Here is a 72,089-nt window from a genome sequence, read left to right as displayed (position 1 = left end):
GGGGAAATGGAAGAATGTGTGTATAAGAATTGCCCTTGCTCAACTCTACACTAACCCATGTTTAGCATTACATGTGAACAAGGCCAATAAACATCTTGACTCATATTTATTTATGATTTCTTGCTTGATTTCTTGCCTTTTCTCCAAAGATTAGAGTCACATGGCATTTAATCTATAGCTAGCACATATGATTTTGAATCCTGGTGGCCAGACCTGTCCCTACTTTTGAAAAATCTCCCAGTACTTTGGCATATTAGCGAAGGATTCATTAGACCTTAAGCCATCAGGCAAACTAAAAAGGCTAAGTATTTATAACTAATTATATTCTATACTGGTGATTTTACAGTCAACTAAGTTTTCCAAGAACAAGATGTTGCTAAAAAAAAAACCCCACATACAATTATGTATTCTTTGTTGTTTCTTTTGCTGGGAGTGATCAACTTAATAATGTATATAGTTCAGATAACTAGTGGCCCTTGACAACAAAAAGGAGAGACACAAATAACAAAACACAGATCCACTATGCCTAACACAGTAGATCATTCCAGGTTAAATAACCAACGATTAGGCAGAGCATGTACTGCCACCATCTTGAATATACAACCCCCAGAATTGAAGGTTTTGATGTGGCATGCAAATCCAGCCTTCAGGGTTCATTAAAGGTTAATCACAGTTAAGCCTTGATTACATTTAACAGGCACAACAAGATAACCAACTGAGGGGAAAAGGAAACTTGAGTAAAATTTCCCAGACTTTGACCTGAAATGCCTTCCTTCTCTAATTCCAGTGTAATGAGTGTCTATTTTATTTTTCCCTGAACAGCAGTAAATCTGCCTTTTCTTGTACTGTTTTTGTGGTGGCATACATGCATCTCTTGCCTTGTCTGTGCAAGTTTGTGTTCTGTGGTCAATGCTTTAATTTGGGGAAAATGGGTAAAAAGAAAAATGGGTGTCTATTTCTGAAAACTGAACTGAGCTTTGAACCCTCTGAGCATTACTGGAACAGAACCACGACAATATCCATTTTAATGATGACAGCACAGTGCTTGTGTAAGTACAGAGAAATGTCAGCCTTCAGGAATCTTTCTTCATATTTCTTTAACAGAGAATTGTATCAGAATGTGAAGAGAGATTTATACTCCACTTTCATAAATATGTTTAACTACCAGCCCCTGTCTACAGGAAATGCATTTTAAATGATATGGCATTTTCCTAAAATATGCAGTTAATATGCCGATCTTTAAACTTTTCAGGGATTCATAGATGCAGTTGAGATCACTTTCATTTAAAGCATTGCTTCAACAGGGATAGAAAAATGCAGCTGTGCTGAGTGCCTTTTTTCTTTTGTAGAAAGGCATGCTATTAATCAAATAAGTAAATAAAAAGGAATACAAAAAGACACTTTTAGGGTGCATCAGACCTTCGGTCTATTGGAATCAGTGTTTGCCTTAGTTTACAATATACTGAAACAGCAAACAACATGTAATCAAGGTAAACAGTAACTTCCATAGTATGCATGAAATTGTTCTGCAAAAGGTTAGGCACACAGAACAATGAACACAGAAAGCTGCCACTAAGTGAACCATCGATCTATTTAGGTTAGTATTATTTAGAGTGTGGTGCCTGGCAACAGTTTTCACACACTGGTCTTTTCCAAAAGCTATCTGGAAATGACAAGAACTGAAGCTGAGACCTTAATGCAAAGCATGTGCATACAGTGAGACAGGACCCCTCTCAATACTGTAAGCCTTTCTTCAGATTTAGGAATCAATGTATTTCACACTTTGAGTGCTCTGTAGATTCCAATAATTTCTGATTGAACAGATGCTGACAAGAGACTTTGTAATCAAATGCTCAATAAATTGCTTGTTCTACTCTTTGCTTGGTAGAACCATAATCAACAAGCTATACAGTAAACCAATAAATGCTCTAATCCACATTTCACTTTAGTGAGTTGAAGTTACTGATCAGACTTCAATATTCCTCTATAATGGCACTTATTTTTTCTCAGATATAATGGTGGAAAATTATTAAGTCATTTGAAGCACCCTTTCCTGAATTACCTAGTGATAAAAAGCAAATAGAGAAAGAACCCTTCTCTTCAGTGAGGAAATCTTCCATCTTTGCATAATTCTGCTTTAGCAAGCAACATGCCTTCTTATTTCCAAAAGAAAAAAAGAAAGGTGGAGTCAATTGAGCAGAGTAAATTAAATTAAGTTCAGGACTTACAAGGGTTTACATAGTCCATTTTTATCCATCTCCCCTGTAGGGGCAGCAACTGAATGAGGAGATCTTGCTTTCAAATAACAGTAGACACAGCATTTCTTAGTTTGCCTATGTACCACTTTCCACCCACCCAGTTTGCACAGCATGCTGAGTCCGTTGTAGTTTAAACAAATCTTTGTATCACCTCTGATGTCTGGGTTTGCACAATATGCTGGAATTCCATCAGCAATTGCATATTCAAAATGTCACCCATTATGCACAGTGGCTCAACATGGGTTAAAAAACCCACAGGGAGCCAAGCATGCAGTGTGATCTGGTCCATTCTGTGAGGACTAAGGGAACAAGCTTGGGACCTTGAGGCTTCTTCTGGATTTCTCCTGGGAATAACCTAGATAAGGGAATGAAGGAAATCTGGACTGGCACAGAGAGTTTTGAAGATCTAGGAATGACTTTGGTATTGTCAAAATGAAGATAATGTTGAGCTTCTTAGATGGGTGGTAAACAACAGACTCATTGGTAGTAAACTAGAACTAAATGCTAATACTTACACAGAAAGATTAGCATTAGCCTTGTTGCTCAGTTTAATGAACCTTTAATTACCCATATGGTGTAATAGCTAACAATTCTCTGTAATGATGAGCTACTTGCAAGTGCAAAATTTATATTGAATCATCTCTTTTGTTTTTAGGAAATTGGATGGGTTGATGACCATAACAATGGCACTGGGATTCTGGTATCCAGATTTGCAATTGATGCTTGTCAAGTCAAAGGGGTGCGTCCTTCATTGTTCACTTTATTTTTAATGTGATTGCAGTGTTTGCAACAATAAGCTATTGCAGAACGCACTTTGCTTTTGAAATTACCAAACATTTCAGATAGCACACAGACAGTGTCTTATTTTGTGATTGCTGTCAGTGATCCAGCTAGTTGTAAACTGAATAGACTAAACCTCGCTTATTCACTACACAGCATGTCACAGGACATTTGGCTTGGTTGACAGAAGAATGAGTTGCACCATTTGAATGCTACTTGGCAGAAATGCCTATGGATGAGCTCTCTCTAATATTAAGACTAAGAACTGCAGCTCTAATTGTATAAGCAACCTTCCTGGGTTGTAGCATTAGCGGTTGGCATGGAAAAATACTCTTGCATTCATCCCATGGTGTTTTTGTGATTTAGTTCTAAATAGCAAAGATAAAACTCTGTAATATTACTCACATGGATGACAATTAACTGACTTTTCCAAAAGTTTAGTAGCATGATTTGACATGAGCAGGGCTACTGTATTGGTCAAGGCCAAAGGAGGAATGAATGATACCCAAGCCTTCTTGGTTGACCATACATATACAGTGAGGTTTCCTTCACTTGCTTGGGATAATGTTAAAACTGAACTGTGTTCTTATCCTTTAAAATATTGTAGCTTTAAAAGGAAAAGACTGTATTGATTGTTCTAAAGGAAGTCTGTATGTCAGAAAAATGAGGACTCTAATGTGCTTTTTGTCTTTGTTTAAGGCTACTGGAAGTCAGCTGGCCTTGTTAACCATGACTATCTTGACAGCTGTAACAGCTGTTGTTATTGCTTTCATACATAGCTGGCAATTAACATTGCTTATCCTGGCCTGTATTCCTTTAATTGCTGTTGCACAGGCTATTGAAGTTAAATCAACAGCTAGTCATGCGGGAAAAGGATCAAAAAGTCCTTGAAGAAGCTGAAAGAGTAAGGACATGCAAAGCTCATGCCTATGATTAGGTCAGGGACCTGTGGTCCTCCTGATGTTGTTGAGTTCCTGTTGTCCTAGCCATCATGGCAACTGGTCTTGAAAAATAAGAGTTGGGACCAGGGAACATCTGGAAGACCACTGTTCTCTACCATGAACCAGATTCAAGTTGGTGATAGTGGGCATTCAATCTAGCACTGTTCTACGTTTTTATTCATGACTAGGGTGCTTCTCTTAAAAGCCCTTGGTTTGTTTCTTATTTAAAGTGGTATATGCTGTACCTTTTCAAAATTTCTTGAAGTGCAATTTAGTATAAAATTGCATGCAAAAATTTAATACAGCACTCTAAAATACATCAACTAAAACAAAACAATAAGACTAAAACAAAACCACAGTTAAAAAGCCATAAGAATCCATATAGAGTTTTCACAGAACTGGCAAATACTGCCCCTGCCCCAGGCATAGTTAGATACATACTTAGCTTTAGTTGCCAATCAAATCAGAGAGCAAGATTGTGAGCATCAATATCCTACCTGGTCTGCCAAACAGACCAGATAGGATATTGATGCTTACAAGGAGAATGGTGACTTTCTCTGTTTGATGTACAGAGCTATCCATGCTGGGTTCTTTCCTCCCGTTTCTCAGGAGAAACAAGGAACAAACACTCAGGTTGTTTGCCTCAGCCTCCAAGTCCATGGCTCCCCCTTGCCATTTCACTCCTTTCCATCACTTAGGCCTGATCACATTTTTAAAATCTCTGCATTCCCATTGAGGCCACATGTTACAAATCTGATGTCTAACCTTTCAGAGTTTTTCTATTCCTCTTTTGTTCTCACGGAAGCCTTAACTTAAAAAAAAATCTTTCTGTTGGCTTCTTTTTCTTCCCTCTGACCTTCTACATGAGCTATAAGACAGAAAGTTGCCACATGCCAGGCCCAAACCGCAACGAAATAGGTTGGTCATTGGTTACCAACAAATGACACACCAAACAGACAGGTGAGCTTGGTGAAGGAAGACTTCGCCATTGCAATTGCTCTGCCATTACCTCTCTGGTAGAAGGAAACTAGGATATTGTCCAAGCAGGAAGATGTGGGCCTTTGCATCCTCTCTGTTGTCTGGGAGCTTTTTGAACTTTTCCTCTAAGGAGCTCAGGGCGGCTCATATGGTCTCATAAAGAGAGAGATTTTATCTTTGTCTCAGTGGAGTAGATTGAGAAAGTGATTGGCCAAAGGTTACCTAGTGAACTTCATGGCTGAACAGGTATTTGAACCCTCCCTAGTTAGAGCTTTAGGCATCTCTCCCACTTCCTAATTACTTCCTGAAGAAAATGCTGAGCAGGCAGATGCACCATGATCCGAGGCTCCCAGAAAGTTGAAAATCCCTTAAGATGTTGTTCTCCCAACTCCTTGCATGACTTTGGGGAGCAGCCCCACGGCTGACTGCTGTATCAAGTTGTGGTTGTGTATCAGTGCCCAGACAAAAAACTCAGCCTACCATCCCTTGCATTGTTGCTTTTAGCTGAAAATATCTGTAGCTCTGCAATGTTCCTTGCCTCGTGGAGAACATCTAGCCTATAATAAAGGATTTTTAAACCTCACACTTTTCCTGTTTCCAAAATGTAGATTACCACAGAAGCTATAGAAAATATAAGAACTGTAGATGCATTGACAAGTGAAGATACTGTTTTTTCAGAAATATAAGGCAAGCTTAGAAGTTCCATGCAGGTAGAGTTTACATACAAATTGTTTTATTTCCCAACTCCACCCACAATGCATTCTTTTACACACACAAACACACTTGTGTAATATCTATTTAAACTTCTGGACATTTACTTGAGTGATCCTGTCCAGCACTGGGACATACTTTGCTCTGCTCCCACATGCAGGTCATATATGCTTATCGGACACTAGATAAGCATGTATGACACCAAGTGGTGAACACATATGTAGAGTCCCACACTAACAGTGCCAGGTTAAGACTGTTCTCTGCTCTCGGTATGCAAATGCTATCAATGAAGTTACATGATGAGCATCCAATGCCCTTCACATCTTTTGTTTTAAGCTATGGAAGTGGAAGGGTTAAGAGGCTGAAACTCTGCCTGCTGTTCATCTTCATTTCACTACACACTGTGATTCTTCGTTATTGTTTTGATCTCATCAGGGACTCTTGGAAGAAAGCTTCCCTGAATAGAGTTTCATTTGGCATAACTTTTTCAGAAATACTGCTTTCCTCAGAGTTAGAGAATGGTTTGCTGCTCATTGTTTCATAAAGACTGAGCAGCTTTTTATGTGAGTGTATTTTCTGAGTTTCCAAATACTTATGCTAAAGTAATTAATTCAAAAGGAGAACTGATTTTTAAAAGTGTATATGCAGTGTATGCATATTATCAAGTGTTGAGTTTAGTTCTTTGTCTTTAATAGAACTGCAGACACAAAAGGGACGATAAATGTGTAAATCGCTAATAATTAATATAATTATATGGAATCTCCAAGTTAAGAAGCAATAGGATGCTGAATACCAGTGGCTGAGAAGCAAAAATATGGCCTTTCCAAATGTATCTGTCTGTTCACTGAGGGAAACAGAATGTTGGACTAGGTAGGATTGTGATCTGAGCATGTGTGTTTTAAGTTTAGCATCCACTGCCAGCTCCACAATACACATCTGAGGAGCACATGAACATCTGAAGTTTGGTAAAAGAGTGACTTTCAATGTCACTGTGATTCCTGAAGAGTAGGTGTATACTCAAGTGTCCCTGAGCAGGAAAGGAAAGATAGATATTTATTTCCTGGATTTATTTCTGCCAATACCTTCATAAAAGAAGTCATACTGTTTGGTTGCTGCTGCTACTTCTAGCCACAGTATGTTAACATTCTTATTGTTCATACACTGTCAACTATCCAGAAATTGGGCATCATAGCAGTAATCTGTAACAGCAAAGTAATGGAATAGGGAACTCACAACCAACTGCTGTACAGAAGGGGCTCTATTATGCACTTATGAATGAATAAGTATCCCATTAAGCTAGCCTATAAGATCTGTTGTGTCCATAGACACAAATACATAAAGATCTGACATGAATGCATCTTCCTGAAGAAGAAAAGAGATTTATTTAAAATCTCCTTTGCTAGGCATTTGTTTTTGTATCATGGTGTTGTTGAAGAGAGTTTAAATTGCCTGGGTCTTGATTATTTCTCTTATTGTGGGTTTTTTGTGTGTATTTGTGTGTGTTTATGTTATTTATGATGTTATGGTGTAATTAAGGTTTTGTTTTTAATCTAGACTTTATTGTTAGCAACTTATGCACCATTGTTTACTGAAAAGGCAGGACAAAATGAAAGAAATGTTGATTTTAATTTTTGTAGTAGTAATAAAATATTTTGACTGTAACTAAAGGTATCAGTAAGCTTGGAACATAGCTGAAGGCTATCAATCTCAATATCCTACCCCACTATGGGACCTTCTATAAAAAAACTGACAAGAGATTTAACTTGAAAGCAAGAGCTAGTGCTCAGCATCAAAAGTGCTTGCAAAATGTGAAGCAAGTGAGTCCAGTCATAAGTTAGAGGGTCTGCTATAAAAAGCAAAAAGCCTTAAAAGACCTTGGGGCATTTCCAAACATTATATCTAATGCATTTTTGAACTTTTTAAAATTAGATTTCCCTCTTCCAAGGAGCTGAAAGCATCATGCAGATTTCTACCCATCCTGCATTGCTCTCACAACAACCCTGTGAGGTGGGCTCATCTGATAAATGGTCCAGGGACGTCTGCTGAGATTCATGGCTAAATGGGGGGCCACTGAACTTACTCCTTATATCAACACTAACTCTCAAGTATATTAAGTTTAATACAAGTATCTCATAAAAGATGGAGACAGAAGATACTTTTCTACAGAAAGCTGTGGTAAGTTTTAATCTACCACATCTACTTTCAGTTTCATCACGGACTAGAGATCTGAGTACTATCTTACAATTGTTTCTTTTCTTGCTGTCCCACTACATAATCTCCAGGTAGTAGATTATGAGAATTATGCTTATTTTGGCTTTCATTATTAAATGCTGCATTTCCTTGGTCTTAAAGACAATCAGTCAAACAAACTCAGTCAAAAGGCCTGATTAGAAGCAAAGCTGGAGGGTCATGACATTGTCTGAAGAACCTATAAACAACTGTGAGGAAAGAATGATGTGTGCATAATAAATGCTTTACATAGAAAACCCAGACCCTACCCCTGCCTTCCTCTAATGTCACAAAACCAGAAAGCAGCCCTGCCTGCTGAGAACACCCTCACCTCGCTGCAGATTTGTTAACCATGAGGAAGAAATGCACTTCTGAATTACACCTGTGTCAGACAGCTCCCTTTCTGGTCCACTTTCAGACCACCAACTGAGTGTTCCATGAAGTATTAGCCATTGTTCATTGAGTATCCATTGCCAGCTTGTTCAAACACAAATGTCAAATGCAAATGAGCGTGTCACAAAGCCCTTCCTCATATGGAATTTGAACATGCCAGGAAGTACAAAAACGTTTCCTAATGAAAAAGCAGAAAAGCATTCATCACATATCTATTTATATGTGATTGAACACTAACACAGACTTCCATATGGGTTTCAAATGGTGGAAATGGTAGATAGGTGGATGAGAAAATGATATATCTGTTGGGTAATTTTCCATATTGCTTTTTATTTTTCCTGATGGAGGAATTCCATATAATTTAATCTTATGGTCTTATACACCTGGCAAAAATAGGTATAGATTGCCAATTAATAACTGTAGAAATTAGTCCAATTGTCATATTTTTATAATTTCCACTTCTTGTTAAAGTTCTATATCAAAACCCTATATCAGTGATGGTGAACCTATTAGAACTGAGAGCCCAAACTGCAATCCAAAACCCACTTATATATCGCAAAGTGCCAACACTGCAATAAAACCTGAAAATTGAGGTTTTAGTTTAGAAAAAACAACTGACAGCCAGTCCAATATATATATATCTCCTTGGCAGTGCACTGACCGGCCATGTGAAAGTTCCGATGAGTTGCACCTAATGAGTTGCGGTTTGTGACATCATCATCTGGCGCCGCTACTCCTTTCCTAGCACGCGCATGGCCCCTTTGTGCACTGTTATCCAGTGCTCAGCTGCTGGGGTGCCTTGGCTCGCATACTAACAGAAGGATCTGTGTGCCCACTGTGGCACTTGTGCTTTACATTTGCCGCCACTGCCCTATATCATTTTCATAGTGTCCTCATAAGTATTTGAGCTCAAGTTGAATATCTGTCCCCAAGTGTTGTGGGCAGATGGTAGAACTCCAGGTGTTTCTGAATTTCGCTTCTCAGAAGTCCCTGCCATCATGGACAATGGTCAGGAGTTGAAATCAAAGACATCTGGACATCTACTTTCTGCCCATCCTTAGTCTATATAACCCAACATTAACTTTGATTCTTTATATCCAATATTAACTTCATAGAAGTAAGGCCCATTTATTTAATCTGTGCTATGGGTGCACTGTAATTTGTTATTTGCAAAGCTGGTAAGGATCTGTGACAAGCCACCTAGAAGGCATAGGCTATTTTAAGGATGCAGTTGGCTTGCACCCTTGCTGGATTTCCACAGTAACCACAAGCTACAGTGGGGTTTGAACATTCAAAATGGCAGCCATCATCACAACAGAAAGTGATGTAAGGAAAATCCCCTAGAGTGGCTTCTTGTGACGTCCAAACCAAATCTTTATATTTCCAGTTTGGGTACTTTGAATTTACCTTATGAAAGCAAAAATTCTTATTTAAAATATGCATCACTGAACATGAAACTTTTTGTAACTGATTTTCTCAACCATTCAGATTGAGGCTGTGCTGAACCCAAAACCTGTGATTTCTTGTAGCTGTAGCTTGTTTCTTAGGAACTGTCCTTGTTCCTGTTTCACTACTATCTTTAGTAAATGTTGTGAATTTCTGTAACCCATGTTGATTTGTTGAATATGTAATTACAAATCTGAATAAAAATACCTTTTAAAAAGGAATGCAGTTATGCTCTGTTGCCCTAGATGAGCAACTGCAAGTGTTCTGTAAGGTGGCCTAGGTACAGTAATTTTGTTATTACTGTTGTTTAATTGCCAGTTTGACACCAAAAATTTGCAGCAATTGCCCAAGAGTACCAAAAGCATTACAATTATAACAGGTAAAATGGGGCAGGAGAAAGATATTATTAAAAAGTACATTAATGAATCGTTTTGGAGCATTAATGAAATTGGCATTTTGAAATCAAGGGTTTTTTCATGTGTATCCTTTGGACACATTAGATGTCATAATCACAGGCAAACTTGTTCAACTTGAGAATGTCTCTATACCACAAATGCTGCTTTTGAGCCCTGAGACCAAGGTTCTAGGAACTATTTTTGCAGACCTAATTCCTAAACAACCTTTTTACATTGTTGGACAATAAACAAACATAATAATAATCTTTTCCATGCATTTATTTATTTCTGTAAATGTTTCTAGGCCACTTTCTAGTGTTGCCTGAATCTAAGTGCCCTAGAATCTAACCCATATAATTATGGTGCCCTAGAATCTAACCCATATAATTAAACCAATACTTTAATAAAGCAGTAAAGATTCAGTACCCACTTTAGCAAAGATGGAAGCATTTTCTTCTTAGTTCTACATACCTTAAACAATATCAGGAATTACACAAACACACACATACCCCTCCAGTAACATTTGTATTCTTGGTGTAATGCATATATTTTAACATTTGCATGCTGGGGAAGCTGAGTTTTACTTCGTTGTCTGAAAGAGGGACCTTGTTTTCAAAGGCTCTTCCTTTATGGACTGGAGGGAGAAGAGCGTGCCTCTTGCCACCTTTGCAGGGAAAGACCACATTCTTGCCAGGCTGCCAAACAGCTGTTTGATCTATGCAGGGTGAAAGGTATAAAAGGAAAACATTTACCTTGCTCTTTCCTGCCCATTTGAACTGGTTGTACCAGTAGGCAGAGTGAGGCAATTACCTAAAGTGGCAGATGATAGGCGAAATATCAAGGTGTTGAAAACAATATCTGTGTACCATGTGGCCTGTTTATGCCCTGTAAATTGGTATTTGGCCTTCAGGTGCTGGCGAGAATGCTGTCCCATCAACATTGTGGAAAGCACTTTCAACATTTGTAACTGGAATGGGAGCAGCCACCATTTTATACTTCACTTCAGGCAACAAACAGAAATGGACTAGCCCTGTACAACCAATGTAACATTTAGTAGCAGATGGAATGGAATGACAGCAGTCATGGTGACTTGAGCATCCACATGGGCCACATGAAAAGCCTGTGAAGGTTGTGTGAAGGCCATTTGCTGATCATGGGTAGCCCACAAATGCCCTGTGTTTTTGGTGCTTCTTCTCCCCGTAAGGGCAGAAAAAAGGATGGCAGACAGAAGAGGGCAGATTGTACATTATTACCATCAACAGTGTTCCAGTGCCTGCTCCCATACAAAGAAAGGTCAATAAACAGGGCTCAGTCTCTCCCACAAGACTATTTAACATAATAGAAATCAAGTGCAAATGAATTGGTAGATCTCTTGTTTGAATGTTGCTACAGTCCATTATGATTTATTTAGTAAGCTACCTCAGGTAGCTCACTACTGATAGCAGGGGTCATGTTACCTTTTCAGGTGACCCTCATGTAAAGGTGCTGGCAAAAGATCATGATCCAAGGTGTGGTATACTCTTCAACTGCACTGCCTCCCCTTTGATACCCACTGAATGGAGTGGTCATGATGGCTTGGATCTTGCAGAGTTAATCCTTTACCTTATTTTATTTTAGAACCTTGCAAAACCTCTAAGGGTACAACCTGCAGAGGCTTATCTGGGAATAAATCCCACTGAACCCAGCAGGGCTTAACTACATGGGATTGGAATATATGAGACCAGTAGAACCTGTATGCCCATGTATTACCCAAGCAACTGACTAATTATCATTACGACATGCTCTTAAGTGCCCCAGTTTATTGCATCTGGACTAGAGAATGAAGATAATGTACAAATAGGTTCTGGAAGTAAATTTTCCAAGGAGGAAGAGCAGGAGCAGGAGAAAGAAAAAGGACAGCCACTATGCATGGTAGGGGAAATACACCTTGGAAACATTCATTTTTCAATCATTATAGCCTTAAAATTCACAAAAATGCTGGCCTCAGTGACAATGTGATGGTTGGAGAGTTGTAATGTAATGGTTTGTAGCAGGGAAGGACAGGGTACCTGGAGATCATAACTCTTGCATACTTTCCATAGCCATGTTTTCCATATAATTCCTTCAGTCATGCAATGAATTCCAGATTTCATTGCTTGAATCATACAATAACTAGTTTTAAGATACATTTCAAACTTCTCTCTTTCTTTCTCCCTGCCCCAGATCTACTATAACAATCCTCATTTGGTATTTTTTAAAAAAATCTAGGTTAGGTACAATGAAATTCTGAACATCAGTTAAAGCAAATTGCTAATAAAATAAAAGTAATTCGCTATAATCCTAAAAATTGTATTCTTGTAAAATTTACAGCTGTTGAATTAATAAGTTGAAACTTTTCATACATTTATGACCTGATGAAGTCTACAGCCATGCAAAATTTCAACTAACCTGATCAAGATTGCCACAGGTACATGAAGTTAAAGTGCTGCAAATTGATAGGTTTATTCTTTTTATTCAAATTTATAAAAATATGTATAAAATATCTTCTTCAAATTCATGTGAAAGCCACTGATGTGGTTTAGTTTTAGTTCACCTGATTTTGTTCAGGTTTGTTGAATGAAGCCTTTCTTTCATGAAGTTATGCGTAGTTGTTCAAAGTTATTAAAGTTTTCATGCCCTATTAAACTCTACAGCAGGAGCTGCTGGCACTGTTAAGTCATGCCCAGTCCATCCCATTCTAAAGCAAGAATGTTGCCAGTAATCCAATATTTTCAGAGGAATTATTTGTTAAAATTTATTGTGCCTGTGTGTAATTCTTATTCCTTTGGTTATGGAATGTGTCTGTACTTTACAGATTAGGATGCAAAGGGTGGTAGGGGAATTTCTTGCCTGTCCACCCAACTGTGGTCTCAGTCTGGATCAGGTCCCTATGCCTGCAATTTATACTGCCAGGATGCCAACCAAGGTGTAGCAAAGTAGCTCAGTCTAAGAAAACAGTACTGACTCCATTTCAAGGCAAGGCCAGTAAGTCAGTCATCTCTTCCTTCCAATTTCAGAAAGGCAGGAAGATCATATAGAAACATAGAAATAGAGCAAGTCAGAAGGAGCCTCCTGGGCCATCTAGTCTGACTCCCAGCTCCAGCCAGCTCTGCTCTTGACTTGCCTATCATGTGCATGTCAAATCCTATATGAAAAGGATTACGTTTAAACGGCATGACCAGATCAAGCAATTTAGTTTCTAACTGACTTCCTAAAATGTATGCTGTAAAGGGAAAGGTGGGGATAAACATTGAGCAAAACATGTTTAATGTTTTTCAGCTGTACATCTGTTAACTAGATATTTATATGACAGATAAAAAGTTGACTTTACAAAAATGTGGAAATTTTCTTGTTAACGAAGCTCACTGAACAACTTTGAAATTGTCTTTCTATTATACTAAACATTTGTAATTTTATAGGATATTAAATTGTGAAACATTTTGAATTCCTTATAATATGCAATATCAAGATAGTAATACAGATAGTACCTGACCTGTAGATTAATCAAAGTTTCAAGAGCCAACTGGACTTACTTCTTAAAAGTTAATATTGAATAAAAAGAATGAAAGCTACTGTTTGGGTAGAATACAAATGGGTACAAAGTAGATCTCCATGTATTTTACACTTCAGTTCTTTACCATTATTCATGCTAGCAGGGGTTTCTGGGAATTGAAAGTCCAAAACAACTGTCAATCTATCATCTGCCTACCCTGATGCAGAAATACCATTTGGAGAATGACATTCAGATTCATCTGAGGGAAACAATACGAAAACATTGAACTTTCCATTTAATGTATTTGTTCTTGCATTTACATATCACCCTTTTCCCTCTTTCAAGGAACCTAAAACAGCTTTCATGATCCTCTGCACTCCATTTTATCATCATCACAAAGCTGTGAGGTAGGTTTCACAGAGAGTCAGTGACTAATCCAAAGTCATTCAGCGAGCTTCTTAGCTGAATGGTGATTAGAACCTGGATTTCCTGGACAGTAGTGCAGCATTCTAACTGCACCAGTCTTTTGAGTCAGAAGACTACAAAATGAAGTCATGCTGAAACAGAAGACGTAACTAGCCAGGATGATCATGTGAACCCCATTAGTGTGTATGAAGAGGCATGTTTTCTCTGCACATTGTCTCTAGAAACACATCATGACCAGCCTTAATAATGACTAGAATCCAAAGTACTGTTTCAAGTGTACTTGATGTTTCACAATGCCTAATGATGGCTCTCCCATCCCTCATCCCTTTAAATGGAAATTCCCTTGCCTTTCATACTTTCAGTTTCAAAAACTGTTTGCCATGTTACAGGAAGTTGCAAGAGGTGTTATTCTTTGACAATCAGAGGTGGAGAGCTTCCTTGGGCATGTAGAAAGAACACTGTCAGCTCTTGAACCTTGACCATGACTTTTCCATACAATCTTTAGCTAGTTCTGTGAATAGGACAGATCTTACAGTCTCATTTAATGGGATACTTGTGCATTGACAAGAGCGTAATAGAACCCCTTCAATGTCAGCAGCTGGTTGTGAGTTCCGTGTTCCATTACTTTGCCATTGCAGATTACTGCTATGATGTCTGAAGTCTGGATAGTTGATAATCTGTGAGCAATAACAATGCAGGTTCGACCTTTTCTAGCTTCATCCAAGGCCTGCTGGACAATCTGCAACCAAAGGCAAAAGGCAAACATCTTTACATGGCTAGCACAGGGAAGGATTTTCCCTGCTGGGTTCTCTAAAAATCAGTTAACTATTTATTCCATGTTTTCTAGGTAGCATGGCAAGGATGTACTGACCTTTTCACTTTCCGTGTCAAGAGCTGATGTGGCTTCATCCAGAAGCAGAATTTCTGGTTTTCGGACGAGGGCACGAGCTATGGCTATTCTTTGTTTCTGTCCTCCTGAAAGCTGAACTCCATTATCACCTACACGAGTATTGTATTTCTGTATTTGAAAAGAAAAAATAAGAATACAAGTTGCGTGCATATTGTGAGAAACCTGTTACAAGGTAATATTTGTGGCTCCAATGTGCCAGGTTTTCATCAGGTTTTCATAATCACTGTGGATTGTGGCATGTGCTGCGTGGCTTCTGCATATTCAAGATACAAATGCAGCTTGATGTGATGTCTGAACCTAGCAGAGCTGGGTTGTTGGCCTGTTTAACAAACCACCAAAATTGATGGACTATTTTAGGGTTGCATATAGTTTGTTAAATAAGCCAGGATGTAATATTTCATCATAAAGCCAGGGTGTGCTGCATTTATCATGACACAACCCATATAACCCCTGTGACCTGGGTGAGTCAGTCCTTTAGAAGTAGAGGTCCCACACAGGAAGGAGCTAGGTAGAAGAGAGGCAGTTTGACCAGCTGCACAGATGAATGTTAAAGAACAGATGGATGCTGGTGGTTTCCTGTTACCTTGTGTAATGACTAAGGCCTTGAAACTATGATTTCTAAGCTGTCATTTGTAGCTTTGTTGTACGGAGGTAAAGTATTACTGTACAAGATTACTGTAATAATCTAAGTATTACACATAGATTACTGAAGAGTCCAATATCTTCTGGAACTGGAGAAACATTGTGACTGGGTAATGCCAAAACTGCAAGCAATATTTCTATATTTCTGTTTGGACTCAGAAAATTTGCTGCATTTATTTCTACTGGGCAGTGACTGTACATTTTTGTCAAAATATAGTTCCCATTAAATGCATGCTTATTCAATTCTCTTTGCAAATGTTGCTCTAATTAAGTACCATAGAACCAACATAAGCAGAAACTATATTGTCTCAAAGTTTTGCAAAACTATGATATTAAAAGAGGACAGGTCTGTCTGTCTACTCCATAGCATCCAGACCATGGAATCTGGATACCTGAAGTTTGACATGCATACAAAGGGGAGACAAGAAGTGTGAACAATGAAGTTATTTTGCTTTTCAACATACTTAAATAATGTTAAATTTGTCACTGCCTTGAATGCCTATGGATTTGTCTTCAGGCACGTGCTGGTAGACTTCCACAACGAGCATGCAGCTTTGCCATTGACACAGTTGGAGGGCAGTAAGGCGTATTCCAAGAAGCAGAATTAATGGCTGCCCACTCCATCCTGTTGAGACAGCCCTCCCCAGAACAGTTCTGCACCTTTGCATAAAGGTAAGGGTAAAGGTTTCCCCTTGACATTAAAGTCCAGTCATGCCTGACTCTAGGGGGTGGTGCTCATCTCTGTTTCCTAGCAGAGGGAGTCAGCGTTTGTCCGCAGACAGTCTCCATGGTCATGTGGCCGGCATGACTAAACACCTAAGTGCACAGAATGCTGTTACCTTCTTACCAAAGTGGTACCTTTTTATCTACTTGCACACTTTTGAACTGCAAGGTTGGCAGGAGCTGGGACGGAGCAACGGGAACTCACCCCGTTGTGCAGATTCGAACCGGAGACCTTTCAATCAACCAGCCCAACAGCACAGCAGTTTGAACCACTGCGCCACCTGCATCTTTGCATACACTGATGTATTTTGTATCTCCTGTTCATTAGAGATGCTCCAAAGAAAGTGGAGTACAATGTAAGGATGTCTTTACCTCTGGGAGACTGAATATAAATTGGTGAATATTTGCTGCTTTAGCGGCTGCTTCCACTTCTTCCTGGCTGACCACCCTGCTGTTGTCTCCATACTGGATATTCTCTGCAATGCTGCAGTCAAACAGAACAGGTTCCTGTTGCACAAGGCCCAGCCTGGATCTGAACCACTGGATGTGTAGACACTTGGTGTCAACTCCATCTGCTAACTGCAAGCAGAAAGGCAAGGAGGGAACTACAAAGATGCCTGAAGCAAAGATCCTACACATTACAGGGATGGCACTGGGAACAAAAGAGCCTTCCCATAAAACCCTCATCCTGGGCATTTGCTCATGTGGATCACTGCCCTGTTTCCTCTGCCTCCATTCCACTTGGAATAAATATGTGACTCACATTGAAAAGTACTCCTACTCACTAGAGCCAGCACTGGGAATCAATTGCAAAAGGAGCATTTCTGATGGAGTGCTTACTCCCAGCGTAGATGCAGAAGGAGTCACCACCGACTCACCACTTGTCCTGATCGCGGGTCATAGAACCGCTCCAGAAGCTGGATGGAGGTGCTTTTGCCACAGCCGCTGCTCCCCACCAGTGCCAGAGTCTGCCCTTTGGTAACCTGTATACTGAGCCCTTGCAAAACTTGAACTTCTGCTCTGGCTGGATATACAAAATGGACATCCCTGAATTCAATGTTCCCTTCAAATTTTTCCTGTAGAGAGTAAGTGGGGAGAGAATTAACTCAGGCATGTACTGCTAAGAATTTACACATTTGATTTTCTTAACAAAAAATAATTCTGAGCACAAGACACTAGTCCTTGCATCATTTAAAATATACAATGATTTTTCTGTAATGTAATTTGTCTGTAATGATTTCTGTATACATGGCACTTTGACCATGTATAGAGCAAAGAATTTGATTCCATTTGAAAAGATACCTCCCATATTCTTTTTCTGATGAGCAATATGAAATTTTTCTAAAAGAAAGATGATTTTTAAAGTTTATGTCCACCCCCTAAGGCAATATATATTGCATTTACTTTCCTGATTGCTCTGCTTTTAGAAATGGCTGGTTCCATCTATTCTTTTTACATTTTATGTATACCTGGACAGCAAACATTTTAAAATAGTAAAACACTGGAGACAATGCAGCTGAAAAGAAGCAATGTAGGACTCGGGGATGGACTCCATTTAAACATGTACTTAACTTTTCCATTAAAAGTAAGGAGACTGGCAGAGAAATCCTCTGCATTCTTATTCAGAAATAAGTTTCACAATGGTTAATAGGGAAGGGGATTCTTGATACAGGCATGGTGAATTGGTAGCCCTGCATATGCAGTTGAACTCCAACACCCATCATATCTAGCCAGTATAGTCCTTCATCAGGGATAATAGAAGTTGCCACCCCAAAATAACAACTAGATATGTGTTGGTTATCCCAGTAAGAATGTAAAAGTTTAGCTTTTTAAAAGTTTAACTTTGGCTGGAATCTGCTATTTGTCCATGTTGGTTTTGCTTTCACATATTAAAGTGAAACATCATTCCAAAATCACAACTTAAGGAATTTTTTCTTCTCATAAAATTCACAGCCTTGATAAGAAAGAGCTTAGAATATTTTAATTTCTAGCAAGGACAGTTGTGATTCTTTTCAACCTTTCTAAAGATGCATAACTCGTCAGGTTTTCTGTAAGATTTTTTTCCAGATTAGATTGACAGGGATCAAAACAAACATCACTATTGTTAATCATTTATACTGAACCTGTGAAAATAAAAGTCAATTTAATGCATTAAATCAGCTAACATGATAAGAACAATTGGCAAAATCTTACCAATTTTTCACCCCTTTCGCTATAGCTGTCAATAAGCGGCTTGTGATCCAAAAGCTGAAAAATTCTTTGGGCAGCTATTTTTGATTTGCCAAAATCAGGTGCAAGGGAGTTAGCACGAGAAAGCTCCAGACTAGCAAAAAGTATCAAAACAAAAACTCTGGAAGCACAAAACAGGGAGTAGTATTAGAACCCAAAGTATATACTCTAACTTAACATATTGTACTGGTGCCCTTAGGTGAAAGCAGTTGAAAAAGGAGAGGGCAGCAGATTAGGAGAGGCAAAGGTGGCCTATAAACATGGTTACGATCTTACTGGGTATGGCATGAAGAGGAGTTTTGGTGAAGGCATGAATCCCATCATGGGACTGTCACTGGATGTCTGTTCCAAGATTGCTGTTCATTATTTAGGGGCTGGGGAGAGCAGGGGAGAATAGTCACAGCTAGTGAAAAGTTTCCAGTTGTAGCAGGCACAGGACAGAAGACAAAGCTGCTGCAGGGTCCCCTTGGATATCACGGAAGGAAGGAGGTGGAAGAGGGGCGATTCCACAGTGAGCCCAAGCATCTGTCCAGGACACCACAGGTCATTTCATAAAAAGCATTTCACTATGTTTCATGAAGAGGGTGGATTGTTGTATTGTGCTAACCTGCCCATTATTTGTCATGCAACCTTTACTGAAGATGTATTTGTAAAAAGAGTTTCATGCTACCCAAGTACTTAAATCAATAAAAAAGTATATAAGACTCCAAATGATTACCTGGGATTAATCCCACTAATTGCAAAGAACTCCACAAGTGTTATGAAGTGAAATATTGTTCTTAGCCCTCAAGTTACAGCAATAGGCCAACATCCAGTAAACAAGAACTGAAAATGTATTCTCAGTGGAGGTTGGAGTCTCCAGTCACAGTGGGGCACTTCACCTAATCCAGACCACAGTTTCAACTTTCCAGGAACTATCCATGGTGCTGAACATGTTGTGGGACCGGGAGCAGCACCACGAACAGATTTAAAGTTCATCCTGAAACCCAGAGTGGAGAAACCATTCCATTGACATTGGACCTCCCAGTCTCTGCTATTCTGATATGTTGGCTAGGAGTGGGAATTGAACATGATGTGTTAGACAGGGGCAAGTCCCAGAAATATATGCCCTTTTTTGTCCCTTTCAGGATCACCTGAGCATGTGGCTACACTAGAAGAACCACAGGAACATTGCACAACACCTTTTGCCAAAGTACAGGTTTCCATGTGCTCCTCAGATGTTGGTTAAAGGGCTGCAGATCTGGCAGCAAATACTGAGTTCAAAAGACATACAATCAGAGCAAAGGTCTATCTAGGCCAGCATTCTGTTTCTTACTATGACTAGGCAGATACACTTGGAAGGACAAATTTTGCTCCTCAGCAGCTGCTATTCAACAGCCTTCTGCTTCTGAACTAGGGAGTTTGCATACAACTTCATGAACTCATAAAATATACTTACATAAAAAGTTGTTCAGAGGTAATGAAACAATGGGAAACGGCCCATGCTCCAAATCGGAAGATGATGGCATGTACAAAAAAGCTAGAACCTTGAGCTATGGCATAAGAAGTGCTGATAAGTAGAGCTTTCTTCAGAGAGTCTCTGTTAGGAAAAAAATAATCCCAGTGAAAAGGAATCACAATTTATAATTATATGCAAAGGAACAGCAGGCAGAGTATCTATCGCTCAAAACTTTGACTTCTATCATTAATTCTAAACAAATACACTAAGGATTTGAATTCTAGTTATTTAATTTTGTTGATTTCATTTGCATACCACCCAGTAGTCAATGTTTTTGCAGTGGAACACAAAAATTACTAAACAAAAATATAACATGCTTTAACATAAAAAAATAGAAAAACAACAGTTACATGAAAATATAGGGACTGGATAAAACAATTGAAATAAAAATCGCTACCATGTAGCATCAGAACCAAGGATTAGAGAACAGTCTTAAAAGAGCACTGAGAAGATAAAAATCCTGGCACCAAGCAGCTCTCACTAGGAAGAGCATTCACAACTGCGAGCTATAACTGAGAAGACCTTCTTCCTCAGTGTCATTCTCCAAACCTCCTTTGGGGAAGCACTCAGAGAAAGGCCTCAAATGATGAGTTCAGTATGCAGGCAGATTCATACTGGAACTGTGGTTCTGAGACATGTAAGGCATACATGTCAAGCCCAGCAGCATCATTGCCCTGTCCACATGAACACAAAACCTTTTTGGGGCAGTGGTATCCCTCCTGCCATCTCATCTCTCTATACCCTTCCATCTTGAAAGATGGTTCATCCATACACAATGGACATATCATGGAAGTAGCACAAACCTACATATATACAACATAACTGGTGGAGCCCAGTAAGTCCTACTTAACCCCAGGGCTGGGCAAGAAAGGACTGACCATATGAGCTGTGTCAATGAGCCCTAGTTTTAAGCAGATGTGCATAGGTTTTTTTCTATTGATTTATGCATGTGATATAAAGTAAGGCCTGTTGCTGTGGGACTCTACATATGTGTTCACCACTTATCTGGTGTCCAATAAGCATATATGACCTGTGTGGGGGAGCAGAACAAGATATATCCCAGTGTTGCACAGGATCATTCCAAATTTCCAGAATTGTAAATAGTTATTATGCAAATGCCTTCCCGTGTTTGTGTGTAAGAGTGTCATGTTCTAAAAATAAATCAATTTGTGTGTAAACTTTACCTGTATGGAACTTCTAAGCTTGCCTTATATTTCTCAAAAAAGGTATCTTCACTTGTCAATGCAGCTACAGTTCTTATATTTTCTATAGCTTCTGTTGAAATCTAAATTAGCAAAATATGGTGCATATGAGACTCAAAAAGACAAGAAAAAAGAAAGCTCATTTACTAAAGGCTACATGCCACCTGTGAGGTCCTTATCATAATATTATTACATCTCATTCATGCCCCAACTTAACAAGGTTCTCCTCCTCTCCATGTTCTGTGAAGGGTGGCTTCTGCTTGCCTCCTTCGAAGTGGGCTTCCACTAAGCTTCATCTCCACTTCAATAGCACTCCATCCAGTCCACCTCTCACAGCCTGTTCCTTAATCGCCTACAGGCATGGGCACATCTCCCCACCAACCTTTGATTTCATTGTAAGTGGGGGAGGAGAAACCATAACACAGAATAAGAGAAAGTAGGATATTACTGTGCTAGTTTCCTTGATTCTGCTTTGCATGGTCAAAAGAGATGTTGTTGAAGGGAGGGAAAGAGGAGAGTGGAGAGAGGAGAGAGAGCAGGTGCAAAGCAGGGTAAAGCAATGCTGTGCTCATTCTGCAATCCTCTTTCCTTTGCTCACTTGCATACATACACCTGTTGTCTCTGTGTTTTTTCTTTCATGGAAGCTGAGAGCAAGTGGAATAGTAAACACAGGGTTAATTACCTAGATAAACTTCTGCAATGTTTCATATCTGAAGTATTCTTGCAATACCAACCAAAATGTAACATCCAGAGTACCTTGGAGAAAGTCCTGCCTCCACTGTGGGCTCTAACGTTGGCACCCTTCTGCTATTTTGGTAGGTAGCCAAGCTCACTGCCTGATCTGATTTGGCAGCCTGAGACATGCAAAAATGGCTGGGTAAGTGCATCTTGTTTTCTGTGCAACTTGAAGCTTGTGTGGCCCCACTATGGCTTTTTATTAACCTGCTTTTTTATCCATTTACTTTAGTGTTCTGTATTTTAATTCAGCATATGCAGCTTTACAGAAAATTTTCCTGGGATCCACTGGGAAGGGCAGCACAAAGCACTCTAAATAGCCGATGCACAAGAGGCTCCTGGTGAAGTTTATCTATCTATCTATTTATTTATTTATTAAAAGACTTTCTATCCCATCCCCTACAGAACATCTCAGGACAGCTTACAATAATAAATACTGGTGCCTTATTCAGTTTTAAGAGCAGTGCTGGATATAGTGTCCCCATCCATGGATGGGGAACTGTGTGCCTCCAAACATTTCTGAACGACAACTCCCATCAACCTGGCCCTTCAGCCACAATGGGAACTGGAGATCAAGAACATCTGACCTAATCACAGCCATGCATCTTACGTAAGAAGCACTTACTCTTCCAGCTTCATGAAGGGCTTTTTGATCCTTTGCTACATAACCAGTCAGGAATTTGACACAAATGGCCTGCAACCCAGCGAAGACAGGCATACAGGCCATGATGAGCAACGTCACTTGCCAGCCATGTGCAAGGGCAACAACTACTGCCGACCCTACAGCGAAGGTAGTCAGGATCAATAAGGCCAGCCAACTTCCAGTAGCCTTAAAAAGCAAACACAAAACACACATCTGGGGTTTCCATTTTTCTGGCTTAAAGGATTCCTTTAAAACAAACAAGCAATGCGGTCTGTTCATTCCAAAGTTACAATATGAAATGGAATAACTAGTTCACCATTTCAGCAGCTTAGGAGGCAACCCTATAGCCTTCTGACATTGTCTACGGTGGGCCATCAGATTACTGGGTGTCTTGTGCAATTACTGCTACAGATCTTTGTGTTTGTATTAGAAATAGAGTGCAGGTAATGGTGCAAATCCATTTTTCCTTTTTCTCAATGTCTTGGAGAGAGAGCCTTGATGAAGACCACCCCTGCAGATGCTCTTCCTTCTCCAACTGTTACCAGCAGCAGCCATTTCAGCAGGCTCTGCAGAAGAAAATGAGAGTCCTGCTGAAATATGTGTTCCCTCTCTTCCCTTTCTCTGTCCTTTTGAGTTGTGCCTTCTTAGAGTGAAATCTGCTGAATGGAAGTCTCTTCTTTATTGATTATATGCAAGTCTCTCAGTGAGCTTTTTTGGTGGAGAAGCAGCATAAAAATACTTCTATAAATGACCTAGTCAAATAAATGACTAGGTTTAAAACTCAGCTTATGACAAGCCAAATCAGTGATGGCAGCTTCAAAGTAAGATACTGCCTGTGTGATTTGAAATCTTTGGTAGTTTCCAACTTTCCTATGTACTAGGCTGCATTGTACAACACCTTCTTGTTACAGATACTGCAAAGGTTATTGCAATGAAACAAGCAAACAATAAGTTGGAACATACTCCTTTTACTTGGGAAGCATCTGTTGCAAGTCTGGTTAACAGAATCCCAGTGCCATTCTTAGGGTCATCAAACCATCCAATATCCTAAAAACAAAAAAGATGGTTCATGTAAGTTTTGCACTTGCAAATGGCTCATCAAAACTCAGTTTGCTGGCTATTCATTAAACTAATCGCCAAAGCTTATGTCCATCTTTTGAGAGGTTTTACCATAGATAAAATATTAGACATTTGTTCTAGTTGGTTGTTCAGCAACGAGGGTGAACTTGCTGACCTGATGAAGTCAATATCAATTTAAAGTGCAGCCATGCTTAAATGACCCTCTAGATTAGGAGGACTTAGTTGTTCCCTCACCTGGATCACTGTTACCTGAAAGTGATTTCTCAGTTCAGTTACTTCCCCAGAGAGATGGAAGGACAGGAGAGGTATGATGTAGATCTAAGTGCTATTATTGGTTTAACCTGCCTTGCAGAGTGCATTCTACCTACTTTCCTTCGTTTGGAAATGTGAAGACACCCTGCTTGCTAAAGATGGAGGATCACCGCTTTAATTCTCATCAATGAAATCAAGCCTCCTTTTCCTATATGCTTTGCCCAACTGGTTATTAAGAAGATAGAATGCTTACTGCCTACCACAAACGACCATAATATTTGAGGAAGACATATTAAGTTTAGTTCTACCACAGAGGAACATCAAAGCTGGATTGCTGCTTGCTTTCACTATGCCAAATGAAACATAGATTATGATATCTCTTGTTCTGTAGCGCTATGATTAAGATATTTTCATGTGGGAAGCAGAACTAAGAAATGATTGGGAATTTGATTGCAAACTCTCTTGCCAACATCTTCCAACTAGAAACTATTGGAACCTAGGAGAAATCAAGCCATGACGTGCAGTGTTCTCCCTTGCAACATTAAGTCCTTCATGTTAAGAATCCCAGAAAAAGCTGAGAGAGTTAGGATGCACAGATTTTGCATACAGAAGATCACAGGTTCAAGTCTTGCCATCTTCAGGTAGGGCTGGGAAGAGACCTTTGTGAAACATCCTGGAGAGCTGTGGTCCATCTTTATATTCTACAGAACACTGATCCTGAAAGACTGATGGCCCAGCTTGGTATGTCTCAAATTAATTGTGCCTAATGTTTTACACATTATTACAGAAGTTACTGTTTACCATGTGTGCTGTTGCATAACCTCCCCTAGTTTGATCTGTTGTAGTATGGGGCAAATGCCGAAGCCAATGGACCAAAGTTCAGATCCATCATAAAAGTATACTTTTGTTCCCCCTTTTATATGTTCCACCCTTCCACCAAAAATACTGCTCAAACCAGCTGCATCTTGTTACCTGTTGAAGCAATGCTTTGAATGAAAGTGATCTCAATCGCATAGTCAGTGTATCCCCAGACTTTGCAAATGTGAAACCCTGAAATAAATAAAGATAGATACATTAATATTATCTTACAGGAAAATGTGATAACATTTTAAATAATAATATCTTGTAGGAAGTAGGTGATACAAAATCCTTATAAATAATGCGTCATGCTCTGGTACAATTCCGTATGTTTATTACATTTCTATGCCACCTTTTTTTCTATAGTGAGGAGCCCAAGGCAACTCACATAGCCCTCCATAGTTTAGACTGGAGAAGGATTCCATAAGGCTGACAATTAGTTAGGGTTAGGGTTAGTTACACAAGAATAGCACAGACCATTATGATCTATTTCGGGGGTGCTGAACCTTAGGCCAGAGGCACAAATCCAATCATCCTTAAGTTCCCCAGATGGGAGCCCCCTTCCTTAGCCCCACCTCCTTTCCCCAGGCACAGATCATTTGGTGACCCTCACCCTTGGAACGGCTTTTACCATTGCAAAGTTGAAATTCCTCTACGACGGCTTAGTTATTGGCACTGAGAGCCTTAAGTTAAAAGGGTATTTTGGTAAAGCTAAAGGGCTTATTCCTTTTGTCTTCTGCCCTGTCTGTCTCTGGAATGTGCCCCCTAAGGGCTATTCCAAAACTAAATTTGACCCTTGTGCTGAAAGGACCTCAAGGGCTGAAAGGACCCCTTGTGCTGAAAGGACACCATTACTGGTCCACATTCCAGTATTGCTTGTAGAGTTTGGAAAGAAGATCAGCTTTCAAGACAAGGTGATCATTGCCTTTTCACCCATACTCCCCAAATTATGGCACTATCCAAGTTTTAGGTACACTTGTAATTTCTGAAGGATACAGTTACTTCCCTACAGGCATTTGTATGCTACACTTTTTATTATTTTATTTATTTGGAATTTTTGTATGCCATCCCATTCGCATAAGCCTTGGGATGGCTTCCAACATCATAAATAAATACACATATAAATACATACATATAAAATCTGGATACTTAAATGAATACAGCTCTACTTCCTTAGTCTTATCTCTCAGTTATTATTTTGCTGGTTGCTGCCAGACATCACCTCTGTATTTAATGGTCGTGCTTCTGTTTCAATCTCAGGAAGTTTATAAGGTGCTGGCTTTATTCCTCATCTATCTGGTTTTGACTCTAATGTCTTAATTTCTCTGTGGTTCCTTGAGCCCAGTGAATTCTTTAAGTCAGGTTTGTTTCTGGTTCCTACATCAGACTTTGTTTTAAATTTTAGTCCCCTTTTTTGAAATGGATTACTAGCTTACTTAATTATTTGTTATTTTTAATCCATTCAATAATACATATTTTCAGAAGAACTAAGAAAGTACAATAAAGAAAGAAATATTTTTCACTGAAGGAGAAGTCCAATAGAAGGACTGAGTGAAAGAAGAAAGAAATCAATGTACAAACAAAACCAAATTCAATCCAGCACAGAATCTTTCACTTTCTACTTGCTTGCTGCAGTCAGGAAAAGTAACAGAGAGAAACAGAAGAGTAGACATTGCTTTTATTATAATTCACTTTTAAATACCTCTTCACAAAGTCAGTAATTAGAAAATCCCTGGTGAAACAGACATGAGGATTAGAAAGTGGATCCATCCATCCTTGACACCCTCCCTTGTTCTGTCAGCTCATAAGTGGTTTAGAGAAATGAACCCAAACAATGCTATTTGGACAGAAGACAGCATAGCTGCATTACCAAAGCCAAAATCTCTAACTGAGCCTTGAAAAGATCCAGCAATGGCTCTGATGGATTTGGAGGGAAGCTTTCTTCACCTTGGGGAAGACTTAACAAACCCAAATGATGGCAGTGCAAAGTAACAGCAGCAAAACATGGCTTGTTAGATTCTGTAAGCACACCAGTTACATTATTTACAAGTGCAGTTTCTTATGGGCTTGTCTCTTGCTCAGGCATCAAGGAGGCATCAATTGAAAACTATGAATTATGCAATGGCCAGAGAGAAACAGAAGAAAATCCTATGCTACACAACCTCCAGAAAGACATGTGTGTGTAGGGGAACACCAAAGATGTTGTATGCCACCAAATTGTCATAATTTGTGAGCAGGAGAGTTCGGGCAAGCTAAGTTCCAAATGTTCTTTAATCACTTTGTTGGGGAAGGAGATGACACACATCTCCTCCTCTCACATCACATATTTAAAGTATGGGGCATACAGTTGAAAGGCTCTAAATTATTTAGAATAGATATACCCACTGCAAAGTCCTATGGGAAAGTCAAGCTTGTCCTTTATATAAACATTTCAGATTATATAACATCTCTTTAGAGGCTGATGAGAGCACAGCTCACCTTGAACTACAATGACTGCCAGACCTGGCTGGTGGCTGCAGCAGCTGCGGGAAACCTCTGAAAGCCACACATGCTGCTCAGGTATGTTAGTGTGCCTGTCAGAAACACTCCCCCTAGAATGTGGCCATACCTGCCCGTCACTCTAGCCAAGTGGCTTTGGGGGGCTTGTTGTGTCACCTGAGTTGGCATAGCGGTGGCTACAAACCCTACAACCAACCACAAAGAAGCCACCCCATGGCAGGAGGCAGGGAGAGATGTTATTTGGACAACATGCAACTCCAGTTCAGTCTAGGAATTAAGAAGCTTAAGAAGGGTTGGAAGAAGAGGCAGGCAGAAAGCAAAGATGATAGGTGAGATTTTCCAGTCAATTCAGCGTCAGTATGGAAAGCAGAAAGGCAAGGGTAGAAGAAAAGATTAGCTTGGTTCCATAGTTACTCAGTACCAGAACATTCTAGTACAGCTACACTACAACTACTACATAGGCCTTCTCCCTGATCCTGCAGATATTTATCTTGTTGCTCCAGGGAAAATGTCCCGAATCCTGCAGCAACTTACCCTCATCCAGATTCTGCTGATACTTACTGTATCACCGTATCAGCCTCTTTCTTGTGGTTCCTTACCCTGCTAGCTATGCACCAGTCCTGATCCTGCAGCACTGTTCTGGGAGCTTTCCATCTCTGCCTGCAGAACATACTGTGGCCCATAAGTCTGATCCTGCAATCATTAACCTGACTAATCATGTGATGTTACAAGGATTAATAAAGCCTCGGTGTGCTCCATTAACATAGTTACATCATTTTGGGGGGATGAAATTTAGAAACTGACATATTACCCCTGAGGGAAGGTGTACTCCAATTTTATAATTCCACTTCTTTCAGATGCCCCTTCATGACAAACCCTATTAAGTAGCCAGCTTTTCCGAACCAGATACCCTCCAGATGTGTTGGATAACTCCCATTATCCACAGCCACTCACCTTACTGACTGGGGATGATAGAGTTATACTCTGAAACATCTGGAGAGTGCAAGGTAGGGGAAGGCTGAAGTAGGTGTGATCCTACTGCTTACCTGGACTATATATGTTATTAAGCTGATTGCTCCCAGCAGAAGAAAAAATAGAGAAAACATCGTTGCATTTTGGCTTTTCTTTACAACATCTTGTTCTTCAAAAACCTAGGTTGCAAAGCACAGATTCACAGGTACTTAAAATAATGTCTTGTTTACAGTCATTTTATTTATTTCAGCTGAGCCACACACTAACTTTCCACCTGTAAGTCACTTTTGATGCTACTGTTTTCTCACCTCCCTCACAGAGGTTGCCTGATTCTCCAGATGTCCCTGCACCACACTGAGAGCATGGTCTCTTCCACCCACATTGCTTCTACATTGCTGGTTACTACTTGGTATTCCTAGCACCACATCAAAAGCTATGTGAGAATGTCTACACAAATTCCCTATGCTTCATAAAACAGAAGCTTTATGTAGTCCAGTGGCTTTCTAGAAATTCAATGTGCAACTTATTACAGGGTTTGAAAAATAGTAAATTAGAGAAAAGCTACTTGGAAATCAATTTATATGTTTAAAATATTTGTATGTGTTAACATAAATGGTTTTCTATGCTGTTTTGACAGATAAAATATTACAAAATTGAAAGGACAAATAGCCACCTCTGATAATACAGTGACCTGAGGACTGAATGGATTTTAATGGCACTTGGATTTTTTCCTAGATGGGGCCATTATTTGCTACAGAAGCCTAGTATATTTTAACAATTCAACTCTATACCAAAGCCTTCCACTCTATACTACAGCCTACATAAACCTTGGGAAAGTGCCCGATTCACATAGAGAAGCCCTAATACACTAAGAAGGACAGAAAAAGGCTTGGCAGGATAGTGGAAAAGAAAGATTTTGCATGAACCTACCCCAATGATTTTACCAACAAGAAAGGCAAATGCAGAACTAACACAGCCTCCAATGGCAGCAGCAATGACTCCAACCACAATATAGCAGAATTCAGGCTTATTCAGAGCCAGAATTCTGGAATAAGGCACCTCAGGGAGTTTCTCTTCCTGTAAGAGGAAAAAATCCAGTTGTCATGGGAGTGGGAATACTGCAGAGGCAATGTAATTGCTGGGCAATAAACCAGGCATAATACTGCCAAGACATTTACATGAACTCCAAAGGTACTGACTAAGGAGAAACTTACGGAGTTACCATACATCAACTGATGTTTGTGACTCAAAAGCTTTAAAAGTTCAGTCAAAAATAAAGAAGAAATGGAACAAAAGGCTAACATGTCAAAATCTCTCTGCATAAAGCATTGCAAAAGCAAATTGGGTCAACCATCATAAAATGCACAAATGCTTTAACGAATTTTTAGATCATTCTGTTGAACTAAATGTTGTATGGAACTTTTTCAAACTAAGTTTGCCTGTAAAGTAGTTTATCAAAACCTGCCCAAAACTCATTGCCCTCATTTTGCACATCAAACAGTATTTTTATAGCTGTATCTTTTTCTAAAGAAATAGACATCTGTTTATCTTGATCTGTGAAATTATGTGAAGAAGAAATTGAGCATATGAGTAAAATATTAGATGAAGTAATGGCCACATTTTTGTGGGCCTATGTTAGTGACTGGCCCAAAGTCCCTCAGCCATGAAGTTCACTAGGTTCACTAAGGCCAGGCCCTGAGTCTCAGCCTAACCTACCTCACAATACTGTTTTTGTAGGGATAAAATGGGGTGGAGGAAGACTATGTAAACCACCTTGGGTTCCTCACAAGAATAAAAAAGACAGGATATTAATGTAATGTAATCATCATCTTATATTGGCTACATTGGCTGATACTGTTAGAAATATGACCCTATCTCAGCAAATTCAACTTCAGATGCCCAGGAATACCTATTACCTGTTTCCTTTTTCCAGTCTTAACTTTATGCTTTCTACCATTTTCCTATCTATAACTGGAAGAATTGCATGTTTACCTATCTGCTTACACTACTCAGCCTTAAAACACACACACACACACACACACACACACACACACACACACACAAAACTGAAGTCTCACCAATTGCTGCACTTTTCATTCATTACTTTGGCAGAGAAAGTGAGAGAGAGCAAGCATGTTCACAATGGATTGTATCCAGTGGTGTCTTTCCACTACTGCAAAATGCCTCCTGTTTCCAGAAGCCCTGTTTCCATTCATATATAAATGCCAAATGGCAGCTGTTTGGCTTTGCCCCTCTCTGGCACATCTGCTGATATTTTTAAATGTATGAACATTCATGGGTTCATCTATCCATTTCCTGCATTCCTAAGTTTCAAAAAGTTTCCATATTTTAAGTAGAGAAGTGCTCCAGGAATTGGGTACTATTATTCTTGATGGCCTTGTGGGAATGTTCAGAGCTTCATCATGGGGAGAAAAGGTACTCTAGGAAAGAATGGCACTTCCAGGTCAGCCTAACAGCATCTTCACTACATTCGTTCAAATATCATCTTTCCCCTCCAGGACTGAGCTCTCAGCAAAACAGTGCTTCTTACTGTTGCCGTTTCCTTTTTCTTTGCATTTTTCTTTCAGCAAGTTTTCCCCTTTCCTTGCAATAGCTACTACAGACCTTAACAATGAACTATGGAGAATCTGGCCTAGGGTAAGTGGAGCAGACTTTGTATTTCAGTGACAATCAAATGATCAATCTGCCAAGACAGAATATATTAACTTGGAAGTTCATCAAAACTGGCCCTGAACAATGATTGGATGTCACAAGTTGTATATGAAAGGTAACATATCTGGCAATTTTAACAAAAATCTTTGTTAAATATTTATTTTATTTCTAGACTGCCCACTAGCCGAAGCTCAATTACAAATGCAATATTGTAACCACAAGGTATGCATGGATTACGTTTAGAACCAACCACTTTATCCTTCTTCTCTTTCTTTGTCCAGTCCTTCCTCTTCTTCCTTTCAGAGCAATGTTTCATAGTAACATGACGGATGCTGTATGTGTTGGTCCTTCTCCTATTAACTAGTTCTGTGCCAGCAACAGGATTTTCCAAGTCATTTGTCTCCGGATTGTCTTGGTCGTCTTTCTCAGAGTTTTCAACCTCCTCCTCCTCAAAATCTGAATTTGAATTGTCATCTAGATCGTCTCCACTGTAACACTAATGATAAAATAGGATTTAGTAGAAGAAAATACATTACTAATAAAATCCGTCTCTTTCATTACCATGAATATTAAGTCCACATGTGGTACATTCTCAAATAGTACACTTCCCAGGTTCTGGACCTTCCTGCCAAGATGGGCTAGGCTAATGCAGTCTCTCAGGTACCAGCTATAGCCGAAACGCCATATTATACTGGGATTTGGAGAAAACGCAGTACATCAAGGATTAATAAATAAAGTTCTGATAGGATGTTTCATTGGCCTTTTTCAAATGCAACCCTAAACATGACTTATCACTGGGGACAAGCTGCAGCAATTTTGGGCTCTCCTGCGCACCATCTGGTATATTTGCAAGGAGGAGTTTGGAAATGTTGACATCCATTCTAAACTAAACTGTGACTTCTGAACCTAGACAAAGTGTGGTTAAGGGAAACCAGCCAACTGCAATCCATAATTTCTGGAGATGGCTTGTTTTCACTAGTTATAGTTTGGACAGAACCCTGAACTGCATCCATCTAAAAAAGAAGCAGAAGCTTCCAGTCTCCTCACAGCTGGGCTGGAGGAAGAGAGGGAAGTGGGGGTGTTGGGTGGAGGCTTGCTCTGACTTGTACTTGTACTGTTAAACCAGCTTTAGCCTTATGTGCAGAACGAGCCAGTGTCTCTGGTTACCTGTTGCATTACAAGGTCATGGTAAATGCCCTTCTGTGCCATGAGTTCTTCATGTGTCCCCTGCTCAGCAAGAACACCCTTCGCAAAGCCCACAATAACATCTGCTGTCCTGATTGTGGAGAGTCTGTGAGCAATCACAATGGTGGTACGACCGGTCCTGGCCTTAAAAGATAGGAATGGGAAGCTATGAACCATTTCAAACCAGTAAGAACAGATTATATTGAACCCCTTTCCCCAAAAATTCAATGTTGGAGGTGCTCTCAGGGGTACATTGCAGGGGTAAAGGGGGCTGAAGGCAAGATGGGGCAGGGCCAAAATACCAAAAATGCCAGAATAGTTTACCGTAATACTTTTACTGCTAGGAGCTATGCATAAAGTGGAAACTTCTCAACATTTTAGCATGCTAAAATAAAAGATCAAGGTTTGGGAAATATGCAAAGCCTGGGCAAACACCAGCTGACCAACTGTCAGAAGAAAGGGACATGGCCATTTGGAGAAAGCAGGATTGGGATCTGGAGGATTCAGAAATGATGCGCTGCAACCATACATTCAAACAACCTTGTAAGCTTTACAAACAACCTTCAAGGTTTTATTTGGACAAGGATTTCCAGATAGAGCCCTATCAAGCTGCAGTGATTCTGTCTTCTTATTCCACAGGATCTTCCACTGTTTGCATTCTGGTCCTTCATTTAAATTCTTTTGTCATTTGCCTTAATTGTCTCACATTATGGCTTGGTATTCATCCAATGTCTATCTGTGTCTTAGGGTTGAATTACTATTGCCTTGAGTAGGCTCTACCAGATTTGCTACAGGTTGCACTTTCACTGTGTCCCCTGGCTGGGACTGACATGGAAGATCTTGGTCAGATTAATTGTAATACAGGGCCAGTGTGAGTCAGTGTGGTGTAGTGGTTAAGAGTGTGGGAATGGGACTCAGGTGCTGAGTGCCTGCTCAGCTCTGAGCTCACTGTGTGACTTTGGGCCAGTTACAGACTGTCAGCCCAACCTATCTACAGGGCTGTTGTTGTGGGGATAAGTTTGAGAACTGCAAGAAGAGAATGATGTAAGCCACTTTGAGTTCATTGGAAGTAAAAAAGGTGGAATATTAATATAATAACAAGAACATGAGGAGGAGGAGGCTGTTTCTGTTGCCCCTGTCACCTCAGTTTACCAAGGTATGTTCAAAGGTATGTTTGTCAAGGTCTGTCTCCAGTGGCTTCCTACATGTTGGTTAAATTGTCTTTGCTCTTTGAGTTGCTAAAGCCTGGTAGAATCTCTAGAAAGGAGCAATACAGTGCATTGCTTGGGCACTCTGGAGGGCCAGCACTGGCTCTCCGTACAGAGACTGCAAAAGGCAATCTCCACAAAACAAGACCAAGAAACCTGCAAGCAGGGAAGGGACGCTTTGGCAAGAGAAAGTGGGCTTGCAATCAATCCAGTGATGGGCACTTGACTACACTGCCTGAGCATTAGTGGAGCAGATGACCTTTGTGCTGGTCTTGGTGAACCTGGCATCCTCAGTAGGGATCAGCCCTCTTGCAAAATGGCTCATTCACTGTACAGTCACGCAAGTTTGGATGACATGGCAGCACAGTCTGAGTATAGCAACCCCCAAACAAGCCACTCTGTGGGAAGTAGTTGAAGTTCACATGATAAGACAGCCCACTGTGGCTTGTCATCCATGTTAGGTTATTGGGTCATGTGATCCCAGTATCATTAAATGGGCCACTTCTCAGTTTACTCCCAACCCACATGAATACTAATTTACTCTTGTACATCATGAATGTTTAACACACATTTATTCCCAGCCTGATTTCCAGTCCTTTGCACTCATTCTGCATGCCTTGCTGAAACTCATCCTTGAGAGCTTGCAATCATAGTGGTGGGTTTACCTTATCAAGTGCTGCTTGCACTATGGATTCGCTCTGAGTATCCAGAGCAGAGGTAGCCTCGTCCAACAGCAGGATCTTGGGGTTTCTGGCCAGGGCACGGGCAATAGCAATGCGCTGTTTCTGCCCTCCACTCAGCTGGGCTCCCCTTTCTCCAACCATGGTGTTAAACCTCTGGGAGAATCAGACCATGAAAATCAGAGGAAATCACACCGAACTTTGACAAGCAAGGAAAGGTGGGCAGAGTGCAAGTGAGCGAGCAGAGTTTTTGGTTTCTGCCTGAAAGATACCATACCTCACCGAATATAGGAGGGACTTGTTACTCTCAGCATCAAATATCAGACTGATAGTGTCAGTAATAATTTTATCCGGCACATAAGGACATCTTAGCCAACAATAGCAGGAAAAAATCCAAATGGAAGAAACTTGAGAGTGCTCGCCTGGCACAGAATAAACCATATTCATTCATATATATGAATTCAGTTTAAGCAATTAAATTAGCTGGCTATTTATATTGAATGCTAATATTTCCTGAGAGATTAAAGGTTACATTTGCTAAAAATAAGTTTTCTGTTGACATAAGGAAGTCAATGAGTATGATGTAAACAATTGGCTGAATGAGAACAATTCAGGAATTAACACTAATTAAACAATGGCACTGGACTGGACATGGAACCACTGGACACGGTGAGAACTGGACACGGAACCACTGATTGGTTCAAAATTGAGGAAGGAGTTCAGCTAGGCTGTATACTGTCGCCCTGCCTATTTAACTTCATGAGAAAGGTGGGGCTAGATGAATCACCAGTTGGAATTAAGGTTGCTGGGAGAAATATCAACAACCTCAGATATGCAGATGATACCACTCTCATGGCAGAAAGTGAAGAGGAACTAAAGAGCCTCTTGATGCAGGTGAAGGAAGAGAATGCAAAAGTTGGCTTGAAACTCAACATTAAGAAAACTAAGATCATGGTATCCGGTCCTCTCAGTTCCTGGCAAATAGATGGGGAACGTTATTTGTTTTTCGGCACCAGGCTGAAACCTTTTTATTTAAAACTTATTTTAATTGCTAAATTATTGTATTAATTAGGATTTTTTAAAAAAATTAGCCGAAAATGCACCGGGGGTTTTTTAATGTTGTTGTTGTTGTTGTTGTTGTTTTCTTCTTTTAATTGCTATATTATTATTATTTATGTATGTTTTATGTAGTTTTTGTGAGCCGCCCCAAGGCTTTGTTGCAATGGGGGCAACATAGAAATATTTTAAATAAATAAATAAATAATAAACAAATGGAGGTAGTGACAGATTTTATTTTCCTGGACTCCAAGATCACCGCAGATGGGGACTGCAACCAAGAAATTAAAAGACGCTTGCTCCTGGGGAGAAAAGCTATGGCAAACCCGGATAGCATACTAAAAAGCAGAGACATCACCCTGCCAACAAAAGTGCGTATAGTCAAGGCTATGGTTTTCCCAGTTGCAATGTATGGCTGTGAAAACTGGACCATAAGAAAGGCTGAGCACTGAAGGATTGAAGCCTTTGAATTGTGTGCTGGAGGAGACTCCTGCAAGTCCCTTGGACCACAAGGCAATCAAACTGGTCAGTCCTAGAGGAGATCAACCCTGACTGCTCTTTAGAAGGCCAGATCCTGAAGATGAAACTCAAATACTTTGGCCACCTAATGAGAAGGAAGGACTCCCTGGAGAAGAGCCTAATGCTGGGAACATTAGATGGCAAAAGGAGAAGGGGACGGCAGAGAATGAGGTGGCTAGATGGAGTCACTGAAGCAGTTGGTGTTAGCTTAAGTGGACTCCGGGGGATGGTGGAATACAGGAAGGCCTGGAGGAATATTGTCCATGGGTTGGACACGACTTTGCGACTAACAACAGCAAAACAATGGCACATAGAGCCATACATTTTAGATAGCCACCTCAGTTCTGATTACCTCAAGACTCCAAATCAGGATGAATGGATATCTAGAAAATGTGAGTGATAAAGAAACTCTGATTTAAGAAAATTTCTGATGCACCAAGAATGAATGTGCTTGTGATTCTCCATTTTATAACAATGTGCTGGTAAAAGCCTAGATGAACAAATATTTAAATTGGGCTATTCTCATGTTTGGAGAGTACAAAAATTGGCTTGAAACTCAACATTAAGAAAACTAAGATAATGGCATCCAGTCCTGACACTTCCTGGCAAATAGATGGGGAAAAATGGAGGTAGAGACAGATTCTATTTTCTTGGACTCCAAGATCACCAAGATCACTCCAAGCAGAGACATCACCCTGCCAACAAAAGTGCGTATAGTCAAGGCTATGGTTTTCCCAGTTGCAATGTATGGCTGTGAAAGCTGGACCATGAGGAAGGCTGAGTGCCAAAGAACTGAGGCCTTTGATTTGTGGAGCTGGAGAAGACTCCTGAGAATCCCTTGGTCTGCAAAGAGATCAAACCAGTCAGTTTTAGAGGAGATCAACCCTGACTGCTCTTTAGAAGGCCAGATACTGAAGATGAAACTCAAATACTTTGGCCACCTAATGAGAAGGAAGGAGTCCCTGGAGAAGAGTCTAATGCTGGGCACAATAGATGGCAAAAGAAGAAGGGGACGGCAGAGGATGAGGTGGCTAGATGGAGTCACTGAAGCAGTTGGTGTGAGCTTGGGTGGATTCAGGGAGATGGTGGAGGACAGGAAGTTTGTCCATGAGGTCGCGATGGGTCGGACATGACTTCGCAACTAACAACAACAAAAAACAACCAGAACACTTATATGCTATACCAGTTATCTGTCTAATGTGCAAGTTATATATACCAAGTTCATTTTGATATTCAGATTGCAAAAGATTATGGAGACAGAATGATGTCCTTGGCATGGAACTATTGCAAGAGATTTTTGTCTCTAATACTGAAAGACATTTGAACTGTCCCTGAGCTGATTTGCAAGATCAAACAGCCCAACATGGCTTATGTAAGCCATGATGGGCTCTGGCACATGCTTTGAATATTCAAGCCATGGCTTGTCATGCCATTCATGACATGGGCAGTGGGGCTTCTATGAGCACTGAAAGATCCTCACATAACCCACATACAGTTCTAGGGATATGAGAGGGTTAGTTAACCTTATCAAAAGAACTACTTCCTAGCTTTGGTCACCATGACAAGCTGCAGCTTGGATCTTAAACTGAACTGCATCTCATCCTAGGCTGTTTGCTCATGTGGACTAGGTCTCAGGGTCATTCTTTCTCACAGAACAGGTTCACACAATATGAGAGGGCTTGGTAAAACCTGACCATCATGAGTCTGTTGTGCTGGCTGAACCCCTTTCCAAAGTTCCTGTGTGGTAGGATTAGGCATGTGTGAGGAAGCTGTTTTGGGTGGAAAATCCACCAGATTCCATTGTTTTGGCTTCGCAGACTTGGGTCCAATTTATATTGCACCTATGGTTCATGGAGTGCTTGCCAGAAATTGAGTGCTACACTCACTGTACTCACTTTCCCCATGTCCCACTGCCACCAGCAGCGAGTAGAAAGGGAGGTTGGTTGCTGGGAATGTCAACTGGGGAAGATTCCCAGTTGTGCAACTGGAGGTCCACAAACTCTTGCAGACTTCTTCCAGGCTTGGCTCTCTGCCTTGAAGAGAGATGAGCACAGAAGAATTTTGATGAGCAGCTGCAAACCAGGCACATCCATGACTAGGATTAGTTTTCTGAATCCATGGAGGTTATCTATGGTCTATGCTAAGGTTTCAACAGTCCACTTCAGCTTCTCTGGTCATCTGAACCCAGGAGAACCTCCATTTTGCCTCTAGTGGAATGGAAACAATACAGAGTCCTCTGGAAGTGGCCTTCAAGCTATACTACCCTTCGAAACTTAGCAACAGATCCTTCATTGCTTGCTTCATTCCCACTGGTGGTGCTCTGTAAACTACTAGACTCCTTCATACTGTCGATCTCAGAAAACTTCCTGTGGGTGTTTTGGTTGCTACCAGAATTAGATCTGTTTAGCATAGGCTTATCAATGGATTTTTCCAGCTCCTAGATGGTGGAAAGTGTATAATATTATTCAGAGTATTCTCTGACCCTGTTACCATGTACCATAAAGAAAAAAATATCATCCCTATTCATAACAAACTGAAAAGATGATAGGTCACTGAAAAAAAATCCTACCTTTGAAACTGTAAAAACTGCTTAAAAGTATTAGGAAAACAGTTCAAGGCTGACACACTGAAAGCCTTGCATATCCTCAACAGAGTTCTCAGGGTCATGACAGAGACCCTGAAAATTCAGTTACTCACATCAGGGAGCTTTGAAATGAAGTCATAAGCATTCGCTTCTTTAGCTGCCTGCTCAATTTCAGCATCAGTAATATCCTCCCGGCCATACCGAATGTTGCCTGCTATCGTGGTCCCAAACAAAACCGGTTCCTGGCTAACAATGCCAATGTTTTCTCTCAGCCACTTGATATTAAGTGTCCGGATATCATGTCCATCAATGGTAACCTGGGAGAAAGATCAGTGGAGTTTGTAAGAGCCATACAAGCAGATTTTAAGGTGGATACTTTAAACCCTAATCAGAACATTTTAGAAAGTTCAACAGGGACAAAGTGAAAGATTGGACCTGCATGTTATTTAATAAGTTTTCTTAAACTTCTGTGATATCATCACCTAAACATTTTAAAGGAAAAAGATAGAAAGCTACAAATTAGATCTGAAACTAACTTGCACTTAGGTCCCATTGTCATCAGTGTGAAAAGTTAATCATTTTAATTCTATTAATCTCAGTGAAAACTGAGTGCACCTAAATTATTTTGGATCAGATCCTATAAACAACCCCATAAATTAGCCCCACTTCACCTCACATGTCCAAGTCCTTTTTTCAGTAGAAATTCTCATTGCAATTGTATACATTGTCATGAAAATGCAGGTTTTGTTGGACTAGGCAATTTGTTACAGTAAGTGTTGAGTAGAGCAATGGAGAGCAGAGCTGTAGGCTAAGGTGGTGACCCAGAGAACACTTTGGGTCATGTGTCCAGCTTGCTTCTTAGCAGGAGGCTATGCATGATGTGAGCAGGAACAGGCATGCTCCATGCTGTAGGAAAAGTCCATGTATCTCTCTCAGCTTCAGGAGACTGGGCTAGCCAAGGCACTTAACTTTAGATTTAAGAATATAAAGCTACTTGTGTCAAAGATGGTATACCAATTATGAAATATATACAAGAATGGAATATGGATGTACATTATTAATAAATAAAAGAAAAGCAGGAAGCCAAAAATAATCCCCTTTGGTGTGAATTTGGTACAGTTCCTCTCTACCTGTTTCAAATGCTGTCAGTTTATCCAAGTTAGCTCAGCTTCTTGAAGACAAGGGAAGTGAGGCTGGGAGACCCAGCTTTCCCAGTTAAATTCAGCAGAAGGGTATGTAAACATCTTTACCTCAAGGATGAGGGAAGGAATTCACAGGGCCAGGTAGCTGGTGATTTCATACCTTTACTGAGGGCCTACAGGTTTCACACAGCAAGTAAACTTAACCAGTACCTGCAGCTAGATTTAATGCCTTTGCTGTGTGTTTTATAGAAATTCTCCATGATTCCCAAGGAAAGCTCCTAGAAAGCTCAAAATAAAAGCTGCAGTGGATAAGAAGCCCCACAAACACAAGAGTCACAAACCTTCACTACATCTTCTGTTGACAAAAACATGTTACTCATCTATGTTGTTAACCCAAGGAGCTCTTTCACCTTTGACCATTTTTATTCTGCTGAAATAATTTATGTACTAAATAAAATGAAGCCAATAGTACAGAGTCAGAACAGCTCCTAAAATTAAGTTCAGCTTTCCCCTCCAAAACACCAGAGCAGAAAATACGGAGCAGCAAAGCAGGGGGAGCAAAGATGTGAAGATGATCCTCGCCATTCTTTCTGCTCTGTACTGAATGCCCATGTGCCTTTGAGGTCAGCTGCTTATAGGCATCCTGGCAGGACTATACACTAAGTTAGATGTGTTCACCTCCCACTTCAGTAAGCGATTTTCACTGTTCTCGATTTTACTTAAGAGCACTATCTTGGTTTGGATCCAGCCCTTATAATTAATGGAAGAACTCAGATTAGATTAGTTTAAAAATGGAATGAGCTGTAATCAATGTCATGTACATTTTCCATCAACTGTCCAGTGGGTTGCCTCTTTCTACAGGAAAATGCACAGTATGAATCCATCAAAACATACCTGTCCTTCCACTGGATCATAGAATCTCTGCAGTAGCTGAATGGTGGTGCTTTTCCCGCAGCCGCTGGAACCCACAACAGCAATTGTTTTTCCAGGCTGGATTTTTAAATTTAGGCCTTTGAGAACCTGGCATTATTTTAAAAAAAATCTTTTAAAAATATGCAAAACTTTTACCATCTTTCTACCTTTAGGATGGACCAGTGTACTAATGAATTGCAAAGTAAAGACCACAGAGGTGCACTTCATAGATTTGGTGAGTGAATGACATCCTGTGTTCCAAATGCAAATGCTTCTTTTGTTTCAGTTCATGGGTTAGATTGAAACAGAAGAGCTGGGGTCAGAAGGACTGCTCCACCTGATATCTCTCCTCCCGTACCACAGCTCACTTCGTTCAGCAAGATCCTCAACATTTGCGCAACATTTTCCTGGGGTTGGAAGGCTTGCTGAGGGAAAGTGGAGGTGGGGGAGTTTGTGTCCACCAGCTCAGTTTTGTGTGCCTATATCTGGATCCAGCCCAATTTCTTACATGTTATCAGCACTTCTTCAAACAGTCAGCAAAGGGCAATAAGAATATCTCTTTTACAAATGGTTTTATCTACACAGAGAGAGGAGGGGGGTATGCATCTTACTTGAGCATCAGGTCTGGAAGGGTAGCTGAAACTGATGTTTTTGAATTCAATCTCTCCTCGGAGCTTGTCTGGCTTGAACCCTTCACCAGAACTGCTATCTAACTGACAGGGCTAGAAAGACAATTTGAAAGAAATTACTCTTCTACATGTTTAATGCAGGCCTGTTTTTCCTTCAGTCTAATGGTAAATGATATTAGAACTGCACCCTTTGAAACACTCTCTTGTGTCTTTTGAGAGGGTTGCATTTCTGGTAAGCAGAGTTCCATTTTGGATCAAAAAGTCTGGAATCCACCATCAGGCTGAAATCCTACCACTTGGATATGTAAGAATAACTTTCAAGAAGTCCAATTTTCTTAATGGATATTTGTTGTGGTCCCCTCTTTACACCTCACTGTAGATCACTTAAGTGACAGAAACAGGCACAATTCTTGCTCCATGAGACATTTATTGCATGCCCGTGATCATTTCCAGGGTATTTCCCATGCTTCCCAGCCATTTCTGTGGCTTTTTAGAGCAAGGCTTTTTAGAGCAGTACTATCTCGGATGCTGCCATGGTTCACTTTGAAAAGTCTCGTGTATATTCACTATTCTGTTCTATGCACTAATGGAACATACAGAAAATTACAGAAAGACAGAGAAGGAAAACAGCACTCACATTGTGTATCTTGGTCAATACACACCTTTTTTATTACTTTAAAGACTTCATAGGCTGCTCCACGAGCATTGGACACATTCTCAACATTTGGGAAAATTTGTGCAAACATCAATGAACCAAGGAACACATCAACCAATACCTACATTGGAGGAGACAGAAAGAAGAGTAGTAATACACACTGTCTCTCATTTCTTTATCTTCAGTTAATACAGTACCATACCAATTAAAACAGCAGTTCAGGCTACATATAGCTGGGAGTTCGGTGCAGTCCACAAATGGAACTTGCCCCCAAATAAACATGCATAGATAGTGCTCCTCCATTTTATAAGTGCACTGTTTATGAAAACAATAAAAGAGAAAAACATTGTCCTCTATTTTGTTCAGCAGGAATTTGTAGCTCCTACAGAGAAAATAATATTTTAATATTTTATGGTGATCTATTTAATGTTCCCAAAGCAAAGAGACTCTAGAAAAAGAAATTAGGATAATGGCAGCTGAAGTTTAAGGCAGGAAAACATAAATTAATGAACATTTGGGTAAAGAACCCCAATATATGTTGTTGATATCTTAGCTGGTATTTGCTAAAGAAAAGAGATCTGTTGGTGCAGATCCTGCTTTCAGTTTTTGTGGATTGTGCCCTCGGCTTCCCAAATTGTTAATGAAACCTCGATCTATATGTGAACTTCAGAGATCATATCTTTAAACCACACATTTAGCTGAACAACCAGACTTACAATTAAAATTACTCCGATGCTATAGTTATTCTTCTCATCCACTGAGAGTTTTGTTCCATACCAAAAACCAAGTGCATAGCCAGAAAGCACCACAAATTTGGAGATGCCCATAGTAATATTTTTGGCAATGGTCTTTTTCATTCCAACCGTCCTAGCCTCCTCTAGGTTTGAATCATACCTGAAATCAGAGAGATTCCACAATCTTATCTTTAGTGACATCTACTTCCATAAACATAACATTTGTATTGTCAGCCGGAGTCCATCTGTTCAACTGTTCCATTTCCAACCTGTTCTGGACAGGGTTGCATTCCCCCTAAATGATAAGGTTTGCAGCCTTGGAGTACTCCTGGATCCCAAGTTGTCACTTGTGGCCCAGATGGACTCAGTTTCCAGGAGCACTTTTTGTCAGCTTTGACTGATCTATCAGGAGCAGCCCTACTTAGGTGAGTGGAGCCTTGCTGCAGTCATCCATGCATGGTACCCTTTCCACTTGGATTGCCATGATGTGCTCTGTGTGGGACTGCCTTTGAAAACAGATCAGACCATGCAACTTGTCCAAAATCAGGCGGCATGCCTGCTGACTAGGACCAACACTTGTGAGCATATCACACTGGCCCTTTGCAGGCTACCTCAGCTGCTGGTTGCTGTCCAGGCCCAATTCAATGTGCTTACAATCACATACAAAGCCCGGATAACGCTTGGGGTCAGGTTATCTGAGGGAGCGCTTTTCTCCATATGTACCAGCCCATCCACTGAGGTCTTCACCCAAAGCCCTCCTCCCTGTTCCTCCCCCTAATGAAATAAGGGGAGGGGCGACTTGCAAGGTGGAGAGTTTTTTCAAGTATAGCACCCCAACTTTGGAACTCACTTTCATTCAAGGTTCAGTTGGCACCTACTTTTTTGGCCTTTATGCACCAACTAAAAACATACTTATTCCACAGTTATTTCAATAGGTGGATTTTTTATTTTTAATGTTTTAATTTTTATGTTATTAATATGCTGCTGCCAATAGGTTTTTAAATGCTAGATATTGAAACATACTAAAGTTTAATGGATCTTGTCTTTTTTTGGATATCTATTTAATTTTATTATTTCTATTGTGTTTATTTTGGTTTTATTTAATTTTGAAAGCTAATTTATGATTTTACTGTTACTGATCTTTTGAAATTGTGCATTGTCATGTTGTATATTATATTGTTTTGTTTTTATGCTGTTATGGATTTTAATATGCTATAAGCCAGTGTGGTGTAGTGGTGAAGAGCATGGGACTGGGACTCAGACGATCTGGGTTCTAGTCCCGCTCAGCCATGAAGCCAACTGGGTGACTTTGGGCCAGTCACAGACTCTCAGGCCACCTACCTCACAGGGTTGTTGTTGTGGGGATAAGATGGAGGAGGAGATGTAAGCTGCCTTGAGCCCTTTGTAGGAAAAAGGCAGGATATAAATTGAAAAATAATAAATAAATAAATAAATAAATAATAAGCCGCCCAGGTAGCCTATGGCTAGTGGGACAGCTTGCTTATTTATTTACTTACTTACTTATTTCTAGACCACTCCATTAACCACACGGCTCCCTGAATGGCTTACAATAATAAATCATATACAAACAATATGAAAACACAAAAATGGAATAACAATAAAGCTTTAAGACAATAAAAGCACACCCTACCTCATCTTAACAGAGTTAATAATTTCACATTCTATTAAAAAAGCAGATTAACAATTAAAATAGCTAAATAAAAAGGACTTTGACTTTTATAATGTTGGTCTTTGCCTTTTAGAATAAGATCTAACTTTATACAGAGCTTTGCTATTACATTTGGGAAAGTACATTATATCTCAAGTGTAGCTGAGTACAAAGGGGCTATGAATTCACAGGATGAAAAACTAGACAATAGGGAAGATTCCTTGCTTGGTGTTAGAACATGCATTTCTTATAAGAGGCCTCAGCTTTTGTTCCAAGTTGTCTCCAGACAGAGCTGGGAGGGTCTCTTGCCTGTGACTCATGGAAGCTGCTGCCAGTCTGTGCAGGCAATACCATTTCCCTACATTCCTATCTATATTTATCTATCTGTCACCTTACCTCGACATGGCTTTTGCCTGTCCATTAAAAGCAACAACTGTCCGGATGGCAGACAAGACTTCTTCTGCTACAGCACCTGCCTTGGCATAAGCCAACAGCTCTTTTGTAGTCAACACTGCCAGGAGCTGGTAAAGAAAAATGACAGAAATCAGTTGGCAGAAGTACACATCAACTAGCTGAATTACTCTAGGTGAAGGGTAATTATAAATTAGATTGTTGGTCTGCTTTAATTTCAGACCTGAATCGCCCCCCTTTAAACACTAATAAAATAGATCGTACATGCCTTTTTTGCTGCAATGACTTTCTTACCTAGATTGCTTTGCTGGAGTCGATTATGCAAGTTTTAGTATAATAGCTGATAGGGGTTTTTTTCCAGACAATATGCTAAAATGATCTTTTAGAAAATGGAAAGGTGACATTTCATCAAAATATGGCAAGTTAAAAGAGATGCCATAAATGGGGCTCCTTCCACATCTATTTAATTCTACAGTTCTAAAGCTCTACAATAATATGTCATTATATATTTATTCAGACAGGCTATTGGCATGTAGGCTGACCTGTTGCTGAAGGAAGATCTGTTGCTGGATTCTCCATTGGGCCCTCTGTCATTAATTGATTTTCATTGTGCCTTTAATTTGCTTGGCTTTGTGACTATTTTTTAGCTGGTCCAAAGCAGCAAGATTATTAGCAAGGATTAGCCAACATGATCATCTTAGGTCAGTTCTTTACCATCTGCATGGGCTGTCAGCCCATGCTCAGGTCCAATCCAAAGCACAGGTATTAACTTTCAAAGCCCTGCATAGCTCCTACATGTTACCTGAAGGCCTTTCTCCTCTCATAGATACCTGCCCAGACCTTAAGATCATCCTCAGCAGTCCTTCTGAGCGACTCCCTGACAAAGGAGTAAAGTGTGTGGCTATGAGGAACAGGGCCTTTCTGTTGTGGCACCCTGACTATGAAATTGATTTCCCAGAGAGGCTTGCCTGGCACATAAACTACACTCTTTCTGGCACCTGGTGAAGACTTCGTATTTTCCCAGGAATTCTGCCAGGGATTTTAGTTTCAGCCTTTTCAAAATCTGTATTGAATTTAAAATCTTTGTACTGCCACTAGTTCTTGCTCTGGTCTTTTTTTAAATTTTTTACTATAGCTTTTAACCATTTAATGTTTTACACTCTATTTAATGATGTAGTTGGTGTTTTTGCATTGTTTTAAATTGTTATGTATCACCCAGAAAGCTTTCGCTATTAAGTGATATAAAAATGTAATAAATACTTAATTTAATTTTATACAGGGTGGTTAACAAAAAGTTAAAAATTTATAAACAAAGAAAATAGCATAAACACAACAAGACACTAAAACAATAAAAACAATAAAACCATAGCAGTTGCTATACTATACAGTATAACAGTAAAGATTAAAAGTTAATTATTAAACTATGGGGCAAATAAAAAGGTTTGGAAAACAACAAGATCTCCAGGAACTTCCAGGAGCAGACCTTTGAAGAGGACCCCCACCCTTGCAGGAGCGAAGTGTATATCTCAGTCCTATTACTGTTAGCTGCCCTGAGATATATTTTTGGAGGAAAGTCAGGGTATAAATCAAATAAATAAAATTTAGATAAATAAATAAGGCCTTCATGTTTACTAGTCAGGTTCATGTTTGACATTATTAATTGATAACTGGCTGTCTGTCCAATAACAAGCACAGAATAGCATTCGTGGACTTGCTATAGGCTACACTGAGGTCACCCTGCTGCTCCATAGCTGAACAGGTTGTGCCTTCCAGTTCAATAACTCCATAATTCATAGCTCTAGCAACTTACATATGACCACACAAACCCAGATGCAACAAGAAGAGGGGCAATACACAAGGTCACCAGGGTCAGTTTCCATCCGTACGCGAATGCTATGATAATCCCAGATACAAATGTGCTAAAAACCTCAATTATTATACCAATCTTGATTCCGATGCCTTCATGAATGGTATTAATATCACTGCAATTGAGAAAGAAACCCTGTGAAATTCAGGCATTTCTCAAAAAACAATACTAACAATGCAATTGAAGTGCTCAAAAACTAGGCTCTGGAAGCTGTTTTTGCTTTTTTACTTATTTGTGATGCTAAAACTCAACATAAATATTTGATATCTTAAAGATTTTTTCCTACAGCTTTCAAGGAAAGACCAGTGGGATGGGCGGAAAGCTACCTTTTCTCTACATATTGCTTCATGAATGCTAAGCCTTTAACATTTTGAGGTACAATAAATGTACTATGCTATAGATGCATTGCATAACATAGAACTTATATTTTGGAGAAATATTCCAATTTCTTTTCCTTCCCTGAAAATGTCTTGGAACTAGAAAATTGGACTGGAGCAAGAGAAAGAGGAAATCAGCTTTGGTTTAGAGCAGTGATGGCGAACCTTTTAGAGACCAAGTGCCCAAGCTGCAAGCCAAAACCCACTTATTTATCGCAAAGTGCCAACACTACAGTAAAACCTGAAAATGGAGGTTTTGGTTTAGGAAAAACAACTCACAGCATGTCCAAGCAAACCTATATATCCTTGGCAGTGCACTGACCGGCCATACGAAAGCTTGGATGAATCGCGGCTAATGAGTCGCAGCTCGTGACGTTATCGCCTGGTGCCGCTACTCCTTTCCGAGCATGCGCATGGCCCCTATGTGCGCTGTTATCCAATGCTCAGCTGCTGGGGTGACTTGGCTCACATGCCAACAGAGAGGGTTCTGCGTGCCTGCTGTGGCACGCGTGCCATAGGTTCACTACCACTGGTCTAGATTATTATTAGCAAATCAGAAGAGATACATCATATGTAAAGATCAAACAAAACATTAAAAAAATCAATGGTAGATAATTCCTGTCTTCCATTAGTCACTCCAAGATACCCAAGTAATTTAAGCATTCAGAAGTTGTATTTGAACAAAGGGCCAACAAAATATGCCTCAGAAAATCTGGCCTAACAGTCCTGTAGAAGCAAAGTTTAGAAGACTGCCAGGGTTTAAGGTTTGCATAATTATATGGCAATTCTGTGCTAGGATTCTGAAGTGCACACAGAGGTCCCACACTCCATGAAAGCTGCTTCTTTTATTTTAAAAGAAGAGAAAAATCTGTGTCCATTTTCCTCTGGCTACATAGATCTGCCCTCTCTGTTGAAATTAATAGGACAATTAATGTGCCTGCAAGAACTTAGTGGCTCAGAAATCAAAGACAATATTTAATATTGAACATTAGATGTTTTAACAACCTCTGTTAAAATCTATTCTGCCTTGCAAGGCATTCAGAAGCATTCCATAAGCAGTCACACTGATATTAACTGTACTATAATCACTGTTATTAGAATAAACAGTCATAAGGAAGATGTGCGTAAAGGCACTCTCTCTTGGTAAGTTACGTGAATTAATTGCAGATTCTCTTGATTAATTCCTTGGGTGAAACTGTTCACATGGAGTACTTTTAAAATGTGAAACCATGCTAGCTAATTAGCTGTTTGGTGGGGAGCAGGGGACTGAATCCTCCTCCCAAACAGTCATCAGGCAGGTTTTTGGTATTTGTATCATGACTACATCACAATAGCACCTGAGGTTTGGACAGGAAGGAGGAAAATGTACACTATATACAATTATGAATGTGATTCAGTGATGTAGTAGGATACACACCTGGTCTTCAGGTGGATCAGGTTGCTAGACTGTAGCAGCAAGAACAAGTCATCTCACTAATCACCTACAAACATAAACAACTGCATCTGTTTAAGTCTGAAGTGATGCCATCAAGAGTGGCTACCGGCCAGGGCATACAGCCCTGCCAATTCTCCCATGCCTGACTGATTCTGTTGCACAAGCAGATTCTGCTACTGACATGACAAGTCAGTGCTTCTGGGGAAACCAGAACTGAATGCAAATGCTCATTTCTGGAAGGTTCAGCTGAGTTCTGCTTTCCTGCAGAAATCTTTTTCTTCAGAAAAAGCATGTGTTGATTTCCTGTAGCAATTGCCAAGTCTCTCCTGTTGCACAAGTGGTTGAAAAGATTCCACCACATGGGGAACAGAATCAGTGGGGCAGAATGAAAGTGTCCCACTGAATACTGCCTCGTATAACAGTAAACAATAACACTGCTGTTGTTTTAGCTTTGGATTAAAATTGTTTATATTTAAAAAAAAACAGATCATGGTTTCTTGTGCGTCTAATCTTGTATTTTAGCCTACATCTGTTGTCTGCTTATAAGTATCTTTTGATTTGATAGTGGTGCATACATTGGTATACACATACATAGTATGTATGGTATATACATACACAGACCCAAGCTTAAATGAATAAATACATAAATAAATAAAACCTCTTACTCAGTCAGTCTTGTGTTCAATGTTCCAGTCTGAATAGTATCAAACCAGCCCATCTCTTGGTGAAGTACAGAAAAAAAGAACTTCTTGCGTATTCTGGTTGTTTGTCTTGCAGAAGAAGTCACAAAGGCCCAGATTTCAATAAAGCTGCAGAGCATAACTCCAAAGCCAAGACCAACATAATAGCTAGCATGTCTGTTGAGCATATGAAAAATCAATAAGGAATTATAATTTCTTTCTATATCACTATTATTACATTACATTACATTGCACTGATATCTTACATTTCTTCCTCTAGCAAGGAACACATGGAAGCTTACAAGAGTAACAACAACCCTGTGAGGCAGGTTAAACTGAGAGTCTGTGACTGGCCCAAAGTTACCCAATGGGCTTCATGGCCAAGTGGGGAATAGAACCCAGACCTCCTGAGTACCACACCAGCACTCTAGTGGCTCTCAATTTCATTCTGGTAAAAAGGTAGCTAAAAAAAATGTGAGCAGTCTTCTCTTGGTCACATTGTAATATTGTGGAATGTGTGTTTGCAATCTGTAAGAAATTTGCTAATATTCTCACAAACAATTCAAAGCAGACATTCACGGAAGGTTGAGTCCATAACCAAATGTTTCCATTAAGTAGAAACTGCTATGTAAATTCTGCACAAATTGATATTAAATGAAAAACTACTGCAAATTGACTTAGGTTCAGAGAGGAAAGCAAAGCTGGTATCATGGTTAAACTGATGACCTGAGATTTAGAAGATATGAAAGCTCACAGGATGACTATGGGCCAGTTATAGACTCTTGACTTGACTTGACTTAACTCACAAAGCTGTTGTGAAGATTAAATGGCATGGCGAAGGAAGGCCATGTATGCAACCTTGAGCTCCTGGGGGGAGGAGGTGCTACATTAATCTAACAAACAGAAAAACAGGTAGGAAAGTGATCACAGGTAAGAATTTGTCCTGATGGCCTGAAAGAACAATAAGGACAGTATCCCTGTTTACACCCTCACTGATTCCCTTCTACCCCTTGATCCGCTTCCCCAAGTGGTGGGTACCACCATTCCATTATGCAAGCTAGACCCAAGCATATGCAAGGGAGACGTAATGCTTCCTAGAGGAAACTCCAAAGCATCTTGGGGAAGGAGGCAGGCCAGTGGACGCCTTGCCAACTGATAAGACTGCCAACCTTCCCTCTTTCAGAAATATGAACTTCCTCTTACTTTGGGTTTCCCCCAAGAAGTACTCAATCTCCCTTGCATAAACAGTGGGCACCATTTGCAAAAGGGAAACTGTGGGGTGCTGAAGAATTTGCTGTTGTGCGTCATTTTGGAAACTGTCCTGTCTCTGCAAAACAAGAATGTATAGGTTCTTACCTGGCTGTTCTAGCATCTATATCTGTAGAAGCTTCTTGGCATGATGAGCTATTCATTTGTACACTATCTGTAAAACAGTAATGCTCACAGCAATTTTTTGAAAGATGTTTTGGCAATGCCATCAGGAAAGCTTTATTCGCTAAGTTTGTTAAGTAGCTTTCCATATATTTTTTAAAACTTTTAGTTCTGATCTCTCTAGTGAAAATCTCTTTCTCTAGATGCCCTCCAGCTGTCCCTGTCAATAAAATATACACACAGTAAAGAACTAAACAAGAGTACATCAGCTTCATGTAAAAATATTTTGACATGTTGTAATTTACAGTAAGCAAGATATTGAATGTTCACATAACCCCTGAGAAAAGAGATATATACACACACACAAAAGCGCACACTGCCATCCCAGAAATTAGCCATGCAAAAGGGAAAAAGGAAAACTAAGGAAGGCATTTTATCACATAGAATCTGTCACAATAGGCACCAAATGTCACCATCTTTTTCTTGACCATGCTTGAAAATAGCCTCTTTCTCCGCTAATGCCTCTTTTTATTACTTTGGGGATTCATGTGTCACATTTTCAGGGCCATGATTCTGTGATGAGATGAATTCCTTTTACAAGCCACACTGTTTATCAGTCAAAACCAGCAGAGATTAAAGTGCTTTCGAGTCAATCCATTTGTGTGCAAGAACACATGCATTCGGACTTGAGGCATCCACTCCAGCTGCCATCATTCCTGTAGACTTTTCCCAAGACAAACTTTCTGCAAGACTTTGCCAATCTTCAGTAAAGTTTGCCCTATTATTTCCTGAGCACCCGGAGAGGTTTTCCTCTCACTAAATTTCATCAAGATTTCCTATTTAAGAAAAATAGCCAATACTGATATTATTCTAAGATCATGTTCCCTCCAGTGACATACTCATTCTCTCCAGGTCTAGCAAGTCAGAATCCTATATCGGCAGTTTGGGGAAATTTTGTGATGCTTTACCTGTAGATATATTTAGACTGGTTTCCACAAAGCTGTTTGTCACGAGGCCATATATAACGATCTTAAGCGGCTGCCCAGTTCCAGCTGCAACAGCTGCGATAGATCCTACTATTATTAAAAGGATGTCAAATCCATCTGCAAAACTAAACTACATTGATAAAGAAAAAAAGGGGGAAATGGGGATGAAATTATGGCAGATTTGTTCACAGAGTCAGACTTACTCAACAAGTTGAGATAAGCAGAAGCCATAGGATGGTCTTTCTAAAAGGCTGGATAAATGGCACACAAGTGCACAGCCTTACCCCACCTGGGTCCTCCAGTTGTGTTGGAATATTAGTCTCATTACCTGCAGCCAGTGTGTGAAAGACACGTAGCTGGGACAAGAAGCACGGAAGTTTGCATGATGGAAGTGTATTTTGCAAAGACTTTCCATGGTCACTAGGAAAGTTAAGGATGGAAGAGTTCACTAGGAGGTAGGGAAGTAGCCTAGAAGTAAATAATATCTGCTGAATTAAGTAAAGGTGTCTGAAAGTCTATGTGGAAGTTGCCAAAGTGGATAGACAAGGACTTAATAGTAGGCCCAACAGCCACACTGAAGTGAAAAAGACAGGCTGCTTATCTGTAGCAGTCATCTGTGTATTCACACATTCACACACCTGAATGTGTGAATACATTCCACACCTGTGCTTAGCCTTCATAAAGAACCTTCAGTGCCAAGAAGTTTAGGCAGCAAGACTTGTCCCTCTCAGTGTCGATAGATTGCAGCAACAACACAAAAACATAGAGACAAGAACACCTACAAAGCAGAAAGGTGGTGGGTTGTGTGACCACTGCTAGGGAAAATATAGCTAGAATAAGCAACTGGTCCCTGTTCTTCAAGGTCTCTGAGCATCAATGGCTTTCCAGAGGTGGTGGGGCAGGCGATCATTGCAGAAATGAAGACAACACTGTCCATCCAAATAAATGCTGCTCTATCATTTGATGAAATGGAAGGTTGCAATCACGTAGCGGCTGTTCACAGATGACAAAGTGCCACACCTCAAGTGAATGTGACTGAGAAAACCATCCCTCTTGTAGAACAAATGCATGCTCAGAGATACAGAGACTCTGGGTAGGGCATGGTATGGGCCCTGATACTCATGCATAGAACAGCAAATAGGTCTGACAGAAGGGGGCCTGTTTGTATATCTTCCTCCTCACATTATATTATGTAGCTTTTAAAGATTATTTTTATTGCGAAATTTCAACCAGTGTATTGTAAGAACAAGAGGGTCTCACAAACTACTTCATCACCATCTTCCTGTTCCCTTCAGAGTGTGTTAAATGGGAAAACAAGAAAAAAGCAGACCCGGTGATTATCTGAATATGATCTATCTTGCCCTGAATTTTGAAAATATTAGAGAAAGACATTTGAGTGCCAATTTCATCAAAAGCCCTGGGAGAAATTGTTTAATTCAGTATCTCCTATTTGCTGTGATGTGATCAGAAAGGAGCTTGAAGCCTGCTCTTGATTTTGCCAAATCCATAGATATAGGGAAGGTAACATCCAGCTCCTTTCCCAACCTCCCAAAACATCAGACAGAAGGCAGATCAGCCAGTTATACACCCACCAGCTCAAAAATTCCAACCATCTTGATCTTTTCCTTTGACTTCTCATTTTGATTTCTAAAAAAGATTTAAGCAGAAAAGCAAGTCAACTAAAGCAAGTAGAAGCAAATAAAAGACACTGAAGGCTAGAGATGAACTTACTTTTTCTGGTTCTTTTTAAAATAGCCATTATGTAGCTCTGCTTCATTCAGCTGGAAAGCAGGGTTGTCACAGCCATTCCTTGGAAGCTCTGTTGATGGGGAAGTTGGCTAAATTAGCATAATAAAATTTTGATAACAGACACACACACATGCATGGAACCAAAATGCAAGCACAACTACTCATTGAGGAAGATCTACAGAGTAAAGAATACAAAGTTGAATCTCCATTCACAAAAGTGTTTCCTTTGAAAAGATACTTGATTATTTTTCAGAGCACTTACTTTCACATGTCTCTTCTCATACCTACAGATCTACAAACAAAATCAAATGCTTTCCTTTCAAAACCAGGAAGTGCCATGGGATGCTGTAAAGCTTATAGGTATTTAACACTCAAGTATTCTTAGTTTGCTAATAGGATAATAGAAGATTGAATTGAGCTCTCACAGTGGACTTCAGGAGACAACCTCTGCACAAGGGATGATAAAGAGATCATGTTGCCCTCATTCACTTATAAATTAGCCAGATTTCCTTTATGAGTTCACAAACAAGCCATGAATGGCTTATGACTGTGGCTTGTTTGGGGAGAGACAAGCCAGAATCCTCAGTTCAGACAGTACAATAAACAAACCATGGATGGGAGAACTGTGGCTTGTTCAGCTGCTCCTGTTCATGGGAGGAGCAATCGATGTGGATCAAGAGCCAAGCAGCAGCAACTGGGTAGCAGGCATCAATCAACTTGGTGCTGGCCACGGAAAAGTCAGCATTCCACAAATTCCTGGCTTTGCTCAGTTCCATGATAGGCCATGGCAGGAACAGGAAATTCCCCTGTCCAATAGGTCTCTTACATTATGAAATTACATAATGGAGAGACACCAGTTTCCTGGGTACCTGGGATTCAGGCAGGGGAGCTTGGAAAGTGCTGTCCATAGTTCATTAGGACCTGCAGATGATCATACTACTCACATAAATTTTCAAAACCAAAAAAGCATGCTGTTCCATGGCAGAGCAGATAAATAGTAGACCAGTCCTGATTTTAAAAATATTGCTAGCCACTAAGGTGCAAAATTAAGCAGAAACTGAATACATTAGTATGTATTTAGGAAAATAACCTTTACATGGACTAACAGCCAGTTACAGCTACTAAATGCAATTTCATGGCCATCAATCCAAATCCTTAAAAGCTTCCATTATTTTTCCTGTGGGTATCATAATAAGCATTCCTACAAAAATGTATCCAAATATAAATCAACAGTCAAAGAGATTGCATCTTACCAGGGCTGGAAGCTTCTTTCATTGTGTAAAGTTTCAAATGGCCCCTTGCTGTTTTGCTTTGTGGTACAGCTTAAGACAGAGAAATAAATGACCTACACAAAAGCCTGCATAAAAAGAGGACACAATGTATTTCTGAGTTAAAATGCTCAAATTAAAATTGGACTTAAACATATTTATTCAAGTCATCTCCATTTTTCCCTTAGTTTATGCTTCTACAAATTTTTATCATTAAGGTCTTCTGCATTCATATTTCTATCAAACATATTCCAATAATTCATACCACCATGATCTTGCTGGCAGAGCTTATTTATGAAAATAAATCCTCATCTGAGTTCTCAAGATGGGAACTGCAGAGAGCTGAGGATCCTCCTTGTTTAGTAAATATAAATAAATTGCTACCCCTACAAAAGCTGTTAGATAAACAAGGTAAAAGAGTGAAACTCTTTCACAGAACAGTGTGCTCTCCACATCCCTGTAACAAATGGACAAAGCACTGTGTCATTTATCAACACCAAATAATTTTGGAAGACTTCTAGGACACTTTTCAGCCAAAGTTTCCAAAGTGACTACAAAATAGCATCAGGTAGCATCCAGTATGGTAGTTGCACTCTGCTCATTCCATTGTTCTGGTGCTTCCTAAATGTGGGCCTGCAAAGAACAGGAACACTTATTTCTGCAATGGGTCTACTCAGAGAAGCTTCCTTCTGAGGGCGCCAGTGACCTGCCACATTATGGAAACAAGAGCTAGACTCATTTCCAGCTGGTTGCAGAATCACCAGCTTCTCAGGGTTATCAGTGTGTCCCATTGTCACAAGGGCAGCTTTAGATACTGCCCTGTGAAACGATTAACCAGTCAAGATCTATGAAGAATTTCAAAAGGCTGATAAAGACATCAACAAAACCATCATAAAAATCTTTTGCCGCTCTCATAAAATTTGTAAGAGTCAGGGTTTTAACTGGGCTTTTAAAATTGTTACGCATCTAGGGTTGTTATTATTTTTTAAGTGCTTGAAATGTCTTCTGATCAATTGTGTTTTCTTGTTCTCAAATACTGTTGAAAGACAAACCATTTGGTTGGTTTCAGAAAAGTGGTCCAGAAATCAGATAGATAGACAGACAGACAGACAGACAGACAGACAGGGACAATAATAGCATTAGCCTGATACAAGAAAATGTCTTTACCTGCTGTGAAAAGACCACAGAAGTGACACAGAGAATCCCAGGACAGGCTACCATTAACAAGTCTCTGCCACTGATCTTCACTTACCTCACTTTTCTACAGGTGGTAGCAGGACCTGCAGGGGGTGAGGAGTTTCGTACAGGTTTTCAAGGAATAGGCACATGGATTTAAAACTAGAGCTTAAGATGTTAACTGGAAACAAACTGGAAGACAGTAAAGATCTTTTACTACTCACAAGGTACATTCTGTGCAGCCAGTCCCAGTTAAATAATGCAGTTACCAGCTCCACATTAGAAGTTTTCAAACTGTTTACAAGGAAATCCCGACACACGACACAGCTAAGCAAGGATATCATCTGGTTAAGAGTGGCAAGAGCAGCTTTGCCCAGAGGGGTTGCAGTTGAGGCTGAAGCTAGCATAAGTATTTTATACCACAGATGCCAGCTGAGTATCCAAAGTAAGAGCCAATCCAACAGCACCCATATGCTGTGGGCTTAATTCTTTAGGGAAAGTGAAACTCTGTCCAGAACAGGTTAAACACCATGCCTCCAACCCAACGAGCCATTTCACAATTCTTATCAGCTTCATTTTCCCAAAATTCCAGCCATGCCACCCCATGACGGTTGGCATCATTACCTAGTTTCCCAGCTTTCATCAAAACAAACAAAAACAAGTCTTCAAACTGTGTAGAATCAGAGATACCAGATTAAACATGCAGACTCTATTCTGCCCAACTCTTTTGTGAACAAAAAACCTGTATCGTAGAAACAGAAACAGAGCGAGTCAGAAGGGGCCTCCCAGTATCAATGAGTGAAGCAACAGAAATGTGGGGACCACACAGATCAAGAATTATAGAATGGTGCATCCATTATCCACAGAAAAGACTATCTTGGTTTGCTTTGAATTTATTGAGAGTAGGGATGAACAGATCTTCTTTAGTCAAAAAGTGACTGTGGTCCAAAAGAAACAATTGAGAAACTGATAATTTTAGTGCAGCTGTTTGACTGGCAAAAACAAGCCAGAGGAGGGGGCTGAACTGTTATATAGCCCCACCAGAAACCCCAGAAAGTGCAGGCTCAGGTTGCCAGCCAGCAAATGGATATGTAAATAAAAGCCCAATGCTTCTTCTTGCGAGTAAAAGACCCTTTGAAAGTAGAACTAAGTGCTTGGAGCCGGCCCTGAATTTCAATCAGGTACATTGAAATTGTATGTACATGACCACCAGAGTCCTTGCACAGCAGCACGTGACATCTGCACAAGCCTGCACATGCGCTATGTGGGCACCTGTTATGTGCAGTTCTGGCTGGCTTCCTGCCAGATGCCCCTGACTGTGCATGGGAAGCCAAGCAGAGAGAAAGCAGGGCAGAACCCAGGCAGCCAAGCCAAGAGAAGCTGATGGATTTGCAACTTCAAACTTGCACATCCCCAGTAACAATATGCTTGTATTTGACGCAGCATGGATTTTAGCCCCCAGGCACCTTTGCAGATCAAACTCAGCACCTGAATGCACACAGATGCCGCCAGTTACATGAAAATCTGTATCTAGGCTTTGTTTTACAAGAACCCCCAACTGGCCTTCCTGGGTTAAAGTTGCATGAGGCTTATTGATGATGACTCTTTGCTTCACTCTTGCTCTATACCCTGGAGGTATCTATGCTGTAAGTTAAGGGCACAAGGAAGAAGAAATGTTCTAAAAGTGCTACAGGGAAGTTTGTATCAGTTTTAGCAATACTGTAATTCTACACACGTTTACTTAAATGCAGATTTATGATGTCAGGTTTAACCTTAGGAAAATATGTATAGGATTACAGCCTTAGATTTTTTTGCCCCCTCTTCTTACAGGGTCCTTCACACGTTATCCTCACAACATGACATTAACATGAGATTAACACAGGCTCTGTAGATTAACCTGAGAAGCAGACTCAAAGTCACCCGGTGAGTTTCATGGTGGTGTTTCTAACCCAAGGCCACAAAGGATTTGGGAGGGGGACCTCTCATATTTGCATATATAATGCCCACTTGGGCATCTCAAAAAAACATTACAAGAATCTATATGAAGTATATATTCATAATTTAATGTGAACATTCAGAATTCAAAAGTGGTTAAGGCTGCATTCATATATACACTTACTTGGGAGTAATTCCCAGTGTATGAATTAGGACTTACTCCTGAGTAGGAAAGAACAGGATTAAGCAGCCAGAAATGTTAATACCAGGCAATGGGAAGCTTTGGATGACACACCAAGCAACATGTGCAGAAGCTACACATTGCAGCTTGTTCACACAAGGGTTCATTCTATGCCTGAAAGATGACTGAGTCCAGTAGGGGTCCTAAGACACCTTGTTCCTCCCACAGTGCTCCCAAAAGGAACAAAGTGGGAATGACAGCTTCCCAAAAGTGCATAAATGGTCTTTGGAGGTAGCTGCCAGAACCACCCTACTGCTGATCCCAGCAGAAAAAAGTTTGCTCAGCATCCTCTCTCTACCTTCACTGGCAGTAGTGGTGATCAGTCACATTCTCCCGGGCCTCCTCAAGGAGAGGACCAGCGGAACATACCTTCTCTCCCTGCCAACAGGCTTGCTCCTGCCCACTAACACAATTATGCGAACCCAGTTACTACATTGCACTTGCATCAATGACATTCAATGCTTAGCAGTCATACATAGGATTCCACTATGCCAGTACCCCCTGGCTGGATGGGAGTGAGGGGTAAACAAGTGGTTTAAGATTTCTGCAGGTCTTTGCAAGAATTTTGCAGTTAGATGACTTCAGAAGTCATTAAACAGCCTCAATATCAAGTAGAGGAGTTGCTTGCCTTCCCTTCCTCTCCTCATGAAAGGGGCAGGAGCCTTGCCCTCATTTTCTCTGGACATCCTAAGTCTGCATCCTGTCCTGCCACTATATTTGAACCAAGCATCTCCTCACCTGTGATCATCTGCGGAACTAGAAGTTGCTTGAGACTGGAAACCCAAACTCAGAAGTGCTTCTTCAGCTGTCAAGCAAAAGACTTCAAATGCCTTTGAGGGGTCACTTTGGTCTTCTGAACCTTGCTCTGCCCCTTGGAGCTACACAGAAGCCACACCCATGAGCCGGGTTCCTTCCCCTATAGTCCAGTTTCACAAAGGACAAAAAGAAGATTGCTGCTAGCAATCCTTTCTCAAGACATGCAAGGAGGGAGAAGTCCACTGCCTAAACACAAACTTGTGCAGTTCCTTTCAGTTGCTAGCCTTCAGCAATCTTTAAAACTGTAAACATCAATGACAGCATTTGAAAGATTACTAGAGAGAAGCAACTGTCCCCTCAAGAAAGCTAGTATCCTGAGAATGAAACCCTCAACAGTAATTAGCACTTTGCTTCAGAAGCATCCTTGTTTCTAACTCTGTCAAGAAGACAGAAGCCTGGATTTTAGAAGCCTCTCTTTGATCAGAGGGATAGAAGAATAAAGGAGCCCAAGAGCATAATTCTAGAAAAAAGGTTGTATTCAACAGGAAGCAAACAATGATGAACATAAAACCTGACTGAAGTAACCTGGATATTTCAGGGTCAGGGGGAACCATGGCCACTGTGCTCTTTGCTGTTTTCACTGCAAAACTTACACATGGCTATCCCTCTGGAATTTTTTACCTTTTTGAATGTGAAGGTGAAAAAGATGTCAAAATATGGAAAAATATCCAACAAAGCTCAGGAGAATGACAAAAACAATCACCCTGTGAGAAAGAGTAGGCCTCTTTCTTTCTGTTGTGGTATTTTAAAAAAAACTGGGATAAGGTCTCCCTTTTGATCAGTGACCCATAGGAGGGCTGCTACACATCATTTCTGCATATTTCAATCTACCCTCTGTTGTTTCCTTATGGAGATAACAGATGGAAAAATGATTAGTTGCCTTCCCAAATGCCTATTCTCCACATTCCCACTGCCTAGAACACTGCATTCGTTTTCACCATAGCAATGAAAGTTGCTTATACTGAAATAGCCTACTCAGGTATCCTGATGTGCATTTGGTCCAATAAATGGTATTGCCTTTACCATATTTTGTACATTTCTTGGGGAACTGTTGAAAGTGTATCACTGACATCACCCCCACCACCACCTTGTAACTAGTGTAATGATATCGGACTTAAGATGGCAGTCCTCAGCAGACTCTCTAGGGAAGAAGTTATATTGAATTCAAATAGGATTTGTGTCATAGTAAATGTTTGCCTCTCTTGGATACACATCTTAATGTGCTGAAGGGGGTTAAGAGTATCAGGGAAGCCAACAGCAATGCCACCAGCAGGTCAGACTCTCTCACTAGACTGGGCTCATAGCAGGGTCACCCAAGGAAAAATGGTCAAAGGTGAAACACAAGACTAAGATGCTTCCACCCTCTTTGGGATTTGGTCACATCAGCAGAAGAGAATGTGAATGTGATGTGGGTGAAGGGCAGCTACTGGAAAGCAGTGATCATTGAAGGCAACATCGGTGGAGGATCTTCAATAGACACACTCAAGCTAACTCTGGTTAGTACTGTGCAGAAGACGGCTCAGAAACTCATGGAATAGTAGAGTTGGAAGGGGGTGTGAAGGCAAACCACTTCGGAAATGTTCTTACTTTGAAAATTTATGATGAAACGATCCAAAAATGTTTATGATCGTAATGTCAGTTGACAAAATTAAATGCAAAGTCTTTATTATGATAATAATCTTGATAAGAGATAAATGCTCAAAAGCCCTGGGCAAGCATGACCAACAGTTTCTGGAAGAAAACATGATTTGCAGCTTGCTCATACATTTGTACTCCTAACTCTTTCTTACTCTGTAGGTAAAAGGTGTTTCCCCAGTTCACCTTCTATTCTATGAAACAAATCATATGGAACCAAAAGAAGTTACATTTGCCCTCTGTTCGTCACAGTGATCCCTTACAAATGCTTGTCCAGAATCTACTTAAATACCTCAAGGAAAGGAGAGTCCTACCGCCATGCCTCTCTGCCATGCTGTCTGTCCCATTATCAGACAGGTCATACTGTCTGGAAGTTTCATCTGCTGGTTAGCAGAAGCCCACTTCCTTGCCATGTCCACCCAGTTGAAGCTAGAATTACATTCAGTTGCCTAATTGAGCAAGAAGCTACTTCTAGTTACTATACAAAAAGAATGTCTAGCTATGATGGGAGCCTTGCAGAAGTTTCAACATACTTGCAAGGGCAAATGTTCCATTTCTAACAAGCCGTGCTCCCTTATGTTGGTTACAATGTGCAAAAGGCATCAACCCAACCTGGATGCACTGGATCAAGTAATATGTAACTTATGCACATTGATCCATTGCATGGACTCACCATCCTCTGCCCACAGGCCACCCAGCTCACAACTTGGACTCCTTCCATATGCTTGATTATCCTTGAGCCTGAGCCTGTTTCAAGGGTGAGCACTGTAGGCCACATGCCAGCAGCCCTGTAGAAACACGGTCCACTTCTCCCAAAATACAGCATTCCAAAGTAGTTATCTCTGCGTCCGAATCTGAACTGGAAGAAGAGGTGGGGGTCAGAAGATGTTTTAGCAGAAATACAAAGGCCAGGATGATCTGAGATAACCAAGCAGCTGGTAAAAACCAAAGCAGCTCTGGTTCTTGGGGAGTCACTGTCGAATGGGCATGTTCAGATCAGGACATAATAAGTCCCATCATCTGACACCAGCTCAAGATTGCAGGCCAATTTTGTAGTGTCTGGCATTCCTGCCATCTAGACTACAAACAGCAGTAACCTCCCTGAGGTTGAAGCTAATCCCATTTGGTTGCAAAGGGTGGAAGAAGATTTTTTATTGTATATTTAATTATTTAGTTATTTGGAATCAACTTATTGACATGAGGGATCATCTCCCCAATTAGATGGCTTCCCAATTTGACAGATGTCTTTTGCTAATGATCTTTGCAATGCCCTTTTTGTATCATGAAGACAGCCTGGCTGGTCTTTTTAACATTATAAAGATCGCAGTTAGAAGCCTCTTGATCCACTTGAAAGGAGAAAGAAGAGAGAGAAGGACTGTCTTTTAGCAGGCCTACATAAGGAGCCACTAAAAAAAAGCCCCCTGGACTTCCTCTTCTTCTTTACCTTTGCAACCTCTTTATTCACCTGTCTCTTGCCCTGATCCAGATTAGGGTGATCATGAGAAGGAGACACAGTAGATGTCATGGCCTGCTTGGTCACTTGGTTTCAGGCCATCCAGCAAACAAGTAGTAGCAATAATTATGAAGATGGGGAAGAGCAAGAACAGCTGGTGGCAATGGCTAGAATAAAGAACACACAAAGAGGCATGGGGTTCTGTTGAGGAGATCTGACCCAAGAGCCATCGAAAACTTGGATCCGACACTGTCTGAACCACTTCCACATTTCTGACTATGTAAGCAAGAAGGGGGAACTCCAAGAAAGCTTTAGTTTGCAGAGCAGCAGCCCGAGAGGTAGAGGGAAAGAGTTTACAGGGCCTTAAACCTGCAAAGGAGAAACTCAGAAGCTTAGATCTAAAAAATTACAGAGGAAGGAAGAACAATGTGACAGAATGAGGTGGCACTTGCAGAGGTTTAGTCCCTCTTGAGATAAATAGTTGTGCAATGTTTTCAGCTGCAAATCACTTGTTAATTTAAATTATTAGGATTTACTTTCAGAGCTACAGTTCTAAGCAAGCTTAACCAGGAGGTACTGTTTGAACTCAGCAGAACTTCATGACTGAAGACATATGTTTGGGACCAGGCCAAACAAAATATATTCTGAGTCAAAAAGTAAATGCTGTCCTTCAGTTAGCAAACTGAACCAGATGGAGGGTTCTTGAGGGCCCTAAAACAGCTTTCTCCAACCAGACACCTCACAGATGTATGGGACTATAATTGCCAACACTTCTGGAAGGTGGCAAATTGGAAAAGGAAGAAATAAAGCTTGCTGTTTGGTCACCAGGCTCACTTCTTGCTTTCATTTTGCTAAATAACCTTCCATATGCATATCTGCCACTCACACTTCCCTGCTAATGCCTGAAAAGCCCTTAACTGGAGTAAGGCTAATATTTGCATCATGCCAATGCCAATTCAGCAGTGTGGCAGCTAAGTCTGGGGCCACGGTTCAGGGTCTCACAGCCTAGGGATGGGGCAAGCATGAGTCACAATCTCTTATTTTATTTTTGGAGTCATGGTGTAAGTGAGCCAAGATGCAAAACTACTTTTAATAGAGTTATTAAAGAATCCGAGTATTTTCAAGCCAGGTTAGCCACCTGCCTGTTTGTTTGTTCTGAACAATATCAGAAATATAGAAGCACTTGTCAAGCGTGAAAGTGGGGTGGCTGTGAAGAGGAATGTTACTTATGTGTCTCACAACATGGATCTCCAAAGGGGCCTATGGAAGACCACAAAGTCCAGGGTCTGAAATGCCCTGGCTGCACCACTGTAAGGGGCCATTTTGCTGAATCAGAGGGGCTGCTTTGAGGCAGTACCTCAGTGGAGGAGGCTATGCAAGGGAATGGCTGAACGGCCAGTGGGAGGTTAGGCAGCATTCGTTTGGAGAAGAGACCCAGCTAGTCCCCAGTAGCTGGGCACTTGTACTCCAGTGGAAGGTCAGCAGGTCACTTGGAACCTATCCTTTCAAGCTAATTCTCGCCAGTTCCAGTGCCATCCATCTCCCCCATCTGAAGGAGTTTGACCTGCTTGAGAGGCCGGCAGAATCCCTGGCTAGGTGCAACCCTGTCCATGAGGGGAACCTGCTTTTGGGCAAAGCAGCCCTTGAGAGGGACGAGGTCATGCAGCTCAAATAATACCTTTCAACACACAAGGCTTGAAGCAGGTATTCTGCCTGCTCCATTTCTTTCATCCGGACTGCCGAATGATTTTCTTGGCCAACGTAGTACTTCAAATTCTGCAAACAGCGCTGTACCTTGGTGCAGAGAAACAGCGCCACCTTGCGGCTAAAGCGCAGTAACTAAGCATGATGTGCATAGACCTGTGATCACTTGCTACAAAAATGGGAACACATCCAAAATATTTAGGCAGACAATACTGTTTTTACCAAATAGTGCTTTAAAAAGCATTGAAGCATAACAGTAAAGGATGCATTAAAGCATTAATATACTTTCTGCCTCTCCTGGAGTTTGATTTTATGAACAGTAATTTATCTTAAGTACATTGAAATTTTAGCATCATTGTTGTCGTCGTCATCATTATAAAATTTATTTACCACCCCCAACCCAGAAAGGCTGTCTGGGTGTTTAGTGATGATTGTCTGTATTCCTTGCATTTCATTTCATTCCCTTCTGACTTCACTGCTAGCATATCCACCCTTTCCCTATATCAAAGTAAACCTCATTGAAATCACTGGGGTTTATTTCTGAATAAACATGCATTAGCTCAGATAATCAGTATATTGAGGACCAGTTAATCCTGTGATCATAATAGCTTTAACCCAGATTTAGTCAGAGTAAGACAGAGTCCAGTGGAAGTCAGTTGCAAGAAACCTGATCCTCTTAGACAGCTATCCTATACAGGTCTACTCAAAAGTAAACACTAGTGCAATAAATAATTTCTTCAGGTGGAGAGATGTAAAGAGTAGAATCCCACAGAGATTTATATTAAGATCAGTGCTTTTCAACCTATTCATAAATGATCTAGCAATGGGAGTAGGCAGAGAAGTGGCCAAATTTAATCCAAAGGGATTGTAAGACAGTCCAAAGGGATCTCTCTGGGCTGGGAGAATGGGCATGAAAATGGCAGATGCATGTCAGTATAAGCAAGTATAAAGTGATGCATTTAAGGGTAAAAAATTCTAACTTTAGGTATAAGCTGATGGGATCTAAGCTGGCTGAAGAAAGGAAACTTGGTCCAGGGGACAGCTCAGGTATGATGATGACCCAGGGTGCATCTGCTATGAAAAAGGCAAACTCCATGTTGGACGTAGTTAGGAAAGGAACTGGAAATAAAACTGCCAGGGTTATTGTACCCTTATACAAATGTATGCTGGATCTACACATAGAACTTTGCATACAGTTCTCATCACCACACCTGAAAGGATGTTGTACAGCTGGAAAAAGTGCAGAAATGGGGCGAAGGAAATGATCAAAGGGATGGAGCACCTCCCCTATGAGGAAAAGCAACAAATGCTGAGAATGCTGTTGTTTGAGACAAAGAGGGTACATGCTAGACAGGGAGAAGTGGAGAAGGAGACATTTCTCTCCCTCCCCCATAATGCTAAAAGCCCAGTCTCATCCATGAGGCTGACTGAATTTACCCTCAAAGGAAGCACTGAGGGCTGCCCATTTGGAAGACTTTAAAGGGAGACTGGAAAATCCATGGAGGAGAAGGCTACCTTCAATATCAGAGGCCATGTGCCTAAGACATGAGTTGCTTGGGAACCTGGGCAGGAAGCATCCTATGGGACCCTGTCAGCAGCTGGGTTGGCACTATGTGAACAGAAGGATAGATTAGGTTGACCACTGATCTGATCCAGCATGGCTTTCCCTGTGCTCTGAATGGGACCTCTACCTAAGTGAGTGTTAATACGACAACAGCCTAAATCTAAATCCAGCTCATTACAGGACTTTTCTACATGAGGCAATTAATCTGCTATAATTTTGTTTCAGAGGCAAGATCCAAGCATTGCATGATGAGCATTCCCATTCCTAGTTTTCCATCCCAAATGTTTTAAGTGGCACTGTGCTATAGCAGAACAGTGCAAATACAGAAGAGGAAATCACACTTGCTTTCAAAATCAGAAATAATACCCCATTTTCCAATTCTGAAATCAAAATTGCCCAAAATGCTGCTTACAAACATAAGTGACACTGGAGGGTACAATCATCACTTAAAGAACTCATTAACATGTTTGGGGAAGGAAGGATGTGTGTGTAACAAATGCCTGATGTAAGAAAGCTGTCAAGTTAAATAACTCCATATAGGTATGTATATGCCTTGAGGAAAAGAAAAGGAGAGGAATCATTCACTTGCTGGTAATGCAATCTGGAGTCCTTCTTCCCCATAAAATATTCAGGATATATATTTGATTTTCAACTCAGTTCATGAGTTTTCTGGGATAGAGGAAATTTATGGTCCTGAGCCAAGAGAGGGAAAGACTGGAAAAGGGTAAGTCTCCTTTTGTTCTATCTTCAGCCCCTGTTCTGTGTTTCCCACACCATCTTGTACATTACTACTTTAGCTAAACCCAGCTCTCACTGCTGTATCTTCACAGCTAGAAATTAGCATAACAGATATGGCTCGCATTCATTTTGGTTCTGTTCCCTCCTGCTTTAACTGGAATCATCTTGCAGGCCTGTCTTCATCCCAGGTGTTTTGTGGGTGCATGTAGAGAAATGGATGGTTTAATATGCATTCCTTTCCTTTTGCTGATCTTCAGATTGGAGCACAATGACAGATTTACATGACAGGTTTTTGAGGTTATAAAAGGTTTATCGGAATGCTTTGCTCTGCTGCTTCTTTGGCACTGAGGTCAGGCACTGCTTGAATCCTGTAAAAGTTTTCCAAAGTTTGCAAGCCAGCCCTTCCAGACATCCAGTCCGCAAACCCCAAACTTGGTTCAGTGGGCCTCACTATATCCAGTTATTTTCCTGAAATTACCCAGGGATAACTCTACAGCAGAAGTGGGAAACGTTTACACACATGCATGCACACACGCACATGCACGCACACACACAAGGGCCATTCCCCTACAGGGAAACTCAGTGCAGGATGTTACCACTGATGATGGGCTAAGGCCAGCCTCAGACTGGTGAACTTGGCAGCATTGCATGCTCTCTTCTGTCTTTGTGCCACTCAGCCTGTCTTTCTCTTTTGCACACACAAGCAAAGCAGAAGGGGAAGTGATTCCCCAAGAGATGGTTTTGAAAGCAAGAAAATCTGCATGATGCTGAAGGCTGTATGAAATTAGTCATGGAGTTGTTTGTGGCCTACGGCTGCAGGTTCTCTACCCCAGCTTGGTGAGATAGTTTGGTTGCAGCCCCATGCCTCACTAAAGAGAACAGATCCATTTGGGTGAAGGAAAACTGCAGAGGGATTGAGAGAATCTCCATGAGCTGACTATCCCCAGTTAGCCCCACGTGAGGCTAGACCAGCAATAGAGATGAGTTCTGCATTTTAGTGGTAGTAATACAAGGTCTTACCAGGATGAGTTGCACAGAGAAGATTCTCCTCTCCTTTTCACAGGTTGGACTTTCTGAGAGAACAGAAATGTGCTGTCTCCTTCCTGACGTGATTCAATGGACCATTTCATCTGCAAAAGCCCATTCATGCCTATTTGTCCATCCAGAGACCTGCTCATACTAATTTAATCTTGTAAAAATATACCCAATAATAGAAGTTCTTCCCTTCTCACAATGTAGCTGTGAAGAACACAAGCTTGCGTTCATTGACCTGGCATAAACACAGGGAGGAAGTATTCTAATCCGAGTGAAAATCTCTTGCTTTATCCAATTGCTCCCTCCATGCAGCAGAAGCCAAACACACAGAAAGGAATCTAAAGCTCACAGGGGTCCACTAACAGCAAGTACCTCTGGATGGTGCTCTGCTGGACCCTGAAACAACTGCTGTCATTAACTCATTTGCAACCATGTGTGCCCCACGTTATTTATTTGTTGACTTGCTGAATATATATTCTGCCTTTGTCTTCAAGGAGTCCAAAGCAACATGGCCTGTCCTCCTCTGTTTCCTTTTATGCTCACTACAAGCCTGTGTGAGGTTGCTCAGGCCAAGTGTAGGTGACTGGCTCAAAGTCACCCAGAAATTTCATGGCTCAGTGGGAACTGGAACCCCTGTCTCCCTAGTCCAGCATCCTAACCACTACACTATGCTTGCTGTCAGCACAAGGGTGTTCATGAGCACTGCTGAAAATGCTCCCCCCTCCCTTGATTGGCCCAACCTTTAAAAGTCTTACTGCACCACTCAGCGTTGTCTTAATGCATGGGCCTGATGGGCACTTGCCCGTGGGCCCCATACTAATCTGTGTATGTTAACCCTCGGAAAATTGGAAAACTTGCAAAATTAACAGTAGTTGTAGTTGTCGTAGGGGCCCCAGTACACTGCTTTGCCCATAATGGGGCCCATAATGCTGTTAAGACAGCCCTGGCACCACTCGTGCACCAGCTGCTGACTTCAAGTATCCCCCAGTTATGGTGGAGTTGAGTCAACCGCTTCACCCTGCTGCATAGCACGGTTAGCCCTGTTGATGGCAAGTAGAGACAGGCCATGGATCTCAAGGCGGATGCTCATCTCTGACCGGGAGAAAATGGGGAGGGTTTGTTCCTCATGATACAAGAGCCAGGCCTGACTCTGCCTCTTGGTGCTCCAAAGAATCAGCAGTGTAAATCTATGGATTTGGCAGAGACAAATCAGACATGGGTGCCAATGGGAGCTCAGCCTGTGGCAGAGATTTGAAATCCCCCTTCTGCTCTTGACTTACTCTCCTAGTTTTCCTCCAAGTCTGGTGCAAAGGAAGGAATCTTAGCACAGGCCTGTTTTATGTGAATTCAGGGTCTTCCTTGGCCTATCCCACCAGATGAATAGTGGGTCCAACATGGGGTGCTCCCTTTGGAACGCCAAGCATAAATCACAGTCATTTGACAGCTTTGGAGGATTCAGAGGATTCTTTGGAGGATTCAAAATGTTTGTTTATACCTTTTATTACTTCTGGTTTAGTGCACAGTTTTCACCACCTTGTCAAACTTCCAAGGGAAAGAACAATGGTTTTTAGGAAACTATCTTTGCACAAGCATGCAGAGAGTGTACTCCTTGCATCAATGCCAAGAAAATTGTAATAAATGTCAAGAGCAGATGTCTATATGAAATTCCACTGGGATTTATAATCCATAGTTAACAAGTTATGTAGCAAGACCAGTGAATGCTGGAAAACTGGGGTGTTGGAAGGTATACAAGTGACATGGCAAGAACACTAACACAATGTTGCAGTGCGGACTGTTCCCGCTGCCCAAGACACTCCATTCCATTTTCTCCATACCATTCCTCCATCTCTCAAAAGTCAGCACACATTCCATGGTCACTGAACATCTCACACTTTGGGGCTCTTTGAGGTCCTTTCTCCCTATTAGGCTGCTCCCCAAAATATTTTCGTTCCCTTGTGTCTTTGGATACCATCCTCTCATGCATAGCTGGTGCCATTTTAGCTACCTAAGGATCTGCACTTAGAGAATTCAGGTCTGTTTTAGCAAATAGAAGTTTAACCTGCAACAAAAAATTTAAAGAAACCCTGTTTCTAAACCATTCCATTCCATTTCCCATTCTATATTGTGTCAGGGCCTAAAACTTTGGCTAGAGTTTGGCTCCCTGTGTTGCCATGAAGGATATTCTTTTGGATAGCGGATTGGAAGAATCAGGGCCAACGAATACCACCTCTGTACGATCAAACCATACTCGTAAATTGTTTGGTGGTTCTGGAAGCATCTGCAGGATATAAATATAATTCCTCTACTTTTGATGATCAGGTTGTGAGTGGCAATGCACAAGAGGGAGTTACTAGCAGACTTGGAGCAACCCTGGGCTTTTGCAGTGGTACATAAACTCTTGTAAAATAAAACTGTACCCCCACCACAAGCAGTCCAACAAGGCCTGAATGCTCTCAACAGGTGACAGATTTAGGGATACAGGAACCCGAGGAGAGGGAAAGGGGAGTAGTTGATTGTGTGGCTGGAATCCAGACCACTAGCATTCCACATAGTCCCATTTGGAGCAAATAAATCAACTTGTCAACTCTTTAAATATCAGTACCTGATTTCTACAAGGTGATAGGCTCAGCCCTGTCTGGAAGTCATATCCTCTGGCCTAGAAAGTAAGTTCAGAAATTTGTAATTCACTCATAATAATATTTTTAGACATTTTAGTATGCCATTGCTAATGCTCAGACTGCATAGTTCAATGATCACCTATCTGAATCAACTGCATCTCTTCTCACCAGGACCAAAATATCTTACAAGCTACAGGTGAAATTTAATCCTTCAAATGTTCTCCCTGGAGCTTTTCTATACAAGATTGTTAATTGGCATTTCATCAGCTGTACTTTCCATTTCATCTCAGAATAGAGACCCAGGCTCTATAAGAGGAACATTTCCTTTCCAGCATTTCCACTATAAATCCTCTAGGCAGCACAGTAGTAGAGAGGAACAGTGTGAATATACAAAAGGAAATCATCTTTTTGGTTGTTGGTTTGCCTGCCTGCACAGCTGAATCATGCATTCCCCCTGCTCTAAAAAAATATTGTTGAATGTGCTGGTTAAATGTAGGATTGAAATGGAGAGGTCACACCATTATCTAAAGAACCTGTAAACAGCTGTGAATAGGGAATGGCAAACACATGATAAATGCCTTGTGCAGAAAAGCCATATGCTGTGTAAATTGTGACTGCTGAATTCTTTAAGCTCTTTCATGCATTGCACTTTAATAGTAGTATGAATTTCACAGATTAATAATTATTATTCATTTTGAATATATTACCTGGTAGCCAAAGAAGACAATCTGCTTCTGCATGATATGGATGCGATTATGCAATACACGTACCAACCATCTGGACCACCTGGATCATGTAGGTGGCACCAGGCATCAGGAGCGCTAGGTGGCTGCGGGGTGCTAGTCTGGGAACCACTATGCCACTTGAACAAGCCCCTTCCTGCCCCTTGCGAGCATGAGCATGGTGAAATGGAGGGCAGTCCCACAGAAGCGGGGGTTTGGCAGCTGCTGCATTAATAGGGCAATGCACAGATCAGGCCCCTCCCCACTTCCAAAACCCTGCTTCAGTGCACTCTGAATAGCCTCAAAACTCCAATGCTGTAGCCAGTTTTTGGCAATAACATCTTAATCTGGAAAGTGAGTATGTAGCATGGGAACAGCTGAATAGCCTTTGGCCTGTGGCATCCAGCATATACCCTCTCCCAGTTTACTTCTGTAACGTGCACCCTTGGTTTTTCATAAACCAGAGAAGCAAGCTTCCAGAAGCTTCTTGCCTCAGGGGAGCAAGGGTGAACAATGCCCCTGCAAAACAATTGTGCCACCTTGTTTGGGTCCAAGCACGCAACAGGTTAAACACAAGCATGGGCTTCTGTAGGGATTTTGAATATGAATGGGAATGCCTTTTTTGTGCTCTGTATACCTTCCTGGCATTTTAATTTATTCAGAGATCAAAGAAACTAGGCTTACAGCACTGTTACATGTTTGCTTGTAGGCATTTTTGTAATATATTTCCAATATTTGGGAAGCTCTTGCTGCCACTTTAGTATCCATAACTGAACAGTACATCTTAAACAAAGGCTATACAGGGCCTTGTTTTAGGTAGGTGCAGTCTTTGGCTTGACACTAAAAAAAATGGTAAGGGGAAATCATTTGATCCATGTCTCATTTCTATTCAAATTATACTTCTTAGAACATCACATCTTTAACAATCATATAATAAAACAAGAACATTTGCTACTGTTATTATTAAAGATAAACACATTGTAAGGATTTCAGCATCTTAAATATTAAGATTTATGGTGCAGTTCTGTGCATGTTTCGACAGAAGGAAGTCCTGTAACTCCAAACATTCTGCAGCCTTTTGTAGAGTTCTTTGGTCTAAACATACATAGAATTGCACCTGGCCAGTTTCATCCAATGTGACTGTCCTCAACCTTCCAAACTTTCATTATTACAGGCAACTTCCCCTTGCCTGCTGAAACACTTAGACAGCAGATTTGGAGCAATCTTTTCTTTTCTTTTCTTTTCTTTTCTTACTCCTGTTCATGAGAAGGATGGGCTGATACACTGCTGGGATTCCCTGTAACCTGGTACAGCCTGACCCCTCTCCATTCCTCCTCAGCTCAGTCCTCAGTGCTAGCAGCTAGTGCAGAAAAAACTGCTCTGGCAGTGAGGACTTTTCTAAGGTTGACATGGGGGCCACTTCCCTATGGCCATCTAGTCAGCTTCTAGTGGCACTCTTAATAGGGAATGCTACTTAACAGGCAATAAGACTTCCTAAACAATTTTTTGCCAGTGACTTCTTGCCTAACAGAAGTCTAAAAGGAAAGTTCTTATCCTAGTACCATTTCCTATTCATTTCGCAATAGGCTGTCCAGCTTATTTCAAAACAAGTTCATTTTTATACATTTTCTGCACAAAGGTTACCTCATTGTTAATTTGGGTCCAAAAGTCTTAATTATCTTAAAATTACTTTCCTTAAAAAAAAGAAAAGAACCCTGAAACACACAAAGAGGCATTCCATGCGTATCTTTCAAGCTATATACATTTTGAACCTTTAAAATACGAGTCCTGGCCATTAAAACTTACAATCCTTAAGCCTACAAAAAAATCACTTGTTCTTAAGAAATGAGCCTTAACTTCAGCATTCTTTTCTTGGATACACCCTAGGCCAGTGATGGTGAACCTTTTAGAGACCAAATGCCCAAACTGCGACCCAAAACCCGTTTATTTATCACAAAGTGCCAGAGATGCCCTTAATTTTGCCCTAAGGATCCTGCTTTCTCCCCCACCAACCTCAGTGGTCACTAACTTCTACTGGATTTATCTGGCAAAATAAAATAAAAACCCTGCCTGTTCTTGGCAAGTCACTGAAATTCACATTGCAGGATACAATTTGCAATTTTGATTAGGTCAATGTAGTTTACTTCATACCATAAAAGATGAGCAATGGAAACACCTTTTACCTACAGAGTGATGAAGAAAGTTTACGAACATGAAAAAGGTTGTTCATCTTGTTTTTCTACTAATGACCATCAGTCCTGCTTGCCCAGGGCTTTTGAGCATTTGTTTTCCTATCAAGATTACTATCATAATGAAAACTTTGGATTCAGTCTTGACAACTGACTCAGCAA

At 40.7% G+C, this 72,089-nt stretch overlaps 1 protein-coding gene across 1 annotated transcript; it reads right to left on the bottom strand.

Annotated features, from left to right (window-relative positions):
• Positions 1–14,609: 14,609 nt before the first annotated feature.
• On the bottom strand, positions 14,610–54,108 carry LOC123022859 (ATP-dependent translocase ABCB1-like). The gene is given in 27 exon segments (XM_044428956.1): positions 14,610–14,807; positions 14,940–15,086; positions 16,716–16,922; positions 17,222–17,419; positions 18,537–18,693; positions 20,011–20,151; positions 21,255–21,355; positions 22,633–22,836; positions 23,614–23,697; positions 24,955–25,032; positions 28,386–28,490; positions 29,242–29,388; positions 31,235–31,480; positions 32,152–32,313; positions 34,043–34,213; positions 38,330–38,533; positions 40,253–40,378; positions 40,882–40,992; positions 41,562–41,675; positions 42,271–42,448; positions 44,354–44,478; positions 46,179–46,350; positions 48,713–48,904; positions 50,994–51,214; positions 52,677–52,731; positions 52,816–52,903; positions 54,087–54,108. Coding segments are annotated over 27 exon segments (3,954 nt in total).
• Positions 54,109–72,089: the final 17,981 nt, after the last annotated feature.

This window comes from Varanus komodoensis, unplaced genomic scaffold, assembly GCF_004798865.1.
Source record: "Varanus komodoensis strain SLA01 unplaced genomic scaffold, ASM479886v1 scaffold2, whole genome shotgun sequence".
Lineage (NCBI taxonomy): Eukaryota > Metazoa > Chordata > Lepidosauria > Squamata > Varanidae > Varanus > Varanus komodoensis.
Note: the sequence above shows the minus strand (reverse complement) of the source record. Positions and strands in the feature narration are given on the sequence as shown.